Here is a 72,089-nt window from a genome sequence, read left to right on the forward strand (position 1 = left end):
GAAAGTATTTCAAAGATAAGGCTAATTGGGAAACGAATATTGTTATTATGGAAATCTACTGCTGAACGGTGCTGAAAAAAGGCTCTGATGAAAAATAAGGGTAATACGCACAACGTACATATAATGACTCCTACAGAAGACAGGGTTTTGAGACATATATATATATATATATATATATATGTATAAAGACAAGCACCTATGATTAGCTGGCAGGTAGGTGCCGAAACATGCTACCCTTCTAGATGCCTTCGATTGTGCTTTGAGATTGGAGAGCCGATCAATAGCAGGTTTAATCTCAGATACTTGATATCAAGGACTTCCTTGCAGTAATTTGATGACCATTGATAGAGTTAACGAAATGACTAGAATAATTAACCATTTTGAAACATTAAATAGGGCAAATTAAAAGTTAGTTTATAAATTATCCTAATTATAATTTGAATTCTTAGAGTCAATTAAACCACAGTACAAATATTCAAGGAAATTTTAAGAACAATGAACGAAAATAAAATCATGCAAATTAACCAAGCAATAATAATTATGTGCAAAATTATTTTAATCAGTAAAATAATGAGAATTCTAATAGTTATTATACAAAACAAGAATCCTTAATTTATAGTTCACAAAGTTTATTTGTAGTCAGTTCTAACTATCAGATATAAAACTTTTAAGATTATCAACGGCTAAGAGAAAATTATTTGTCACGTCATTTAATTTCATAGGTAATTCACTCCTGACGTTGTTCGGAGGTGAGCCTATAGCGTTTCAATCAGAACCAAATGCCAAGTGCTACGGCTCAAGTGATAAATATGGTAAAAAAATTAAAATCGCTTATGTCAGCTCATGTCAAAGATTTGGAAAAGATGGTGAGCCGACAAGTATAAAATTATGCGTCCCACAAAGTAGGAGTCCGTACATAACTTCTATGCTTTATAACTGAGCCGCGACGAACTTAGTTAGTAAAAATAAGCCAAGTAGATCGGGAACTTTTAGTAGAGTTAAATAACATAATTACTCCAGAATCTACTTAAAAACTCAAAAGACTAACTCAAACAAGCAAAATTACAGCTACTACATTAGATCCAAATAAAAAACTAGACAATTAGAAAGATAATACTAGACAACAAAGTCCTTATAATGAATATGTATCAGGGCCACCAGAAAAATTAGATATACCATGGTACGCAAATTCAGTGTTATATAGGTAGATATATAGTTATAAAATGAGTATAAGAAATTGATTTCGACTGAAAGAAGAGATAATCCTTAGACCGTTATTTGTCCTAATATCAAAAATGTTGATGATGATAATAATGATGACGATGTTGATAATAATGATAGCAATAATGATGATTATAATTATGAAACAATCAATAATGATATGTCAACTTTATCATCTAGTAAAAATTGGATGTTCGTGGACTTGAATCTCACTCTCTCTGATGGGCCAGGGAACTAGCAGTATGGTTAGCTATTCGCTTGTTTACTAAAATAAAAAAACAGAATGTTGTGTTTATAAAGCATTTATAAGTATATAGTACCTTTCTTGTCACTTTTTCTTCTCGGACCCTTGCTCTTAATGATATGAATTAACTATTGTGTTGCGCAGTTTTCTTGCACTGCTTCTTGTAATCTTATCAATTTTTCGTTTGATATTATTACTTGATACTAGTAACAACTTACAAATTTTTTAGTCTAATAAATTATATTTTTATTTTATATTATCATTACAAAAGTTTAAGTTAAGAATTTATACCCAACTAGATGAGCGGTAGTAAGCTACTTATAATAAATTGTCCAAGTGGCACACTGTGCTTATTTTTGCTATTATCACTTTCATCATAATAATTATTATTACTATAATTACTAATAATTACTATAATTACTATAATTACTAATAATTATTACTTTTATTGTTACCAACATGATGATCATCATTATTGTCATTATTATTAATATCATAACAATAGTTATAGTTATTATTTTTACTTTGAAAGAGTAACTCTCTCGGAACTTCTATTTGCTCGTTTTTTGATAACTTGAACATTGTTTAGGGTTTACATCAACAATAAAACACCACTTGGTTTTTCTTGAGAAAAAATTTTTCATTTATATACTTGTTAATATTTCGTCTCATCATAGAAATATTTTTAAGACTGTAAACATATTAACATGTATATTAGCTTATTGTACATAAAATATAAAATATAATAAGGGTAAAGATATAATTCGTGTACTACCTCTTACTTTTCTACGCAAAAACTGATCTCTATCTATGAATTGATTGATTTTTAAGTAACAGAAAAATGCAGTTGGATTTTTAATCAATAATGCTTGCTCACCTAAGCAGTACTAAAAAATGGTTAACTTGCCAATCACCAATGCTTGATCGCTTACGAGCACATTTTAATAATAAATACACCGACAAACTGTTGGGCTTCTGATAGCCTATGTTTGCTCACCTGAGAGCGTATTTTATTTATTAATAATACTTAAAAACCTGTTGCATTCCTAATTACTGATTGTTATAATCCATTAACTATTTTCGTAATACGTTCGCCTGCTAAAGATTAAGCTTGGTTTGCCGATCTTAAAGGCTGCTCTAGCATGAAGCTAGTAACCGTGCAAGGCCATGACATGGCCAGTCAAATAAGGGCTGATCAGGGGCATGTAGTTTCCTTCACTGAACATTTCGATAGTCTGATGATAGAAGGAAATTACGGAGCTGAAGTGCAAAGGGGCACTCTTACGGACGTTCGGCCAAGAGCTAGATTTTTGAGACGGAAAAGATTTTTTTACATCATTGTAATCATTGCGATCACTTAACTAAAATTCAGGGAAATTCTTACAAAAGCGAAAGTCGATGAGTTCCCTCAAAAACAAACTCCGCTGATGACAGTATAAAATTCACACCTGGTCGAAAGTCGTTGGTTTAAAAATCCAAGTTTTTTAATTAAAAACGTAAGACACTGGCAAAAACAAGAAATCATAACTCCTAGTGAAAATTTCAGAGACATTGAAATGAAACAAATTACGAATATACAAAGAGATCCACCTTTATTTGAATGTTAACGCTTTTCACGTTGGATTTGTCCCATTCAAACAACTTGATATGTTTTCCAGTACTTGTTAAAATTAAAAAACAAATTTAATAAGTTTAAAAAAAATAACTTCAATTAAAATCTTACTACCAGACTTGCCAATAGAGGCAATGGATTTATATCTTAAAATTTCTCAAAAATCAATTTTTTAAAAGAAATTTATGTGCTCAAAAATTCAAAGAGAATTTTGAAAAATAGTAAAATATATTACTTCGATACTTCTATTGACGAAAAAATAATCTTAAGAAAAAAATTGTCAAATTTCAACATTAAAAACGAAAAGTTAATTAATAAGCCAATTATCATGGACAGCAAAAGTCACCTCACGAAAATTTTAATAAGAAATTATCACGAGAAATACCTTCACAATAGTCGCGATACCGTTCTCAACGAGGTAAAGCAAAATTTTTGATTCTCGGTCTCTTACAAGCCTTACGACGTTTAATTTTTAAATGTACAATTTGTAAGATGAGACATCAAAAACTAGCGAATCCAAAAATGGCTGCACTACCGTACGCTAGAGTCGCATATAAGAAAAGACCTTTTTTACATTGTAGCCTCGATTTTTTGGGATCTGTTTTCGTCAAAGTAAGACTAAAAAAGGAAACAGATGGGATGTTATGTTTACTTGTTCATCTACTAGAGATATTCACTTGGAAATGGCTCACAGTTTAAGTGCCGACTAAGATATTTTAGCACTCAAAAAGGTTAACTGGTGGGGGGGGGAGTGCCTTGTGTGAGTTATTCAGATAACGGGACAAACTTCAAGGGTATGTGCAATGAGTTAGAAGAGTCAAGAATCAAATAACAGAAATCAAAAATAAATTTAAAGAATTTTTAGCGCACCGTGATTTTAATTAAAGTTTTAACGTTCCCTTAGCTCCACATATGGGGAAGCATGAGAGAGATCGATTCTGTAGATATCGATTCGAGAGATCTGTAAAAACAGCAATAAGTGCATTATTAAAGTTGCAGGCTCCAAATAAGGGAACTCTTTTAACAATTTTTTCAGAAATCAAACATTCAGTAAAATTTCGACCATTGACACATATTTCATTAGACCCACGTGAGAACGAAGCATTAACTACTCATCATTTTTTTTTAGGTACGTTATCCGGAGAGACTCGTTTTAACCATAATCACCCTTTAACTTTCTGCCCTCGTAAACAGTAGAAAATCAGTAAATTCATCACTAATTTGTTTTGGAAAAGGTGGCTTCGTAAGTGCTTTCCTGTATTGTCCCGAAGGTCCAAGTTAGATATACCCTCAAGAGTAGGGGACATGGTGTTGATCACTGAAAAAGATATCAAGTAAAATCAGTGAAGGAAGGGACTCAGAATTCAGATCTTATGCCGTTCAGACCCTACCTGAAAAAGAACGACGGAATTCCATGTGGGATTACTTCTGTAATACCTTCAGAAAAGCTATGTGGCATTACATATGGTTTTACGTATGGCATTACATAAGGGGTTTTAGCTTGGTAATGCCATATGTAATTCCATTTGAAAAAACACGTAGGGTTACAAATTGGAAGAAGGAAAAAAATTTTGTCATCTAGAAATAACTGCAGAATACTGTAATGCGTCATTTACTGTGGACAATTAGTGTTACCATCAGGATGATAACTCCAAAACAAGGGGATTCAAATTAAATTTCAGGAATAAAAAAAAATTGAAAAATTAAATTTTTTTATATTGAAGTAAAATCAGCTGAGCCCCCTTGTTTTGGAGTTATCATCCCGATGTTAAGACATTGATGACTGCAAATTACTTATTATGGTATTTTTCAGTTATTTCTAGATAATAGAAATTTTTTCTTTTTCCAATTAGTAATTCCATGTGTTTTTTCATATGGAATTACATATGGCATCACCAAGCTAAAACCCTTTATGTAATGCCATACGTAAAACCATGTATAATGCCATATGGCTTTCTTGAAAGTATTACAGAAGTAACTCTACATAGAATTCCGACATTTTTTTTCAGGTGGGATAAGCAAGTTCGTGTAGCAGGAATTAGAACTTCTTATAGAGTCATAAATTGTCTGACGAAAAAACTAGTTAAATTTCTAGTAGTTCTTAATTGAATTCCGTAGGGGAAAAAATGTTAGAACCTATGAACTACTTTTGTAATATATTCGTCTGCTAAAGATTACGCTAGGTTTTCCAATTTTAAGGGCTGCTCTAGCACGAAGCTAGTAACCGCACAAGGCCGTCTCATCGCCAGTTGAATAAGGGCTGGTTGGAGGCATTTATTTTCCTTCACCTAACATTCTGATAGTTCAATAAAAAAAGGATATTATGGAGCTGGAATAGAAAGGCGCACTCTTGCGATGGAGTTGGCTGAGAGCTGAATTTCTGAAACGGAAAAGATTTTCTAACGTCAACGAGAAACATTGATTCTCATTCTTATTCTCATAGATTCAATCGTTTTCCTTTTTAAAAAGTTTAACAGGTAAACGTACAAGATCAAGCGCATAAGATTTCGTTGTTATGACAAAATAATAAAAAAAAAAGGAGAATGTTACTCTGTAAGGTGGTGGAGAATTCATTGGCAGATTTCTTTGGGAAACACTTTCAATCACATAAAAAAAATCCGAAGCTGTTGTCTGTGCTTTTGCATAAATATATATCTGTTTTTTTTACTAAAAGTTGTGTTCAGTTATTTTTTCATTTCAATATTACCAAGAAGTACAGATGATTGCTCACCATAGATAATACTTTATTTATTAATAATACAAGAAAAATATTGGGTTTTTAATAACCGATGTTTGTTTGCCTAGGAGCATATTTTACTTATTAATAATACTAAAAAAAACTGTTAAGTTTCTGATCACCAATGCTTGCTTGCCTAAGAGCCTATTTTACGAATAAATGCAGGGTAAAACTGTAGGGTCTATAATCATCGATATATGCTTGCCTAACAGTATATTTTATTTATTAAGGATGCAAGAAAACTGTTGAGCTTCTAATCACCGATGCATTCTCACCCTAATTTAACTTATCATCAATGATAAGAAACTGTTGGATTTTTAATTGCTGACGCTTGCTCACCTAACGGGACATTTTGTTTATAAATAATATTAAGAACTAGTTAGGTTTCTTATTGCTAATCCTAGCTCACCTGAGAATATATTTTATTAACGCACTGCGTAATAATTAATAAAATTAAAATATATACAAAGTGAGAATTCAAATTTTTTTAAAAGTACAAATAATAAAGTTGTTTAGTTTATTGAGTTGTCAATACAATTTACATGAGAAGAGAAGAACATTTGAATGGGAATGAGCATACATGCCCACACTTTGGGGACACGTGGAAAAGGTATAGTGAATGTGCGTTTACGAGAAGAGAAGAAAACGTGTTGACTATAGCTATTTAACTGATTGCCTAGCCAAAGCAAGCGATGACACGAGTCTTTCTTTCTATATATAAAGAGTGTTACTAACAATAAGTATATGTTATTTAAAGGACTCTTGCTTTTCTGTTATCCATCAATCTTATTTAATTGAATCTTTAAACTTATCGTTCATTTTCATGGGCATAGACTTTTGATTTCAACACATTTTTTTTATTTTTACTCTGCTTTTAATACTTTTAAGGAATCCAGTAAAATTTCGAAAAAATATTTCTCTTACACTTTTTGGAAGGATGATAGTTCAGCTATAACCACCAACTTATTATTTTCCTTTATTATAATTTCTAAGAACTGTAGAATGAGTTCCGAATGTTATCAATGAGCATCTGTAACTTCAAAATCTACTACGTCTAAAGTTACGATAGCTAAGGTACTTAAGACTTTTGCCACTTTTTGGACCGTTATGCAATCTTGGAATCGATTCCAACTGTCAGCTAATTTTTTTCTTTTCAATGGATTTAATCATTCTTTTTAGATTTATTTTATCTATGTTTTATTTAAATTTATAAGAACTTGTTCTGATTTGTCGAAATTGATATAGCTTTAATACATCATCCATAATATAACTTGTTAATTTAATACTTTTCATTAGCAAGCCCATTCAGTAAATTTGTAATAATCAAACTATTTATAAAAATATTAATGTAATTCGTACATTTTAAAACTACCAACGAATTTTAAATGTTTCATGTAAGAGAGAAAAAAACCAAAGGCATAAGAAAACTTATCTTCATTACAATAATAGAATATTCAATATGATTATTACCAGAAAAGTAGAACACATGTCCAATCATACATTAACCTTTGTCTGCATGCATAGATGATGTTTCTTGGCTTGTATTAACGTTCCTAATTCATACTTTGTGGTTACAATCACTTTAAACGCACAGATTGGATTTTAGAGAAATAACAGTTTCATTATGTATACTTAAACAAGAAAAATTTTTATCTACAATCTACTACAACTGCAATTTTATGCAAATGGTTACCAAAATCTTATTATTGTATACAATTATTACATAGACAAGACAATAGATTGAACAATTATTTCGTAAGCTGATACATAACATTTGTCAACTTATAAAGTGTTATTTTTTGATCTGCAAGGAATAATTAAGCTGTTCCGAACAAAGATATTTTTATCGAACGATAAATGACCATAATCTCTGGATATTAAAACAGGGTGTTCACCATGATTGTGGAACCTGGAAATCCTGGAAATGTCAGGGAACAAATTTTGTCTTGGGAAAACCTGAAAATGTCAGGAAATTCTTATGATTATCTAGAATGTTATTTAAGTTTTCGAGTATATGGTGCTGGGAAGTTGACAAGCTTAGCTCAGAAGACGCAAGAGCGAAGAACTCCCAACCTATAAAAACTTAATATGACAGAAAGTTTAATTGTACAAAATATATATGCAGTCTGCAGCTTCTATCTCCTCAGTCTGCTGTTCAGCATGTGTATGCGTATGGGTGAATTAGTGTATAAATTGTGTACTATGAGCGCTTCGTAAGCAGTTCAAATCGACTCGGTTGACAGTGTTGACCCGAGCAGATCAAGCAACATATAATACGTATTAGCAGCGCCCCGTCTCGGCTTCGCCCGAGACTTACTAAATAAAACACCGTAGTGTGTTGACATGTAATGTAAAACGTTTTTAGTTAGAAATTTTACACATATTCCTGACACATCTCAGAACAAAAATCTTCTTATAAAAAACATATTTTTTCGGAATCCATATAGTTTATTTGGTCAAATAATAAGGTGTAAAAATAAAAAAAAAACTATGCTGAAAAGTACCGTGCGTTCTTTATGCCATAAAATAATCGGTGGCCATAAGAAGCCGTTGATTTACAGTTTCTCCCATGTCATTCACGAAAAAGGCTATTTTTTAAAGCTGTTAAGATTTTAAACCCCCAAAAAATATACATTAAAAAAAATAATTTTTTCTCATATCTCACAACTCTATTACCAGAGCAATAAAGTCCTGGACCTTAAACCGTACATTTTTATTGCCACAAAAACACAAATACATTTTCTACTTATTTAAAAATCTGGAGTAAGATCTTTAAAGATTTCAGAGATTGCTGTAAGGGTACAATGAAAAGCTGATCTCTCACGTAATGGACTCTTTATTTGTTGATTTTGACGCTGCTGTTTCAATCTCGATAAATTTTCTGCGTCAGTTTCTTGACGCCTAAGTAAAATTGTATTTATTAGATACATTTGAAGTTTTTCTTCCAATTCACCCTCTTGCGACTTTTGGCATGCTTAAAATTTTTGTGACCCCTAAAAGCTGTTTTCTGTCAACTTTGTTAAGTTCTAATATATTTGTTGACAAGGTAGTTCGACGTCCAATGGCCCTAAAAAAGACCAGTGAGCTTCTTAAGTTAACTCTTTCTTGACTGCAGTTAACAGCAATTGTGACTGCCTGGATACCTCCGGGTGATCTTCTCTGGCCTGCTGTTGAAAACCCAGACTGATCGGAAGAAAAATAACGAAGTCCGAAGCTTTGGAGCTAGTTGTAGTGCTCTTTCCCAACGTCTCCCGGTATAAAGTCGAAGACGTTGGTGTCTAAAGCACTTTTTTTATTTGCAGATTCAGTTGTTTTGGTAATCTTAGATGGGGAGATTGGTTAGTGATACTTGTCCAGTGGAGGCTGTCCCGTTGGCTCAAGTTTTTTTTCCTTTATAGCTGTTATAGGTTTGCCCAGTGCAGACCTTGGAGAGTGCAGACCTTGGATCAGTGATTTCTAGTTGAATGCTTAGAGTCGAGAGGGTAATGTAGGGTCGTCGGTCACCGGGTTTTCCAGCCTTGCGAAGAGCAACTCCACAGGTGACGTCTGCTAGTGAATGGCTGACTTGGTTTAATAGTGCCCGTCTTTAGTTAATATAGTCTTTTAGTCGACGAATCGCTTTCGGAAATGGTAGTAAAAATGTATTTGTTGGCAAGGTAGTTTACACTTAGGTGGCCCCTAAAAAGAACCGATGAAATTAATGGCTAAGTAGGGAACGTAAATACTTATTATGGCCCTAAAAAGTGCCAGTGGTGAAACTTTCAGGCTATTCTTTATTATTATTCCTGATGATGAAGAGCTGGATACGGGTAGCTTGATTCTTACCCTGGAAGTCTCGATGTACGGAGACTGTGATGAAGGGAGGTACGCTGCTGACCAAAGAATACTTATCTCGTCTTCGGGTTGTTCCCTGGATAACCAACCGCTCATCGTTAGACGGGAACATGTGGGTAAGCGCGTTGGGGACGCGACGACCAAGAAGGTAGCCGTTGTGGCTGCCCGTGCCCCTCAGAGCTATTTTCCCTGGCTTACATTTGTAGCCAAAAATTCTTTAACTGCACCAGGCGGGATGGTGGGACTGACACACAACTCTGAAGAGTTGGTGCAGATTGTGCTCTGGCTAGATATGTCTCCTGATATTATGCCAGAGACGTCATCGGTTGGAATGAATTTTTTTTTGATCGCACTCGTCAAGATTCAGGGTGAATGGACACCTAGGTCCCTTTCCCCTTACAGAAGAGTGTCGTCCGTAACCGGGATATCCAGCTGCAAGACACTATCAACAGCATTCTCTATACAGCTCGTTGAACTGCCGAAGCACGACTGCATCACTATCGAGACGCTCCAGCGTATTATAACCACACTTATTTAGTTTTGTTGCAGGTAGCCTCGATTCTATGTTAACGCCACCTAGCGGATTTTACTGAACTAAAGTGATAAGCTGGCGTAATTTTGCAAAACTTTGAGCTCATTTATTGCTAATAATTTAATTTTTTAAGATAAAAACTATACTAAAACTATTTAGGAAGTATCATGAATCAGTGTGCAAAATTTCAGCAAAATCGGTTCAGTAGTTTTCGTGGTTAGCGATTACAACGGTTTTAGCGACTTTGCTTTATATATTAGTAAGATGCATTGAAAAGCCTGTGCGGTGAGAAAGAGAGAGAGAGAGAGCATAGCAGCATCGAGGAGGGGGGTGTTCGAGAAAATGAAACAGCTTGCAGCTACCGATACGCTATAACGCTACGCTGACGAGATCAATTCGCTTCGACCTGTCTGCTAGCTTGAATCGAGCCAACCTAATCGTCTGACCTCTGAGATGAAAACTAAGTGGTTAGCTGTAGTGTTGGCTGTAACCTTTCCTGACGAGCGGTCACCACCCAGTCACCGTGCCGTTTAGCAGAGGGCCAGCCATCTCTCTTATATAATTTACACGTAGAGTAACAGGTGGGTGAGCTTAAATAAGTGGGTTAGTGAACGCAGCAAAGGGAAGACTCCCGACAGATTGGGGGTTAAGTCGTGGTTGTTTTTTCAAGCAAGCGTGGGAAAAAGTATTATGATACTGTAAGCAAGGATAGTTTGACCTGTATTAGCTGAATAGTGGCTGCACGCGAGCGAGAACACGAATGATAGATCCAGATTCACTCTAAGAGAGATTACATTAGATTAGACTAGATTAGATGTATTTATTTAATGGACTAAGAACTCAGAGACGTGCTCAGTGGTCCTGTACAGCCTAAGCCGTATATTAATTAAAACATTTTCAAGAGGCTACTGAATATTAGTGCCCAAGAATACTATCGCAATTATTACATAATTAAAATTAAATAATAAAGAAAAAAAAAGAAAATAAAAAGAAATAAAAATAATAAAATTAATAAAAATGTATTGAACAAGAAATAAAATTAAAAACAATAGTAATAGTAAGCGTCACTAAATAAATAGTACAACACGATAAGATTTTGTTACAATTAACAACTAACGCGAATTGTCAAACACAAGCTGGTAGTATTCATAAAGTTCTCTCTTGAAACACGGACGCTGATATGTTTCACGTTTAAGAGAGAGAGAGAGAGAGAGAGAGAAAGAGAGAGAGAGACAGAGAGAAAGAGAGAGTGAGAGAGATATAGAGAGTAAGTAAACGAGACAAGCACCTGGGCTAGAGTGGATTGAGGGACAGTGAAGTGGATGGCAACCATTTAGTCTTCATCAATAGCCAGTTATCCACTATGTATCCATACATCACTATCGTATACATGCTCGTATATTTATCAACATATACATCTTGTGTGTCATATTTATATAAGCCTTTGTGACTATAGCTTTCTTAATTATTTTCTTTATTTGTACTTGATGTACTTATTTACAAATAAGGCTCATTTTGTTGGACTAATGTAATTATATGACTGTGAACTAAATTATTTAAAATCAGGGTCTTTAAAGGAGTACATGATTTTCTAGGAGTAGAGCTTTTTTTTGTATTCACCAGCTTAGTATTTTAGGGATTTCACAAACGTTTTTATATATTTAATTTCTAATAATGTGCAATTTGTGTTTGTGGAGAAATGTTAAATACGTTTTAACTAATTCATTTGTTTTTTTTTTTAACTTTGTTAATAGATCATGAAAAGGTTAGAAGGTAGTATACAAGTACAAAACACGTCACAGTTTCTACAAAGATGTCAATTCCTATGGTAGTTGATTTAAAACTCTACGTTCTTCGAAATAGTTAGTACAAAGTGTAATTAAAGTTATTTAGAAATGAAATTAGAACTAAAAGATCTACTTTATTCCATGTTACAATTAATTAGTTTTTTGAACAATCAAATATGATAAATTTTAAATTTAATAAAATATTCAAACTTAGCTGAAAGTATATTATAAACAAAAAATTTTATACCTGCTACAAATATTTTTCATAATGTGTAAAATATATAAAGATTTTTTTTTGTAGGTGATCATGAGTTCATTGAGTAAACCTCATGATCGTAAACGTTTAAGGAAGAGTGGATTTTTGAATTCCCGTGGGTAAGAAACAGTAAAAATCTACACTCTGCACAATGTGACTTGTGTATAAGTTTAGTCCAAGCAATATGGGTAGGCTAGCCTTAATAAGTCATATACATTAAAAAAAATATGTACGTATTGATATTATAAAAAAATTAACGCCCTCAGTTCGTCCTAAAATATTTTTGCCTGATCCAGTGAAAAATGAAACAAACTTTAACCATAAAAGAACTAGTCCTTGCACAATAATCAGTCTAAGCAGTTCTTAACTATCACAATAAGAAAATCAATGTGTAACAAACAAGATTGAAATACTGAAGATAATCGACAGATCTCTAAATATTAGTAGTTGTTTAAGTAGTGAAAACGTAAGTAAAGCCAAAGTTTTATGGATCATATTCAATGTATAAGGACATATTTCTTTACGGGATATCGAGTCAAGTATATCCGTATTGGTAAAAATGTTCCCAGATAGCGAGATAGCAAAAAAATTCAAGTAGGGAGAACTGCGGCTTCGTATATTATAACATATGTACGTACATACTTACATATGTAATACATGTTTACATATGCGATACGCATGATATAAATTAATATGTACACGAGCTTATATTTAGACACATCTATACACGTATTTACAGCCATACGTTTGCATATACATACTTTTTCATGCATACTCGTTTGGACGTACATAATATTTACACTTGAATTTGTCATTGCTGCTTCTTAGGCATCATATAATGACTTTTCATAACTACTTGCAGCAAACGACTAATAATGTGAATTCTAGATTTAAAAAAGCACATAAGTTATATGTTGAAATAAAGAGATAAATTTATGATTTTTAAAAATGTATCACTTGGCACTAAACATAAAACAAAATTTTACTTATTTAAACAAAAATTTAATAACTTTTAAAACTGTTGATTGCTAGTAATAAATATATATATATATATATATATTTTAGTATTTTATGGACTGAGAAAATGTTAAGAAAAAAAGTTGAGCATTTTTTCTATTTTTATTTAACGACTCACTATTTTAATTGCTAGTTTTGCTTCTGCTTTACGTTTATCGTTGTTTTTTCGAGTAGTTTTAATACTTTCTCTTTTAATATAAACTTCAACGCCCCAATTTGATGTTGATAGCACGGATTACTTTTCTCAAACCATTTAAGAAATTCATCACAAGTAACTTTTTTTTTACATCAATGATTAGACACTTAAGTAGTTTCCTTTGAGGCTAATGAGTTGCTAACTAACAAAAAACTTTTAGGAAAAACATATGTGGGTTCTGTTAAATACGCAACTTCAGAGAACTAATGTTGAGGATTGGCAATAAAGTCAGTTGACATTCATATGTCTCAAAGTTAAACGATACATACGACAAGTTGGATTGGAACTGACGCCACTTTTACTTTCAAATTTCAAATTATAATGCTCGACGATATTTTGGTCTTCACATACACCATTGTCATTAAAACCGAAACAAAGAAGCTAACACCTAGGATTTTTAGCTTTAAAGCTATCTAAACACAACAAGAGGGCATATCTAGCAACTTTTTTCATTTCTCACACTATTTTCAATATCCTTTAAATCTTTCATCTTATTGTAATGAATGTGGAGAATATTTTTTCATTTTTTAAAGCTCATTTTTTCAAACTTCAAAAAATATATACGGTTCTCAGCAGGTAAAAAACTTAACTTCTGTTGAATTTTTCTCATAAAATTACGATTAAATCCTGGCTTTACATATAACCGCGCTATCTAACTCCTAACAGCTGACTTCATGGCTAACTTCATCCCTAATTTTATTAAGTTTGAATAGCCAGCTGCAGAAAGATAATACATTATTTTAATTAAATTTTGTTCCGCAAGAGTAATTTTTTGTCTATTTTTGGTTTAAATTGTATCACTACTAAGGTTAACACTACAATCAAGTTCCATCATAAGATCATTAATACCTGTCATCCGTTTGGGCTTTTCAAGATTTGCTCGTTCTTGTAACCGAGAATTTCTTCGTTTGTCTTTTCTGCATACCGTAGTCACAAGCCTTAATTTTTTTTCAAGAAACTTTATTTGATGCTTAATAAACTACGTTTTTATTCCACATTTCACTGAACAAAATTTTCACACAGTGGCATTTTTCTTCAAAATTGATATCTAACATGAACTTTAGGGGATTCACTATCATCGACTTTTGAAAAAATGTTGCTTTTCGAACGATAAGATAAATCATGAAAGTGTTTTATTTACAACAAAAGATTAACTACTATGTCCATCACCACAACTAATAACTTTGTTTTGATATACAGGGATTCAAAATGCTTCACTATTACCTGCACTTTCTTACTGACTACTAACGGCAATGTCCATTCGTTCTTTTTGTACTGCGCTTGTGTTATGGTCCACACAACAAAGTTAGGCCATTTGCTCAGATTCAAGCTCAGATGCTCCCTCCATAATCTGAGCTTTAACCACTCTCCAATCAATGGGTTCTGTATTGGCCTACAAGCATAGAGTACCGTCTTCATAGTGTATCACGTCATCCTTCGCAAAATAATCAGTGCACATATATACCTGCTGATCAATGCTGACCAAGTACGAAGATTGCCGTTGTCTGTATAAAAAAATACGCCATAAATTTAATTTTTCATTGCAAAAAAACGTTTACTAAATAACCTGCTCTATTTATCGGCGAAATAATGGACGTCACGATACTACGTATAAAACGTAAAAAAAAATTTTTTTTAAAGTTTGAAAGACTATAGTATTTGCTGTGTACAAGTATATTGGCACCATCTGATGCCAGACTTTTTCAAATTCACAAGATCTTTTGAGAACTTGAAGACTTGTCGACTACAAATAATACAAGTTCAGCGAATTAGTAGAATGCCAATCGAAGATATTATAAGAACATCAAAAACTGTTCATTAAACTGATTGTTAACTGTATTCAATTTGTAAGCAAACAGTTACAAAAACATTGTCATTTTAAAATAAAGATGTCACCAAAGTCAGTAACATAACCTCAGTATCATGGTATTGAAGCATAACGAACTGAGCTAGTCTGCAATTGACGTCACTGCATGCTTACGATTAAATGCCACTCATTTTATTGTATCTACTGTAATTAAACTATTACTTAATTAACTCGGATTTCTTGGCAATAAAAAAGCTGTGGAGTGTGCGCTTGTTATCATTATTTTTATCTATTTACCAAACAACTGAAACAGTTGTAGAACTAAATAATATACAGTCAATAATGCATCAAGTCCGCAAAAACTACAGCAATTCTGTACTTTTCTCGCACCATGGGTTCTGTAAACGTTTTCTCTTATTTTCTCTAGTGATGTCCACACGATAAAAGTATTACCATTTCGAAGTTAAAAAATACAAAAATATTTTATATTAATTCTCATCACTGGGCATCCTTGGTCAAAAAGGGTACTATATATGCGCGTGCGCAAGTGTGTGTGTGTGTATGCTTGCCCGTGTCAGCGTGTAATACTGCCAAATCTCCCCATCAGTTACTATCGTTCTTCTAGCCACAAAAGTACTTTACCCACTTATGACCTAGAATAAGACAATAGGTGCAAAATTTTATTTTGCGATCTATTTATAAAAAATGATACACACACCTTGGGCTACAATACCGCAAGTACGATATGAAAAACTAATCACAGTGTCAAATCCATTTATTATGACGATCCTTTAAAGTTGTAGCATTAGGAAACCTGAAGATCTTCACCACGGACTGCTTTGATTTCTAGTGTCTAGGTGCTGATGTTATGATTGAACCTGTTTAGAGAAAGGTCTTAACAGTTTTATTCAAAAGTCATTCGTGAGTCTCTTAGGACTCAGCTTGCGAGTTTTGATTGTTCTTTTTAGTATCGTAAAAATCTTTATTTAAATAACATGAATAGTTTTAATTTATTGATTCCTTTATAAAAACAGTTAAAAATAATTTATTCTATTAAACACAATTTCCTTAGGTTACTTTAACAAGGTTCAGTGCTTATAATATTACTGATAAATAACTTATATCTATCACTGATTTTTGTTACTGCTGTTTCAGAGTTTCCTAATTCTTTGTGCAGTAATTTCCAGCGGTTCCTTAAGCTACACGAATGAGTTTGTGGCCAGTAAGATGTTGCAGTTTCTGCTTTCTCTGCTATCCCTGAAACCACTTTCAGCGGGCCTCCTTCGCTGTACCCCACTGCTTAGCGTAGTGTGATACTATTGATGTTCTTAAAATGCATCCGAGTTGCCTTAGCCACCACGTTATGCCTTACGTGTATAAGTTGCTTACGAGTCGTGGGAGTCAAGAGTAGACTAAAATTTAGAGGACAAATAATGAACGTAAAAAGAGCCATTATTCCTCTAGATGGTGCGTTTTTATAGCATCAGAGCGAGTAAAAAGAGGCCTTTGGTTGAATTAGGTGAACCAATGAGCGATGTTCTTGCAAACTGTGTTGACAGCAAAACAGTAGGCTTGCACGATGATATTACACGTTATAATTTCATGTATTGGAAAATGACAGAACAACAGTACCAATCGCACTGTTCTGACAAGTGCAATTGGATTTTTTAAATCAGTGATCATAAAAGCTCGCATCAGCAATAAAAGAACGCCAAGTACATCTTCAAGTGTGACAGATAAGTTTATAAATTTTGCAATTAATCCTTTCGGAGATTTTACAATCAATTTTAAGTACAATGAAATGATATGTTGATTACAATTTTAAAATTGATGAACATAATTAGAAATAAACAATCAATGCACAAGTAAACTATTCATTCATAGATAAAATACGATTTATGAATTTATACATGTAATGTACAATTTCAATATATACATGCATTCTTACAACGAGGCTGGAAGTATTATATGTCAGCATATTATGAAACATTTACCTTAAAGCCAATACATTCACACTTATTTTCGTAATATATGAGCTCCACTTGTCAAATAAGCTTGCTGTATATACACAATATGTCTGGTATTAGTTTTACGGGTGAATTGCGTTTTTACTTATAATATAATTCGTTCGTTTTAACTAAGTATGTTCAACCCTCCCTCTTAGATTATTGCCCTCAGCAACTACAGATTCATTGAAAATTCACACAAGTTGATGAGACGAATTATTACAATGTCGATCTAGATGTAAATTCTCTTTTTTCATTTTCTTTTGTCGGAAAACAAGTTAATCCATTGTTTTACACTCCTGCTTTTATCGTAAAGCAGTGTAGGTATAAGGTTTAATAATTAGAGTATCAAACTAATGTTCTAGTAAGAATCTCTTCGGTAACATGCAGTTAATACAGTGGTGATAAAGTTAGCTAATACTGTAGGAGTGTGGTTCAATCACTACCAAAAAGAAGGTAAAGGAAAAAGAGAGGGACTATGTGAATAAGTTTTTCATTGCGGATTTTCTTGTAGACTTTCTTAACTTGGAATTTAACATTTAAAGTAGTTCTGAAAATTAAATTATGTATGTGACATAAGTAACATACATAATTATTGAATGTGAAAGTAGTTTTGTTTTTAATATGATTGTTTTTTATTATTTTTTTTTCATGAAAATCTATGTGTATATAAAATTGATGTGATACTATTGATAAGGATGTTTATACACTGTTTTTGATCAGATACTAGAAGAATTATTGGTGACCTTGTACCAGCAGGTAATCATCTGTTGTTCTGTTGGGAATTAGTGGGGCTGGATTTTTTTACAGTTTCTCGTATTCTTTTTTGAGTATTATGTTGCGTTACAAAAATTTGAAACTCATTTGATTAACTTTATTAAGCTGTATATACGAATCGTGGTATATGAGTGGATTTCTTTTTTAATTTTTAAATTCATTGAACTGAAATCAAAACAATGACTACTGTAACAATTAAATTTACTAGTAGGCTTCCAAAAATTATTGCTGACTGTTGATAATTTACTTGTTTTTTCATTGCGATATCTTCTAAGGTTTCCTCGATTCAAGTAAACGCTGTTGCGTCATTTGATTCTGCCCATTTATTTATTTCAGTTTCTTCTTTTTCCTGTAGGTCAAGAGTGAAGTTAATATTGCCGATTTTGATTGTTTCTATACAAAAAAGGTTTAATAAAACGTAACTGTAGGGAAGCTCTGATCTATAGCAGTAAGTCTCTGTCTATTCAAGTGTTGTTACTCCATACAGGGTGCAGCCAGGAGCATGAGCAATACAGTTACTGTTAATCGTTAGTATTCTTGTACCTTGTAATTTGATTTCAGTTGATTGTGTGGTTAAAAAATTATTTTCATACAATACTTGTATTGTGGTCGTATTTTGTGCAGAGTACAACCATTCTTTGGTGGTTTTTAGTTTAATCCAATGAATTTTTGATGACTTATATAATGCTATTTAATAAGTTTTTAATGTTTTTGTTAATGGGTTTATAAACGAAGAGAATTTGCAAGGATTTTTAACATTATCATCAAAAATAGGCATACCAGATTGGCAATATGAATTCTCATTCACCTTAATGCAATTAAGAGACCTTACCTTTAATGCAATTATTGAGAAAATTTTTGTCACTAAAAAAACAATTTTGAATATTATTACTTACTATCAGGTTACTATGTTGGGGATCGATGCTGACACATCCTTTGAAATCCAAGTGTTAATTTCTTGGAACTAGAATCGTGTGCATTGCATAATTACTAAATTTTTCTTTACCTATCAGTAAAAAACTTAGGTTAACTGCTTATCTACCTTCTAATTCTATTGCGTATGTTTTTGACAGTGCGTGCAGGCAATTAAGTGTTACCGTTGAATCGTCCCAAGGTAGAGTATGCTCTTTTTTGTATGAATTAATTTCATTAGAAATTTTTTTAAGTTGTTCGTTTTGTATCATTAGTAGATGAAGGTGTCTTTGTGATGTACTGTCCACTGCACTGATAAGTGTTTTATGAGAATTTAGGATTTGAAAAACGGATGTTTCAAAACAGTTATTTCATTCTAATACTTTTATGTCATACTTAATTTTTCTATTATCATCATCCAATCAGCATGCTTCTTGAGTTAAACTTTCCAAATTTCTAACAACTTTTTTACAATGCCTTTCATTTTTTTCTAAGTCAATATGTATTTTTTTGAGACTTAAGCGTACAATATTTCTTCTTTTTTTAATTTTTGTATGACATTGTTTGTGTAGAAGTGTAAAGATTATTTATATCTATGGTTATGTTATCTAGATCATCTGCATCCATAGATCTGAATAATTTTCTCTAAATCCACCCCAAGAATTCTAGTGGTGCTCGTCTTATTTTTATTTGGCTAGGGATAACTTTTACTATATTGTTGGAGTTTGTTTCTTTTTTATTTGTTTGTATTTTAAGTGCAGAAAATGGTTTAAATCTTCGTATGTTGATTTTGTCAATCGAATAATACTATTTGACGTCTATCTAGGTATTAAATTTTTTCATTCTTGATTTTCAAGTACTCTAGTATATTGTCTAAGTAGAGTATCTAGATTTTTATGGTATAATTCCGATTGGTCTTCAATATTACGAGAATCTAACGTAATTGTAACGTGCCATTCGGTATGAATTAGTCTGACTTCGTAAGTGTACTTATAATATCTACCTGGATTATTTACTGAAAGCATGTTGCCGTGAGCTTAAAAAGGTACCCCTTTTTCTCTTTCTATAATACAAGGTCTTAGCAATAGCAGAAAAAAAGGGCAATGTTTTTAGTTAACATATTAATCGGATCAGTCTGCATCAACAAAATAATTACATTTTTGTTTTCTTAATAGATAGCAGCGTTTATCTTTGCCAACATATTTTTTAATCATTCTTCCACTTTTTAATTCTAATTGGACGTTATCATCACTATGTTTTACTTTAATTTTGATATTTCCGTTATAAAATCAGTCTAATTTTTCTTAACGAGGTTCTTTGAGAACATGTACTGTCATTTCAACTTTCAACTTTTGTGGTTTTGACTTACTGTCAAAACGTGATTGTGTATTTTGCTTTAATATTTTAAGTCCATCACGAGCTATTTTTCAGATCGTACGTAAACAGCGGGCAAGGTCACTAGCATATGAGCTGTATGTTTCTAGTAGGAATTTGTTTGGAAGTGGATTTGGGGAACATGCCTGTCAACCACAGAGAAGTTCCAAAGGTATGAAGTCTGTTGCTAAATAAACTCAAGTTTTATACTCATGCATTGCAAAGGGAACCATTTTATCCCAGTCATTTTTTGTTTTTAGCGTTAGTTCTCAAAAAATCGTTTGATATAGCGTAGCTTCTCTTTAACGAACTATTCGATTGTAGGTGATTTGCACTAGTGAAAGCTTAACGGAATCCATGAATTTTTTATACTTCTGCCAATACTTAATTAATAAAAGTTTTTGATCTGTCACTGAAAATACTTATAGTAGTGTTGAAAGTTAACATAAAATATCTTGATAACACATCAGCAATAGTTATTACCTGTACATTAGGAACAGGAACTGTAGTCAAAAATTTTGTAAGTAACCATAGCATTGTTAAAATTTGTTTATTTCTAGATGTTCTTTGTGCGAAAGGGCCTTCTGTGTCTATAGCGACTTTGTAAAATACTTCTGATGGTGTGTCTGTAATTACCATAGGTTCTCTAGTTTTTGTGTGGACTAATTTTTGTTCGTGGTAAATTTTACATTTTTGTATGTACTTGGCAATGTCGTTGTACCTTTTTTTCTAATAATATTCTTATCTTATTTGTTTATAAGTTTTTACTACTTCTCTTTGGCCTTCGAATAAGCTAGTATGAAATTCAACTAATTTCTTCTTTCTGACTTCAAGGGTTAGATAAGAACATGTGCCAAAACAAATTTTTGTTGTAAGAGAAAGGTCACGTCATTCTTTTTATAATATTAATGGCGTTTCTCCTCTAGGGAGATTATTAGTGAATTCACCTTTCCTAGAAATACGAGCAGCGTCAATTTCCTTTACTAATATAGCATATGCAAGATTTCGAAAGCAGGTTTGTAAAATACTAGGTTTTATTTCGTCAGTAAAGTTTATGTTCACAATTAGTGAAATTCTGTAGCAATTTTCGTCTTTTATAGTGATAACGTCTCCTAATTTTGGTTTAACACCTAATAATTCTTTTTGAAATACAACTCCTATACCTGATAGTAGTTTATTAATTATTGATTTTAAATCAACAGTTTCAGAAATAAGATGGATGTTATTGTCCTTGGTATAAGTTAAATTTTCGCGAGTACTAAAAAATGTTAATTTATTTGCTTAATAAGTTACATTAGATAGATTTTCAGCAGGGTTTATATTCCTTGATAGCTTTTCGCTATGAGCCGAGTTACAATTTTGCTGTATCGGTTCTAACGCTGTATGGCTTGCTTGCAGAATAATACTTTGATTCAAAGTTTTCTTAGTATCGTGATCAGTTTTATTTTCTATATTTCCCAATTGAGACAGGTTGTTGTCTTTTTCGTCACTACTATTTTGTTTAATGGGTAATAAAATTCTTCTGTACAGTTTATCATTATAGCTTTGTAATTTATTTTTCGTAGAACCACTTCTGTGTGATTCAATGGAAGACTTTGCTCGTATGGGATTTCCGTTTGCAATAAATTTATTCATTGTTTCATTGATTTATTCATTTACTATAGTAGGAGGAATTTTATTTTGAGAAGACGGTAGAAGTCCATGTATTTGTTCTCGGTTTAAATAATTGCCGTCATGACGTTTGGTAGGAGATGTAGCTAAAGATTGTATTCCTCCAAGAACACTGTCATTTGGTATTTCATTTCTCTTGTCGTTACTATTCTACCGTAATAAGTTTCGGATTTATTCTTTAATTAATCTTTCTTCATCACAATCTTGACGACTGTAAGTATACATTCTTGAATTAGATATCTGTTTCTTATTTTTATTTGTATAGTTTACTTGATACACGTACGAAGTGTTGAAAAGTAGATTGAAATTTTGGTTTTATTGTTATTAAATTGAAAGTTTCATCATCAGAAAAAGTAGAGTCCTTGTATGATTGAAATGTTATAGGTTTTTGAGATTAACGTTATTGGCTCGGGATGTATGGGATCTGATTGGAATATTAGTCCGTCTTGGTGAAAAACCAATATTTAAAAAAATTTTTTTTTTAATTTCACTGATTTCTGAATTTTTACTACTTTAGTTTTCCATTATATTTCGAGAGGTCTCTTCTGCAAGTGAACTTATTAGGCTTGGCATAATGATCGTTTTCGTAATGGTATTGGTGCATCAGATTGCGGGTCACTAAACTGTGAAGTAGACATGGTGTCGGGTACGGATGATGATTATTTTATTTAAGCTCTTGGTGTTTCTTTTTTTCGTCTTGCTTTTAACCCTTCCGCTACTGTAAGTGCATTTAATTCACGTTGTCCACCTTCTATAACCTAAGGTACTTTTAATAGTGTATTCCTAGGTTAATTTTTTCTTACACTAGGTGCTGATTGTATGCTTTTCAATGGTATCGGAAAGAGATTAATTGGTTTTTGACATATTTTGGTTTGCTATTGAAGTTCAAGATTGCTTAAGTTTTATAGGTAACAAACGAGCTTTAAATGATATTTCTTTGTCCAAACAATCATGTTTATTGCTTTAGTCTTCGTTCAATTCTATTTAATGTCTGGAGAAGGCGTCTGCATTAGTATTTAGTATTAATTATCATTCTGTTGTTTAATTATGTGAAATGACATAATGTATTCTTGTTCAGTAACGGAATTTTCCCGTTAAAAAAGTTTTCTTTACGCTATTGTAGAACATCTATAATAATTTAAATTTTCTCAAAAAATTTTAGTGTTACTACAATAGATTTAAATACATGTTGTAAGAAAATATACTCACATACTAATTTCATCGTGGTATTTTATTGTTTAAAAATTTAATTTATAGTGTTAAATTAGGATAGTTTAAAACTAATTGATAAGTTAACAGTAAATGAATATTGTAATAAGAGATAAGTTATGCATCAAACAAGAAAAAAAAGAAGAGGTTTATATATAATAGGAGCCATCCATAGCACAACAAAGAGGGCACTAAATAAGCGAGCAGAAGATTGCTAGCTCTATCCTGGATTAGAGTGTTTTTTTTCTTTTTTTTAAGAATTAGGTGTAAAATAAAGACTAAAATTAAAAATTTTTATTTCTTGGCATGTGCGTTTTGGTGGTGTGTTAAACATGGCGAGGTCAGCTAGATGAAATGAAAAATTTACCTTAGCTCCATATTTTCCCAAGGTTAATTTTTAAAATCGTTTGCTTACAAAATTTTGCATTCTTACTGTACGTATGGTCTTAGTTCACATGTTAAATAAAAAAACTTTTTATTTAAATTAGAGTATTCGGGGATTAGAGCATGCTGTTAACAAAGAAACAGAGCCGTATTAATATGCATATACTAGTGGAGCTCTGCCCTTCTCGCGCTCCGCGCGCCAAGCCCCTGTTAAAGTGTTTTTTAATAGATATTATCTCTTTAAAATAAATTTTAACTTATGTTACAAGAAAATTCTGAAAATTTAAAATTGTTCTGTCTTGTATCCTACACTACCCAAAAGTCAAATAGATGAACTTATATCATACTAATAATGTATGTCAAAGTACGTGATAATTGATTTCTAATATCTATTCTCAATTTGTCATAGTTATAAAATGATAGAAAACATTTCAACCTATAAATATGACTTACTTTTGGAAACAACAAGCGTAAATACGAGGCTACGAAAAGCCAGGTAAGCCAGGTTCCCCGTCGAATTATTGCTTGCCATCGGCTCCGAGAGGAAAGCCTTCCCTGGCCGTACGTGCCTTACTGTTAATATGATCCAGCGAAAAATACATACACATACACACAGATGCTTTTGTACTAGTGCAATTAATATAGTTTACGTACTTATAATCACTAAATATTTGTGTTTTGCTTTGCGTGAGCTTTTCCTTGATCAACGCCTTTTCGGCTATTATTTAGTTACAGGCTTTATTTGGAGATCGTAACGCCCAAAAGGGAGTTGGATGCCGAGTATTGGCCTTATTCTGCCGCCTTCGCGGGTTCGTGCGTAAACACCGACGAGTAAGCATCCTGAGTTAAGCTAGAGCTGAGCTGGCCCCTCAGCAAGCAGACTAGAGCAAGTGAAAGCGGCCTCGTTAACCGCCTTGTAACGTGATTATATCTCCGAGAGTACCCGAGAAGCCCAGTCTCGGTCAATGTACTCCTCGCATTTATTAGTGGTTTCCAGAGACGTAAGCTAGTATAGACACCTCGTTACAACTTATCGGTATTTCATCCTAATAGTTATAAGAAAAATATTTAAATATCTAATTGATTTTATAAAAATATAAGTACAAAAGTATAGTTCCATCAGAAATCTCTTTCTAAATAATGTTTTCTATAACTTAATTATTGTCTCTTTCTATTTGAATACATATTCTATTTTTATTTTTGCATCTTAATAATGCTACATGAAGTTGACTATGAGAAAACAAACGTTCTTCAAGCATAAGCCACCATTATAAAATTTGTAACCTTAAAATTTATTTATGGTCATAGCAAAAGCTACAACTACGGAAAATTGTGTTATATATAATATAAACGGCCGTGAATAAGTGCTTTTAGTATTTATTGTTATTTTTGGGACAAAAACATTTTTTTAAATTTTTTCTCCAGTTATTATTTCACCTATTATATTGTACCTACATAATTTAGTTTTTCGCAACTACGTACCATTACATAAGCCATTTGATATACTTAAGTGTCTTAGTAACATTACTATAAAAATAATTTTGATATTCAGTTATTGATGAGGTGGGAAGCCTACCGAATATTATTTAGCATTTACAGGAAAGTTTATATGAGTATTATTATGTGATTTAACAACACTTTTGTAGGTTGTTTAATCTATGCTATAATACAATCTAGACTCTTTTTTTAATGTTATCTAAATGTTATTGTTTAAAATAAGTATTCTATTATAGAAAATTAAAATAACATAACTTATTAATTAGTTATTATTTCCAAAAATTTTTAAACAGGCATCATCGATAATTCCTTTTTAAGGAATACTCTGAAAGAGATCCTTTGCAAGTAGGTCTAGCGAAAAATCGCTGTACTGTATATAGCTATATTTAATGAATAGACGGTTTTTTCTTAGGAAAGGTAGTTAAGCTTTTGAAAAGAAAGAAACCTTATTTTTTAAGTAAATACACCTTGTTTTTTTTTACCATAGATTGCAAGCTGTTTATGAGTCAAATTATGTTACAATATATTCACAGAAACATCACCTCGTTATATGTAGCACATGAGAATAGAATTGGGTAAAATATATCTACCAAAGTATCATTACATTTTTTTGTATGGATTTGTAAAAGTTTGATGTTTAAGAATAAAAATGTACTCATAAAGATTCAATTGTACTTTGTTTCATTTTTTAAGTCTTATTTAATGATTTTGCTCTATTTTTGCAATGTAAGACGGTACCATTAGTAGTTTTCTTCGTTAAAAGTTTTAGTGTCACCACTCACTAATTTATTAATTGTAGCTCGCTTTACGGATATAAATAAGCAGACAAAAATAAGAACATTACTTGTATGATTTTTATAATAGGCTCAAGATGCGCTGACATAAGTATATCCAAGCTTTAACTAATAGGTGATGACACCAGTGCCTTTTAACTAAGTCTTTATTTTAAAGGTTAACTTTTGTGTAAGAAATAAATTTTTACTATTCGGCAAATGGCACTTCGTTGTTACAATTTTATATTTTTAATACATTGGCTTGTATATAGTATTGATACGTGGCACTTCTTTAATATCAACAAAACTGTTTATTAGAATAAAGTATGACAAAAATATGTTGGATCTTTACAAATTTAGAGATTTCTGAATTCCTTTGAGAGACATGGCTGGTATTATTACTTGACCATCTTCAAGTTTGGTCCATTACAGTATTTTGACGTGACTATAGTTATATTGTACACTCAAAAAATGTATTCTGATTTTTTAAGAAATCGTGAAATTAAAAAAAAATTTTTTTTCTAATGATAAACAGTGAGTCTGAAAATCTTTTAAATCCAAGACACTTACTTACTTCTTCTTAATAATTGCATAACACATTCTAACCATGGCTTAAACGGGTATTGCTTTTATTCTCTTTTCAAAAAGATAAACGACTCTAGAAACTCTGAGGCTTTCGTTAAATTCGAGCACCGTAAAAAGTGCGTTGTTTCAGTTAGAATCAGATAAACAAAAATTACGTGAAGTAAAAGTTAATTTTTCGGACAAGGTTTTTGTAATACCAATGAAATGAAAAGAAATAAGTAACACAACCTTAAAAAATTGATTTGATGATAAAAGACCTTTCAGAGATAAAGTGATGATTTTCAGTAGAAACTTTTAACAAATTTTACTAATAGTAAGAAACAAAAACAAAATAAAATTTTTTTAAGAAACTGCAAAATATTTTAATTTTTGGTCATTATTTTTCTTTTTTTTTTTAAACTAATGTAAGCTTGATAAATGAAAATAGTCACTGCCTATAGGAAAAGAAAAAATTGAAACTTTTTAAGTTCCTTAAACTTGAAAGACAAATAATGTTACTACAGTATACAGTATTGATTATGCAACTAAGAATTAGAGAAGTTGATCAAGCAGATTAAGGTATCAGCATAAATTATCTAACTAAAGATTTAAATAGTATAAAAGAAGGTCTGCTATTGAATAAATTAAATTTAATGATTAATGCCATTGGTATGTTTATGTGAAACTAAGTTTAATTGAAAAAACTTTGCAGTGGTACTAGATTGAAAATAATAAATTGTATCAATACAACATCCAAGCTAAAACAGTAACTGAAGTAAAACAAGCAGTTAAAGCCTTTATTCTACAAATAACGCTAAATACAGAGAATTTTTTCTTAACTCCTGTCAATTTGTATAGAAAACAGTTTTTATTAAAATTACTTATTTTTATGACGATCAACAAATCTCGAGGTCGAAGTTTTAGTACGTTAGGGTTATGCCTTAGAAAGCCAACTTTTTCATGACCTTTATTATTATTTTTTTTTGTTAAAGACAAATAAGAACTTAACAATTTAAAATAAAAATTCACTTTCTTTATATATAACGTGTGTAACGTGTGTAACATCGGTGTATACACATTAATTTTTTTCCCCCTTTCTTCCAAACTTTCCGTGCCGATTTTATAACACAAAACGCAGGGGCCAATGTGCATCTGCAAAGAGGTAAATCACCTACAAGATTGCTCGTAGCTAAGGTACTACGACCATGCATGACTCACATACATGCACGCTGGCCCATGCTGACCGGAAAAAAAATCAAACGAAATACTTTTCAAAGCGTAAAATAATAAAATAACTTTAAAGAACTAACAGATGCAAAAGGTTAACGGAGAACAGCTGCGCTGAGGTTTAATATTAGATATTAGTGTATATAGATTAAGTTTAAAAGACGCGATGTTAAAAACTAGAAAAACTTAGAGTTAAGACCCATAGACTAAGCGAGAATATTAGCAAATGCTAGAATAATTACATACGGCTAATACAACCTGTACACGCTACTCCATTAGACAGCAAAAATATTACATAAAACTACCAAAGCAATCTTATTGACATTCAAAGAATTATCCGATTTTTACCATTCATGTTCGCAGGCTTATGGTTTACTGTACAACCCTGTTGTATCGCGTTAACAATTTCATAAGCATACTGCAATAGCCTAAATTGTAATCTCTTTAAAAACTGTCACTGTTTTAAATGTAAAGGAAAACGGAAAAGTCATGGCACTTCCCTCTTTTCCCGACGCACAGATGTCGAGAGAGAGTCCGCACTCTTGCCCCCAACACGGGTAACGGAATTTCCGATTCCCCAGGGCACCCTGAGCCGACTCCCTCTTCTACGACAAGCAGAGAAAGTTAATTAATATCTAACATTAATTACTACTAAGAATATTATTAATATCTCGAGGTACTAAACATCTATTCAATTAAACCTAAATATTAAGCGATTTTCACCGCTCTTTTTGCATTTGGCTCGATTGAATAGGTGAACAATGTTTACTATTTGTTAATAATGATAATACCACATCTTAAAGTTAATATTAAGTTATGATGAGATCTTGTAACTTTTTGATGTAAAAGAGAAAGGAAGGGCATGAGTCAGTGAATCACCTTCCCTTCTCTTGACGCATGCAGGAGAGCAAGCCGGATATGGGATGTACCAATCTCTGAGTGGCTAAACTAGAGCAGTTCTAGTCAATTAGATTTTCGGCTATTGTCTTTTCTTCAAAATTTTCTCCCGGCAAGTTTTCCTGCGTTTTTCGAGCCAGCGCGTGACCATGGTCCGCTTCTTGCAATAAAAAGGCCTGGAGGCCCAGAAGAACATGAGTTCGGCACACGACTTTCGACGATACCCTTCCAAGTAGACTAAGTAGTGAGAGTCCGCCTCCGCTACAACCTAGTCTACTACGAAGCGAGGACACAGTCGAATTTTGTTTGTCACCCTCGAACGATCAACTGGTAACCAGAGTCCGCCTCTACTGCCACTTGATCTTCTTCGAGCACGGTTTCCGTTCTACGCTGGTTCAACGCCTGTACCGAGTTTTCCTTTTTAAATAAATGTAAGTGGCAAGTTATCAAATTTCTGAAGTTTCTTTCTTCCTATCAAGCGTTTTTTGGGCGAACGCCATTACTCGCCATAGTATTGGTACCCGTAGATCACCGGGAAATATCAAGTTGTTTTTTTGCGAGCGTCATTACTCGCCATAGTATTGGCACCCATCGGTCACCGGGAATATTAATTTAGCCACGCGTATACCATTGCTCTTCGCGGTAGTAATACCATTCGAATAACAAGGACCAATTAGATTAAAGCAAATACTCACGACAATATTAATGCATCCAAGTCAGATCGCGAGTTAACCCATATCTTCCCCACGTAAGGCCGAGAAACGACACCCTTACTCGTGACGGTGCTGACAGTTTTAGATCGCGAACGGGATACCCTTCGATACGCCGCTCTTTGTAAAATCCACCAACCTTAAGCGAGCCGCGAGCAAGTGCATCGGAATATTGCACAGCAGTCAGTCTTAGTCGCGTGAAAGCAGTCGTAGCCCCTTTGCGAGTACCGTGTCGTTAAGTTGAACTACTCCTTTAGCCCCGCGTCCCACCTACGCGCCCAGTGCGAGTCCCAAGTTATGAAGTGAAAGCTTAGACTCAAATAATACGTTGCGCCGGCGTAACACGTGCTTTAGAGATATGGCGTTGTCGTTGTTGTGGCGTAGCGGGGCACTGCAAGGGTTGGAAGCAGAAGTGGGGGCCTAAAATAAAAAAATTTACTTTCATTAACAATTTTAAAGAACTGCACTTCTGAAATCGTTGGTTAAGTCCGTAGTGGAGAACTCGTCTATGAAAGTGTAAATGTAATAGTTTTTATACAGTTTTTCTTATTAATATCAGAAGACTTTCAATCTATGTCCTACATTTCTATTATTATATCTAAAATTAGTTTCTTAAGTAATCACACATCATCTTTTTGTGGCTTCCAGTTTTTCATGGGTTAAAATATATTACAACGTATTAACATAGCTACAGCCATAAAATATGTAACGGGTGAGAAGAAAGTTGATCGAAGACAACTGTGAATGTATCAATATTTACTTTTACACGGCATCCAACATTATTAATGGTTAAGGATAATTTCCTTATAAAGTTATGATTGCAGTCTGCATACATTCTTGAAGTCTTGTAACTTTAGCTTAAGGATAACAATTTAATATATGACCAGCAGCAAGTTTCTTAGTGATAGATGCTAATGTTGCAACTTACTAATTCAGACGTTAATCTACTCAAATTTCCATAGGTCACATTTCATGTTAATTTGAGGAAAATTATCTCATCTAGGAGATTATCGTGTGAAAATCGTACAGCTATGTGGGAAACAATACAATACAAAGCGTTTTCATTTATAACTATTTTATTTAAAAGGAAGTCGGGGGGGGGGGTAGAAGGAGTGCGGGGAGTTAAGCTTGGTCATCTTAATATTAATTGGGTTATCTGACTAATTACTCAAGCAAAACAAGAAAAAATACTTAATTTAGGGGTGGAACTGGGGAGGATGGTCAGGAAAGACGCAATGGCAAGAGAGAGCTTTTTCAAAATTAAGGGCAAGAAAGAGCCTTTCCAAATTTCTGAACAACTGAGAGCCTTTTCAAAATCAAAGGCAAGAAAGAGTCTTTTCGGGATTCCGTGCAAGCGAGAGTTTTTTTGGACTCGAAGGCAAGAAAGAGCCTTTTTAGATTTCTGAGCAAGTAAGAGCTTTTTCAAACTTTAATGCAAGAAAGAGTTTTTTCAAATAAACTTTTTTCTTCTTTGATTTTAAGTTGGTCATATACATAATATATAGGTATGTTATTTCACAAATATACCCGCATCTTATTTCACATAATAGTGCGAACAGTACATATTGCGGTAACTATCCTTTGTTTAATTTGGATCATTTAGAGAAAAATGTTACTTAGTGCACAAATGAGAGTAAGTATTTTTATGTAGTAGTTATTTTTTGAGTCTCAAAAATTCGCTATTTTTATTTTTTCCATGTCAGAAGCGATGCATTTAATAATGTTTCGTTGGATTTTCTGATAATGAAGATTTAAAAACTTTGTATTCGTTAAGCAAATAAAAGTTGTAACTTTTCATTGTTCAAATAAGCAACATGATGATGCAAGTTGTATTTATTATTGCTAATTACAAAATTTGTCATGTAAAATGATGAGTCACTATGAAGAATTGATATGTTATGAACTGAATACACACTGTATGATATAACGTATAATTTCTTAAAATAAATAAATTATTAAACACGTGAAAAGTGGAAAAGTTTTAAAATTATGAAATATATAAGTACAAAGTAGAATAGTGTATCAGTGTCATAGCCTGTACATTGACATTTGTAAAAACGTATCAACATATTTATGTATAATCTTGGAGCGGCTTACGCATTGCTTGTAATATATTGTATTTATATTTTTCTGTAGATCGTATTTTATAAACTTAAAAAAACCCAAGTGTAATATTAAAGGGAGTACGGCGAAGTGGTATTACATACATGCGTGTCATCTTTGATTAATTTTAAATTATATTTACAGAAAGTGTACAGTCCAGAAAACATGGTGATGTCAGAGCCCACTCAGTGTACAATAATTAAACAACAAAAACTGTTTAAGTCTTGATTGTTCTAATTTTTTCTGGATCTTATTTAATGATTCATCCAACACGCTAAAAACAGGTAATTATAATGTAACTTCGATACCTAAATCAGCCCCTACTGTATGCCAGCACACATTATGGTGTTTTTATGTACTTAACATGATTTTGATACTTATCAACTCGACAATTATGCATTCAGAGCTGTATGCACGTATTAATAATATAATTTATTATGCACACACACTCACACGTACGCATGCATATATATTTATAGTTGATTACTCACCCTTAAGATTTTATAAACACAGAAACCAGAAACCATACACAAATTATTCTGACACCTACTGAGATTTTAAACAAAAACCGTTTTTAACTTAAAATTTTTTGAAAAATGATTTTTAATATCAATGCATAGGCGTATGGAATTATTTAGCATTATTATTTTCTTTTTATCACTAAAATTATAAAACGAATCAAAGAATTATCTAAATACATAAGAATTACCGTATATTTCTTCAAATGCTTGTTATAAGCGCTTAGTTGCTTGGTAAATGATACTTCAGATGATGATAATTTTTTTTTTGTATAGTGGTACTTGAGAGCGCTGAATTGAGTGACATCAAATTATAATTCAGGTTGTGTTGATTCATAAAATTTAATTATTGGGATCGGCTGTATAGGGCTGGTGAGTTGGCAATCTCAGCTCAGATGGCGCTAGGAAGAAAAGCCTTCAGCCAAAGGGATTGAAGCATTTCATGACAGCAATTATACCTATGTATTCAGCACCATGTTTGGAAAAGAAATATACAAACATATTCTCTACTCTAAACGGAAGGCTCTTCTCCCTTGGGCCAACTGAGCTGTGCTTGCCAAGTCACCAGCCCTATAGCACTTGTACCACTGTTATAGGTAAATCTTTAATTTGTGGCGATTTTGCAAAACTCTGAGAAAAGGCTTGTGATTGTCAGCGCCACTAGCTCTTTTATCCTTGCATAGTGGAAAAATTATGAAGTTTCGAAAGACAGCTCTTAAAGGTCATTCCCTATTGGGTGTTAACTTTAGCCTTGTCTGTACCTACCTACCACCAGTGCAGTGGCGCGGCGGCTGTGGCGTCGCACAGTGGGCAAAAACGAGTTTTTTCGTTCCAAAATCGTAGAACCCGCGAACGGAAATAGATAGATTGATGATTCTTTTAGGATGTTGTAGTTCACTTAATGCAGAATATAGGAAAATTATAGGGAAGTATAACATACATTGTTCTAACCTCAAAAAAAAAGTCCGATTCTTGGTTATTTTCCAGAAAAATCAAGAAACAGGCTCGAAAAAAAAAGTAACAACTGAAAAACATGTAAAAGTAAATACATTGATGCCATTATACCCGAATATTAATTTTATACTGATTTTATTTCTTATACTGACTCAACATAACCTCAATACACGCATGAAATGAAAATATGCTACTTTGTTTAAGAAATTATTGTAAATCGTCCTAAAAAAATTAACATATGAACTATTTTTCCAGATACAAACATGAATCCCAGAACAAACCACTGTAAAATCAAAATTTATATTATTTTCCTGTTTTATCACCTCAAAAATTATTAAAACTTATGTTAGGAAAAAAAGGAAATTTTCTTCTATATTTAAAAATATTGCCTTACTGTAAAAAAATTTGTGTTAAACAATACCTATTTATGCAGCAAAGAATAGAACTATATCTACAACAATAGTGAAAGTGACGTCGATGAATTAGAATTATTTAACGAGTGTGATAAGAGTGATGATGAAATGTGTATATAATAAAAACGCTGGATAATTAGATAAAAGGGATCGCGTCTGGAAAAAGAATCGCGTACTACCTTAGTTAACCTTTCTAGTGTTATTTGTTTTGGTTTGTGTTTTGTTTACGAAGGTGTTGCACATTGCAGTGTTAGTTATGACTTTAAGACGTATTATAAACGACTATACGATTGCTTACATCGAGTATACATTGAGGGCTTGGTGAAAGAGTCAACTCAGATTCGGATAAAAAAAAGGTTAACTCGGAGAATCGTTTTACACTAACTTTTCATAACGCAAGTTTGTCAACAAATAGGGACGTTGTCGTGGAAAGGGCTCCAGCTGTGCATACTGGTGAACACGTGCTTCTCACATCATCTTTTATGAAAAAACGTAATTTTCAAGTACTTGGTTTTAAATTAGACGCTACTGCCATAGAGACACAGATACAATATGTGTCTATGGAGAAAAACGGTCTGTCTCGTCTTAGGCGTGATTTTTCGGTGGCAAAAGTACCCGTGACGACAGACTCCTCCTTTTCCCTTCTTCTATTTAGAGTGTACCATATGATTGTCTTCTGATCAAGGTTTTGTGAGCCTCAGTACGGGCTTACATTAATAGCATTAAAGTTAAGTTCACTGTTCTTGCGGGGATGCTAGCAGCTCGCACTTCTGGCAAATTGTGACGTGCTGGCAGTTCTCGTTCGAAAGGTCAACGCCAAAATTTCGGAGTTGACTTTTTTATCAAGCGGTCAATGCATTTATTTTTGATGAGTTACAATCGTAAGGCATTTAAGAAAGTATTTTATGTTAAAATGTAGCTTTATTATCCAATCGTAAGTTCGATTTGAATTGTCCCGTAACCGAACTACCTGCAATGTCGCATGCAAGAATGCAACCTGAAACATCTAAATATTATTCAGACCGAATGCACTTGACTAATGGTGAGTATAAAATAATGGTTATGTTGTATTAATTATTTTTTAAGAATATCTTCAACGTGCAATAGAAAATAAAAAATACCAACGTACATTAAATTGAGATTTTGTAATAGAATGATTTGTTACATTTTTTTTGCTCACAACCAATATTAACTATTAAATAGCTACGTAATATTGAATACGTGATTCTGATATTCGAACAAGATCTAGTTATCAGGAATGGGCTAGGAACAATTTGTTTAACAGTGGTCCTCATGAGGATAATGAATGCTCTACAGGTATTTATCATCTTCTTTGCATTTTTTTCTACTTTGTATAAACTTACAAACTACAACTAAATACACCAACGAAAAATTTTGATAAGATATTATCTTCGTACTTACTGTTTGATTAGCATATTTTTATGGTTTAGTAAATATGGCAACTTCTTTTGTCGAATTTGACGGATTTTTATTAATACTTTAAACGTTGTTTGAGGCCTAGTATTAACTGAGAACCTCTCAAACGTTTTGTCTAAGCTTTTACAGCTGTATTGGAGTGATAAAATTTTTTTAAATTTTTGTTGGGTGATTAACATCTAAAACTTTTCCCACATCTGTTTATTTTTTATTTTTAGGGTGGAATTTTCCGACTGAAATGAGGAGTTATGGATATGCAGATTTTGCAGGCTCCATGGAAAACTATGGTGAATGTTTGAGCAAATATATTTTTGTTAGTAAACACCGTCACTTTGGTACAATCATTAATTTATTTCCAAAAACTATTTGGAAAACCAATCAATGTCATAGTAGTAAATCATTAACGTCCCTTAGGCTTACATCTAGGTTCAAATAGCATTTAAAAATTTCTTTATTTCCAAATCTCAAGAGAGTTCTCTCGTGCCTGCTCTTCTCCAATGCCACGTTTTTGCTATCACCCTCCTTAAAGGTATGTTCTCAAAACAGTATAATTTATGGTACTTATTTATATGCTATTGATATCATGAACTATAAATCCATGAGCTATAAATCCATGAGTGTATAAGCGTTTGATTTTTAATCGTCAAAATAATGTAGTATACTTAAGATAACTTTTACGTTTATTACTTACATTTCGTGAATTATAATTATAGTCTAGAACTAGTTACTTTTGACAGAAATTATGTCAAGAGTCGAAATGATACAATAGTAATTTTTTTTCGAAGCCATACACGGACTTAATTTTTAAATCTGAGAATTAACATTTGCAGTTTTATAATTTAGTGTATGAAATTTTATTGTCAAAACCGTGAAGTTGATTCGCTGAGGGAACTCTCTTCAGTGTTACATAATCTTAAGTAATATAAGTAATAATCCAAATACTTTATTTTTTAGCTTCGTATTAGAGTTATTTAGGTGGTCAACGTTGTGAAACATACAGAAATGTCATTGGCTCGTCTAGTTATCATAAGAAAGAGGGTAAAAATTTTGAGTGTTTAAAAACGTTATATACCTGAAAGTATCAAATTTTATGGGTGATTTTAAATTAAATACTTGGTTCCAAGAATCTTTTTTTGTTAAATATTGTTATAACTTATTGAAATACTGCGACAAGATACTAGATGAAAAATTTACAATTTACGCCACCTGTTGCAATTCTGAGCGAATTTTTGCATGAATAATTAAAAAATTTGGGGTCCAAAGTATTGTGCTCAATCGTGTAAGCATATATTATTTCCATAATCGTAACTCAAAGCCACACCGTCACTGTTCAATTTCCAATTTTCACTCGGGAAAGCAGATTTCAAAACTCGTGTCAAAAGGCGTTTTTGGAAACATCATTACCTTGCCTTCAGATCGTGTGGTTAACCTCTTGGCTTCAAAAGTGACTTCAAATAGAATCTACTCTTTCTTCCGATCGAAGTAAATTTACTATCTTTATTTTTTTTATTTTATTGTTTTTGTAATCAGTTTGTGCTAAAACTATCGATATCAAGGTGATTTACTCACAATATTTTCATACATTTACTGATTTAATTAGATTCTCGAGTTCACTAAATTAACTAGAAAATAATAATTTTGATAATATTTATTACTGGCCTTGTATACACAAAAAATTTATGAAATAGGAGCCCATGTTCACCTTTTGCAATTGACCGCTTACGTTGTAAAATAAAAGAAGTTGTATTTGTTTACGTTAAATAGATTTTGACTTTAATATTAAGAGCTCGTCAGAAGATGCGGTAATCGTACTAAAACCCAAAATGCCTTGACAGAACGGCGCAGCTATAAGTATCCCACATACCTCGATGGAATATAATCACGGTACTATATTACTATCTTATCATAATTATTATTATTCTTATTGTTATTGTTATTATTATTATTATTATTATTATTATTATTATTATTTCTACTGTCACACAAAAATATGAGCATATACTTTGGAACTTGCATCATTTTAAACATAATTAGTAAAAATTATAACGATTTTATTTATCAATTAAAATGTCAACATAAATAATAATTGAAGTAAAGAATACCAGAATGATTAGTTAGTCATTGTGGTAGCGACAAAAAGTGGATTATCTGTATCAATAAAGAATACTATAAGTCTAGATTTAAGAAAAACGTATCTACATGTATTTATATGTATGTATTAATTGTAGGTATAACGTCCGTATTATATGAAACGAACCCGCTATCACTGCCTGCAACGGAAGAATCACGTTTGTTGCATGTAAGAACAAATAATTGTATATTGAAGAGTGGAATCTCGAATTTCAATACAGTGGACTATGATAATGAATTACGTTATCCTTCAAGCACTTCAAATCCATCACCTACCTTTATTTCGTCTTTTAGTACAGTTTCAACTTTTAATGAAAAAAATGTCTCTATAAACCGTAAGTTATTAGTTTTAATTTGAATAATACCCATGAAGTCAATATGTTCAAGCAATACACAAGTTAGTGTGATTACTTCAAAATTCAAGTTCAATGTACTATTATTTCATAATTTTTTAGCAGATAAAATCAATGATCCAAAAACGAAAAGCAGGCAAAAAAAAACCAAACGCTTCTGAATTGAAAACTGCCAGTGCTAAAAAGGCGAAAGATAGTGGTACGGTTGGAGTCTCAGCTAAGGGTATCAATATTCCAGCATCAAAAATGAGTTTTGGGTGCACTGATTGTTGTTTTGAGTTTGCTGACAGAATTACGAATGCGGAAAGAAAAGTTTTGTTCAAACAGTTTTGGGAGATAGGTGATCATACGAGGCAGTGGGAATATCTGGCACGAATGATGAAAAATAAAGAGCACACATCGACGAGTACTTCTGTCAGGGAATCAGCGAGTTCTAAAACTACCAGAGAATCTCGTTACTTTTATCTAATAACATCCCTAAAGACCGTTCAAGTTTGCAGAAATATGTTCTGTGGAACTTTTCGCTCGTTTTATTACAGTAACTGCAGCTTTTTTACACTCTGCATGCAACTTATCGCCTCCCCCTTCAGTCCCTGTAAAATCTCTTATTTTTCATATTATTTTAATTATTGTTATTATTATTGTGTAAATTTACTTAAAATCTGTTGGGGTTTTAATCGTCAATACCTACTCGCCCAAGATTTTGTTTTGCTGATAAACCCACTGGAAAACTGTTAGGTTTCTTATCACCGATGCTTACCTGCCTACAAGATTGTTCTGTTTATAAATGCACTGAAAAACTATTCAGTAGCTAATCTATTTTGTAACCTGACTTACACGATTTATATTGTTGTTGTAACTCTTTTCAAGTAACTTTAGTCTTCTCGAACTCTCACTGTGGTACTCGTGGTTCTCTTAAAGTCCTCTTGGTACTCTCTTTAGGTTATTGGTTATCTGTATATATTCTGTATAGTTGCGACAACTGTAATGCATAGGATAGTACTTGGAAGGAGAGAGAGGACCCAAAGAGTACTGAGAAAACTCAAGAGGGCTTTTTAAGAATACTTTAAAAGGACTGGAAGTGATTTGCCCTTCGCAGTCACGTCTGAATCTGCGTTTACAGCTACTTATGATATCTTTACAATGGAGGGCAGTTGTCCTAAAAAAACATTAAATATAATCTTAACACGTTAAAAATAACGAAATATGTCTATAAATATCACAAACGGATTTATCTTATTTCTTAAAAATCAGTACTCCGAACGAATCAGTCGATTTCTTTAACATGCTTCCTTTGGTGATTCTCTAAACATATTTTCTAAAATAAATAATTTCTTTTTTTACGAGCCAAATTTTCTTATTTCATCACATTCGCTGCTAAGTAGTCTATTTTTGCTACTTTATTATTTTGTATTTTTTTTCAATTTCTTTTCTTACCTACATGATTATGAATTTGTTTATGTTCAAGTCTTACGTGTCAAAATCTGGAAGGTTTTTACTGTCATCGTTCTCATGTAGAAGTAGTAACTTATAATTCTTTTATGTTTTACTAATAATAATTATTCTAAAAACTTATTCAAGAATAACAAAAGCAGTGCCGTAATAATTTTTTAAAGTTGAAAATAATTCGTGTGCCGTTATGAATGACTGCCTTATAAAACAAGGAAATTTTGAAATAATAATCTATTTAATGCACTCCAAAATTACTTGTACAAGTATATTTTGTCGCTTGTGAAAAACGAAGTAGTATTTTCTCCTTAGCAGCGATTCTACTTAGCAGCGATGTATATAATTCCTCGATGTCGGTAATTTTTTTGCAGTAATCCTAACGACTTTTCATCTTACAACAGGTATTACCAAAAATGGTTGGTAACCATAAAAAGAAAGCAAGAAACACGAGAGTATTTAGATTCTAGTCTAAATATCAAAAAAACGTTTGATATGTATAAAGAGTGGATGAACTCTAAGGGAGAAGCAAGTCATGCCACCAAAAATGAGAACAGACATATATTTACTAGTCAGTTTAATTTATACTTCCATAAGCCAAAAAAAGACCGTTGCGATACTTGTGCTTTATATCAATACCTACCCGATGACCAAAAAGGTCCATTCCAAAAAGAGTTTGAAATTCACTTTAAGAACAAAAATTATGCTCGTCTCTTGATGAATGAGGATATTAAGACTTACAAACATGATCCATTGACTTGTGTAGCTTCATTTGACCTACAAAAAGTATTTAGTGTTCCTTATTTAGAAATATCTGCCATGTACTATTCTCGAAAGATATCGATTTTTAATATAACAGTATTTGACATGGTGAACAATCAGGGATTTTGCAATGTGTGGAATGAAACAGATTCTAAACGAGGTGCAAACGAAGTAAGCAGTATCATATGGAGATTTATTAAAATCAAAGTAGATTCTGGAGTACGAAAGTTTCACTTTTACTCCAACAATTGCTCAGGTCAGAATCGGAATGATATCTTATTTACCTTGTACTCAAGAGCAGCCGTAACCTTTCAAGTGGAGATTTCACATCGGTAAGATTTTTCATTAATTACAAATAAAAACCAATGCGAATAAATTAGCACATAGTCTCTTATAGCTGCATATTATTGCCTTAAAATTTTTACAAAATATTTCATAGAAGACTAAAAAATTTTTAGTCTAGATATTATTTATTAATAAATAATTTCAAAAAATCAATTTTTTGTTATTCTGCTGTGATATAGCATGCAGCATGGAGTTTTAATTATTCTTCCGATGAAACTGTTTCATGCTAAATTTTTGTTTATTAATTTTATGGTCTTAATTTTATTATAATTTTAAAACAATTCTTTTCACATTATAACAGTAACCGATTGATGATCAAACTTCTATGCCATTAGATTAAGTCAGTTAATTATTTTTTTCAATTTTTTATAAAATTGTATGGAACACGAAAAAAAAAATATATATATGTATAAAAAAATAGCCATTAAAAATCATGTTATTAGCGTAAATCGATACGTTAATTATATGTAGATTTTATCAAGATAAAATACAAAAAATATAAAACTTTTTCTATGTAGACAAAACTTAGATACGTATAAATAAAACTATAAAAAAATAGGTATTCCCGTGTCTAGGGAGCAAAGTGCTACTTTTCTTCCATGACCTACTTTTCTCTTGCCAATTACTTTTCTTTCTCCAATGAGGAAGGAAAAGTAATCAAAGGAAAAAATGCATGCGTCCATAATACAAATCTTTTTATTTTTTTTAATTTTAATACATCACAGTAAATTAATTAGTACTGAAAAAGTAAAAATGAGATTGTTCATATAAATATACATTTTTTTCTATTCCTCTACGAATCGAACAGTTTGATAATATATCTACATATCAATTACAATAATTTCTGATATTCGTACACAAGTCAATATTAAATAATGAAAACAAACAAGATAAACAATTAATTACAACAATACTCAAAAAAACGTATGGTTTCTAATTATTATTATTTTAAATGTAGAGATACTTGATGCTTTCAATAAAAAAACGAATTTTAAACTTTGTGTAGGGTCCAGGAAACGAAGCTTTAGTGGTAAACTAATTACTATGCACTAAGATCGGTGAAATAAAATATTTAAAAAAAAAAAGTAGTGATCTATTACCATGATATCCGTCAATATTTAGTAAAATAACTCATCAGTATGAAAAGTACGGTTAATCGACTTCATAATATATGGAGTAAAGTACTAATGTTGCTCCCTCGTATTACTTTCCTTCTACTGAATACTTTTCTCTATACGAAGAAGAAGTATTTTTCACCCCATGGAAAGTGCTAACTGTGATCTGGCAAAGATGAAAATTTATACTTTTTTATTAATAAACATTAAAAATTATCCCATCATTTGATAAAAAATAGAACTTAAATAAGTCGTATGATTTCGTCAGAAATGTTAATAAATTTTTTGAATCATACTATAATTTAAACAGTTACAATAAATAATAATAAAGTAACATAAAAAAAGTCTTATTATTATTAGTTAAGTATTTTTATCGATTTCATTTTCTCAGTATAAGATCATGTGACATGAAATAAAAAAAGTAACTTTCAATTTCCAGTTCGGATGGAAAAAGTTATCGTAAACTACAATATTTTGTTACACAACGTTGATCTAATCACTTTTTTAGTTAGTTCAATTAAATCGCGATTTTATTAAAAGAATGCCAAACCGTGTGGAGCATAAAGGAATAAGCTTACTGGAATCCTTAATAAACAAATTCGTTTTTGAGCACACAAGAATATAAAAACAAATTGTCAAGGAAAGGTCTAAAACTAACATCTCAATTTTTTATGAAGAACTAGTTATTACCTATAATCTTGATTATGCTCTATTTTTTATATACTTAGTCAAAGGTCACACTCAATCTGAAGGTGACTCTACGCACTCTGCCATAGAAACCGCGGCTCAAGGGCAATCTCTTTTCACGCAATATCAGTGGTGTCATTTAATGCTTGAAGCTAAACGTCAAAATCCGAAATACGATGTACATCAATTGCAATCAAGTAAACTTTTAATTTTGAAAAATTGTCGAACAAAAATTTTTGGAAAAAAAAAATTTCCACTCTTAGCAAGATTTAATTTTATCTAAGTAAAACATTACAGTACATGTATAATTATAACATAGAAACGAAAACTAAAGTGGCTTTCACTTTAAACAGCGACAGATTATCTTAATGTGACGACAAGAAATTAGCTTTAGATGAAAATGAAAAAAAAGTGCTTCAAGATCTTATAAAGAAAAGGTTAATTCCAAATGAGTCACTATATTTTTATAATAATATATTAGGTATAAAGTAATGCATTACTATGGTTTCTTTTCTTTTATTCTATATTATTTGCAAACGCTTCTGGACAAATTTAAGTGAATGAAGCTTGCTTTATTTTAAGTGAGATGATATTGTGATGATTAAAAAAAAAAAAAAACTTTGTAACAACTGAAAATTTCCGTAAAAATAAATGAGTATCATTATTCGAGTTCTTAAGTTTAAAAACAATTGAAATAGTATTGCATGTATCAAAGGTTATGTTCCAATGAAGAAAAAATTGTGTTCATTTCGTTAGAATAATAAGGTATACTTGTGCGAATATGTAGTTATTAAATTGTATTATTGTTCACCAAATGCTTTCCAGAATGTTCTGGAGGTGAAATAAATAAATGAATTAATAAATAATAATGTTTTTTTCGAAACCTAAAGAAATTTCTTGCCAGTAAAAATTACAATCGAGTGAAGGTGGATTAATATCAGGTACAATAAATATTAAAATAGTTAAGAAAAGAAATATTTTGTCAATAAGCTTATATAGAAATAAAAGGTAATTACCGTGTGTTTTAATCGCACTTGAATTTATTTTATAATTTTAGTAATGAATAGTCTTACTTACTAAAATTTCTCTCTCAATAATTCAGTTAATATCAAATCATTGCATGCCAATATCTAAATTAAACAAAGGATAATTTACCGCAATCTTTACAGTTCACACTATTATGTGAAATAACATACGGGTATTTACCTATATATTATGTATATTACCAACTTAAAATCCAAGAAAAAAAAAAATTTATTTGAAAAAACTCTTTCTTGCCTTTGAGTCCGAAAAGACTCTCACTTGCACGGAATCCCGAAAAGACTCTTTCTTGCCTTTGATTTTGAAAAGGCTCTCTCTTGCCATTGCGACTGAAAAGACTCTTTGTTGCGCTAACCCGACGACATAAGCCAGCACACACTTGCGTGCGCACGCACAAATACACGCATACACGTACACACACACACACCTCTATACATATATATATATATAAACGAGCGTGTGTGTGTGTTATATGGGATGTTTCTCGTGTGTGTGTGTGGGGGGTGTGTTATATGTGATATTTCTCTCAAAATAACAGTTAGATTTTTCTTTCGATTGCAGATTAGCAATTTAAAGATAGACCTTTTAAAGACTTTTTTAATACGAGTGACAGTGTACATTTCTTATTACTTCACAATTCAACTAGACTGACATTTGAACCATTGGGATGTGAGGACATAGACAGATTGTACAACCTAATTAACTATATATATATATATGTGTATATATATATATATATATATATATATATATATATATATATATATATATATAGCTGGGACAATCTACTCATGTCCTCACACCCCTATGGTTTTTCCGCAGCCCCTTTTCATTACCCCCACAATACAAGGAAAAATTCTTTTTATTTCTCTGTGAATTTAACTTAAAAAACATTGTGTAACCTATCACGCCCCCAACCACCTCTACAACCTAACCTTGTGAATTTAGTAATCCCTTGCACCCCCACAGAAAAGTAGGATATTTTAAGATATTTTTATGTTAACCTTGTTTTTATAAAAGTATGTTAAAGTGGGGTACTTATAGAGTAATTGGCTTACCTCACAGCCCCCCTTTCCCATATTTTTCCACAAAAACTAACAATGTATGGTAAAAATACTTCATCATATGCTTATTATGGAATACTCACCATCATAGCCCCTTCCTACCCCCTAAATTTACTTATAATTGTTTGTGAGATTACTTTACGATAGGGATAAGAGGGGTGAATTCAGCAGTTGCCTTCAAAAGAAAATGAAAATTTGTGTTAGATACCTGTTATTTTTATATATGTTGACACCTCACCTCCACTGAATAATAACTTTAATAGTGATTATTCTATTTCATCAATTTCTGTCTAAATATCAATAAATTTGATTATAAATGAAAACTTTCTTAACAAAGGTAGTTGACAAAGTGGAAAATCTCAATAGTAAATTGAATTATATTACGTTTAAATCTTTCTATACAGTACGTATAGTATTTTTTATTTACTTTACACAACTGTTTGTCGATGGTGATGTGTTACAGAGTGTCCAAAGATTAGCTTATAATAATCGATAAATTTGTGAGAACTGTGGCTTATACTGTTAGAATTATTTAGTTTTACTGTTTTATTTTAAAATTCAAGGCGTTCATATTTTTTATGAAATAATTTTCCGATATAAGATTCTAAAACAAAAAACAAAATGAAAAACTTTTTTATTTCACTAGTCACTTTTAAACTAAAAATAGAAAGTTGACGCGTGGAGTACGAAGGGTGGGCATAGCTCCACAAATGTATACATTTATATGTTGATAGATAGTGACTTATGCGGACTTCATGTGCTTCTAACATACATATCAATAACATGGTAGAATTATGTGGACATCCACAAAATTTCACTTTTGTCTTCATATTTATCCTTACATACATGTGATTGTGTGCATAAGTCACCTCTTTATAAGCATGTATTTACTATACAAGACATAATATATATGTACATACACTTTAAAACTACTCAAACAAGATTTAAACGTAAATTTTACAACAGAAGTACAAATAAAAAATTATTGAAAAATTCATGTATTTAAGTGAAAAAAAAAACAAATTATAAATATGTAAGCAAATACATGATATTGTTTCGTTTAAAAACTGCTACAATAAGACGTTATCTATTACTATCCATGCTTAATCCAGTACAATCATTATTATTTGTATGTAGAAACTTTTCATCGGTGATTAAGTTAATAATTAAGTATTAAAATATTATCTGTACAAACACCATTCACTTAGTGAACATTCCGTTCTTTATAAATAATATTTAATTGTTTATTTATTCCGATACTACCTTTTAGATGGATTCAGTGTAAGAGTTTAAATACAGAATGTAAGAAGAAAATTTTATCGGTACTTATAAATTGTGCACATATCACTATTAACTTTACGTGTACGTTCCGAGCACCGATAGTCTTACTTCAGATGCTGCAACATGTGAAGTTGATTTTACTTGATCTATGGCTTTTTATATAGAGTTAGCGAGAGAGATAGATGATAGTAAAAAAAAAAGAAAGTAAAAAATACTTATATATAAAGTAAATTTCTTTGGGTGCAATTTTCAGCAGCCTTTTATTGTTTACTGGGTAATTAGAAGTACGGTTAAAATTTTAATGCCAGTCAGGTATACATCGATATCTTACGTATAAATAGACATAAAGTTGGAAGTTTTTTGTACTTGATAAATAAAGAAACACAGATTTAATCGGACGTAAGGATTTTCTTCAAATCAAGGAAAGTTGTTAACGTGGTGAAGGAGAAAATATCATACGAACGCAAAAAATACTGCTTGTCTAAGAGCTTACTTACGGTAAACAAGTAAAATCTGAAAAAAGTGAGAAAAAAGGACATTGCGTAAAAAAAATCATTTTTTTATATACCAAACTGTGATATCAGAGGGGCAATACGTGTACCGTGCACCTAAGAATCGTACACATTATCATTGTTCACTAATTATTGTACACAAACGATAGTTCACATAATTATTTAATAAAATTATCAATAGGCACATAAAAAGTTGTACACACAATTATTATACAAAAGAAAAAATATTGACGGGTTGTGTACAAATAATTGTTCACGTATACATAATTGTGAACAAAAAAACATGACAAAATGATAACTCGAATGAGTACAACTTTTAAACAGGCACAAATATCTCAGACCTGTTTATTTTATACACAACATACAATGTACATAAAATTATTGTACACAAAAAAAAATTAATTGATTGTGCGCGAATAAATTTTCACATATAAATTGTTGTAAATAAAAATGTAGTAAAAAAGCTGGTAAGTCACATAAGTATGTTATTTTTAAATAAACACTTATATTTCATGCACGTTTGTTATGCGCACAAATAATTATCATATTAAACAATGATCGTAACGTAGAATGTATATTGTACCATGACTCACAATATTGGGATTTAAACTCTAGTAGTACGCACCCTCGTGGAAAAAATGCGAAGCTGGGAGAGGAGGCTCTTATCCATGCACTGCTCCATTCACAGTACGTGGTAAATAGGTGTATGCAAACATTTGTTATAGAAAGTTAATATTAAATTATATTAATTAATTGGATAAAAATTTATTGTTTTGTTAGATGCATACGTGTTTATAAAGAAGTTCTAAAATTATTCGTATCCCAAGCGGCGCATTATGAAATTAAAAAAGTCTTATTTTTTATAGGTTATAAAATAATAAAAAACATGTATCTAAATAATGAAGAAGTATGTTTATTTGGAAACTGTACCCCATCAAGCAGAAATTATATCAAGGGAGAAAGAGCTCTTGATTCAGGGCATATTATAAAATGTTGAAGAGTGTCAAATGACAACGCATTTTTAAACATTATAGCATTATGTTTACAAACAAGTAGATTGAATAATGCTCCCCATATTATCACGGGAACAATATCAAAATCAAGAAAGTTATAAAAAAAGGAGTGTACAAGCCAATCCTGCTTTGTAAACTTATTTGTAAAAATAATGCTATAATGTTTAAAAATGCATTATCATTTGACACTCTTCAACATTTTATAATGTGCCCCACATGAAGAATTTTTTCTCCCTCGATAAAATTATTCGCTTAATGAAGAACAGTTTCCAAATAAACATACTTGTTTAAGCTTGAGATACACGTCTTTTATTTTATAACCTATAAACTACAATACTATTTTAATTTCATAATACGCTGTTTGAGATAAAAATAATATCAAAACTTACTTATAAACATGTATACATCTAACAAAGTAATAAATATTCATCAAAATTAATTAATATAATTTAATATTTACTTTCTATAACAAATGTTTGCATACACCTATTTATCACGTACTGTAAATGGAGCAGTGGATAACAGCTTCCTCTACCAGCTTCGCATCTTTTCCACGAGGGGGCGTACTGCCAGAGTTCAAATCCCAATATCATGCAAAAAGATTTAATGTCTGCGGTGTACTAAAATCTTAAGCAGCGACACCTGAACAGGAAAAAGCAGTAGCGCTAGATAACAGATATTTGTATTTATTATGGGAAAATTATTTGTTTAAAGGTGAAAAACATTAATTTATCGTTTCATGCTTAAAAAAATTCTTGACACTAATACTTTTTTGGTGTCAAAGATACTTTATTAAAAAAAAGAATATCACGTTACTCTAGCCTTGTATTGATTGTGTAATTTGTTAAGAATAATCTCGTGGTTTCAAGAGCAGGTAAATTAAAAATGGTACTTTACGCCACTAGGGCTCAAAGTGTCGATGTTCTGCCTGAGATCGGGAAAGTACTTTACTTGACCCTCCCCCCTTCTTCGAATGCAGTAAAATAAAAATCATTTTTGATATCATGCAAAAATACTAGGTGTAAAAACGTGCATCCATTTTTATAAACCAATCAGGAACGCACAATTATTTCGGCATCAATTATACAAAACAAAAATTGGGATAAATAGGTAAAGAATAATATGCTGGTAAATATATACAGGAATAAACACACACACACGTTGTGTGTGTATGTGTGTATATCAGTTTGAGGTTAGATGCGTCATGCATGAAATGTATTTTAGTTTCAACTCGGGCCACTTCGTTTTATTTGTACAGGATCTTCGGCACTATGAGAACGTTTGGCTTCAAGCTCTACTGCCTGCAGCACCGCTGCAGAAGAGCCATCATGGCGTCTAAAATATGTATCAAACATTCAAACATTTTCATAGTAGTTTACATCTTCCTAAAATATGGTGTCGTGATGGAAGGCGTAAGAGGGTACGAAAATAAGTCCTTGGATCGTGAGATCTTGTATTTTTGCATTATGGTTCTTGAAAAAAAAAAAGTACGCTAACCTTATTTTCAAGACTCAAAAAAAAAAAAAGAAAAAAAAAACACAAACCAATATCATGCTGCAAAAATGTGTGTCCACATAACTTTTTAATTATGTCATAAACTTCCTCTATTAGTATTTTTATGAGGAATAACAAAAAAAATTACCTGGAAGAGCAAATAGAGAAAAATATAAATTTTTTAGGACAAGATGATTTCATAACACTGGGTTTGCTTCCACGTCTATTTAGTAAGTTATTTTTAACGCGGTATTAAGCTTGCTGAGTTTTTTTATTTTATTCATTGTACTCGCAGAAACAAAGCTACAGGAATTTTTCTGTAGGAGTAACTTGTTACTTTTTATTTCATTAGTTTGTAAAGTGGCCATTGAGCACCCAAGGTCGTCTGATTACAGGCACTTATATTGGTAATTTTTATTAAATTATGTTGTTAAGTGGCCAATAAGCGCAATTGGTCATTTGGTACGAGGTGCTTGTATTGTTAATTTTTATTTAATCATGTTGTAAAGTGGCCAGTAAGTGCCTTGGGTCATGTGGTGATAGGTGTTTGCGTTGTTATTAAATGTTTTATTAACCAACAAAGTGGTCAATAAGCACCCCAGGTAATCTAGTCATAGGTGCTTGAATTGTTAATTTCTATTTAATTATTTTATCAAGGGGCAATATTCGCACCAGGTCACCTGGTGATATGTGCTAGTGTTATTAATAAATGAATTAATAATTAATACAATGCCCAGTAATTTCCCTGAGTTTCCTAGTGATAGGCGCTAGTTATTTTTTTTCAACAAATGCTTTCACTATCAAGCTCTCTAGGTTACGTGGTTTTTGTTGCTCATGTTACTAACTTTAAAAAAGTTATTTGCATTTTTATGAAAAATTTCTTGCAAACTGTACGCCTCACTTATAGTTTATTTATTTCTAAGCTGAACATGTATTGTAATAATGTTAGGTTGAATTTGTTTAGAGTGTAGGGTGGTGTCGTTAAAGATGTTTAACGTACAGAGTTATGGTGTTAAATAGCTTGGGATTTATTTATTTGGTTTTAGTATGTTTGAATTTGCCGCTGGGCGCGCGTTAACTTTGGCCACAGGTTGTCAGTTCTGACGGCGGTACTATGATGGTTACGTTTTTGTTTTTTTATCGCAGTCGACAGCACTGCGGCAACCTCAGCGACGACGACCGAGAGGAAGAGTATGGTTAAAGACAGCAGCGACGAACTTGAAAGAACGAGTGATCGCATGCTCAGCATCTTGTTAGCACTACAGCTACAATATCATTAGAGAGTGCGAGAGGAGATACGTTGGAACGGCACGGCGGTGGCGGCGCAGACTCAAGTGAGCGCTCGTTTTTTACTTAGTCTCCGCCCTGTCCCCGCCTTCGTTCTTAATAAGCAGTTCATCCGAAATAATTGTAGATCTTCGTTACTGTTTCCATTTGCGGTCGCGCGCGAGATTTTGTGTTGGTGTGAAAGATTTTTTGTGAGTTTCGTTATTTTTACACGCTGACCACGTCCACGAGTACTGCAGCTGTTGAGGGTCAGGGTAAAGGCAAGAGACCTATCACTGGGGAACCGCAGTTTCTCGTGTTAGCTCAACGTGCGGCATAAGACGACCATCACAACCAACTCGCAACTCACCATGCGTGTATGACTTTGCAGGATTCGCAAGAAAAGAGGTAAAGTTCATTATATAAATGATTATAAGATGAGCGTGTTTGTCAGCTTGTTTAAGCATTAGGATAATAATTATCGGTTTAGGGCTACTTTATTAAATTTGAGGTGTTGCGATCATACGTGTCAAAAACATGAAAAACTTTTGAAAAGGGAAATTAGGCAAGAAAAAACACCAGCTTTCAGGTTGTATGAGAAATTTCAGTGTTTATATGCATATATTATTGACGTCGCTATTTGGGATTGTGGACTTGATTGCGCGAGTTCTGAAAGTGTGCAAATGCCAATAGTGAGCCTCGAGGGAATGAGTGGACAAGATGTCCGAATTTTCTCGGAATTTTCAGTATTTTCAGTTTTAATTAAATATAGTGGACATAGTGGCTAACAGTGCTTTTGGCTGCCATACTTATCTACACCGGGAGACATAGGCATATTATTTGAGGATCACTAATCGCCATTTTTTCTTAGCAAACAATAAAACAGGGACAGACAGGCACGTGCTTATGGGAGGCAAACTACATGTCTTTACGTTCTGCAGGTACACAGCGCGTACCTAGCTGCTTCCTCGGCCGCAAACTGCAAAATACTTTATTAGTTGTTATTTTCCAGCTGTTTTTCTGTAGCGTGTGATTGATGCTTTATATATTACATATGCCCTACGAACCTCAGACTAGATATGTTTACAAGCGGAAGTCCACCACCGGTAAGCAGGTTTCCATATCGAGCCGTAGAATAGCGTTTACACGTGGTGTACAGACCTATCTTTATTTATCATTACGTATTTGTTCTTTTTACTCATGCACGCGCACGGTCGTGCATGTATATGCGTCTGTGCGTGAGTGTGTGTGTTTTATAATGTATATATTTGCGTTTTACCGTATAGTAACGCATGAATTTAATTTTATGATTGTACCCTACTTCATATATCGTGTATTTGCTTATCAACTTGGTCGCCTCTTTTATGTATCTCTGTTTCTTGTATCTATTTATTATTAAATTTCATACTTCCATTTTTTTTTTTTCAACTACTTTTAAAATAATTGAGAGCAAGGCTCGTATTTGATTCTCGTCTGCACTGCCATACGTCTCGCTCGGCGTCACCAAGCTCGACAGCATCATTGATTTCCAACTAAGTATCTACACCTATAGGTATGGTTCGCTGAGCAGCATGTATGGTGGTGGAGGGGAGCATCAGCTACAGTCATGCTTCGTTGTCCCTCCTACAGCGCTATGCCCCGAATGTTACAGAGGAAGTTGCTTTTACTACAGTGCTGTTTCCGAACGTTACCGAGGGATTGTGTTTGCTCTTTTACTACACGGAGAGTTTGGGAAGATTAACGTCGGCTGTGATCGTAAGCACTTGGATACCGGTAGTAAGCTTTAGAGCACATGGCAGCGCAGCCCAATGTAGCTCCTGATTCCATTGCCACATCCTTGTTTAAGCCATGAGCTCATAAGTAGTTCGCATTCGCATTCATTACAAATTTGGCTCGCGACCGCGTTCATCAGTAATTCTTAAACGAGTTTTTCTTTTCTCGCAAGATAATTACAAAACGCTATTAATTTATTAGTTGTAGCAATTAATATTTAACGGTGGAGAAATTTTTTTTCTTTTAACGACATTTTATTTAATTTTTTTTTCTTTCATAAGGCACTATTACAATATGGTTAACCACAAAATCTCATTTAAAAACTGGAAAAGTTCTATAGTTCCATATGCCAAGTAAACAAAGGTGTATCTAAATAAATTATTACAAAATCGTTTGAAATCCGTGTTTACTTTGTGTGTGTGTGTGTGTGTGTGGGTGGGTGGGTGTGTCTTTATGATTCCAAGGGGACAAAAATTTATCAGGTTCTTAAATCTTTTGGCTGAGTTAAAATGCAATAATTTTTTTACACATAAAATGCCATATTATTCAATTGTGGGTTAAAACACTTTCAAATTTGTAATTGCCACATTTGGCACATTTGTAGAAATGTAAAATAAATTATTACGTATCTTCATAATAACACAACTTATTTTATCAAGGTTTGTACATTGTAAGGTCGCTACGTAGTACCTAGCTGTGTGATTTGTAATTTTATCCAAATATTTTTTTTATCTAAATCCAAACCAGCATATTTTTTCATAGAATTTGGCACGATCAATGAAAAATATTAATTTTTTCTGAATTTGCAGACTATTTGTCGAATTATTTTTAAAGATACTTTTGCACATTAAAAATATTATTCCATCAATTGTAAAATAAACTGTGGCTTTACTTTTACGAACAATAGTCATTTGTAATATTAAAGTGCATTTGATTTTTTTTAAAGTAACAAATTCTCGGTCTGAATTTCAGTGCCGATTCATTCATTTCATTTACACAATTTCAATTATTGTGAACATTGTTACTTTCCAATTTTTATAACAACTTATGCGAGATTAAATTGTGTACAAATTAATTTTTACAAATATTTTAAAATTTTCACCCTAAACTTACCTGTAAATATTTTAATACTCTTGCAACAGTATAAAATAACTAAACAGTTTTCATAGAAAACTTTTGGTTTAGAAAGCGTTTCTATGATTAACGTGCTATTACAAAAACCAAAAATTTTGTCATGACACCAATGTAATAATTCGTTGTTAATTTACAGAAAAGAATGTATCGAATGGAATGCAAACAAACCAATACTACGAAGTATTTTTATAACGGACATTTATATTACCTAGATCGAAGAGGTAGTGCAACTATTCTAAGATGCTCGCAAAAACATCGTCTGAGTTGTAATGCAAAAATTTATATTGAACATCTAGATACCCTACTTAATCAAGATCATGAAGTTTCGGGTCAACATAATCACGATGGAGATGATATGTTCATGATAAAACACGCATTCATCCAAGAATTATTAGATCTATCTAGAACTACGCTTGACGACTTGAAAAACATTTTTGATATGGTGAAAAGAAAGGAGGAGTAAGTTACATATAATACATATATAAAGAGAACGTTGATAATTCAACTTCTTTTTTACAACATGTAACTCCTGGTTTTTATATTCATCACCTTTAATTAGTGTTTTCAGTAATTTACTTTTTTTAATTAATATTAACATACTAAGGCGGAATTAGTTATTACTAAATTAGTACCAGAGTTAAAATTTTTTTTTTAATTTCCATTAAATTTAAGAAGAACCGTGGTTTGTTTGGAAAAATATTTCTTTTTTTTTTTTTAAGTTAAAGCACCTTAAATTATCTACAATAAAAAAAATTTCACTACAAGCCAACGGCAAAACAATGGTTAAGATGATAATTGCACTAACCATGCTATTTTGGAGCAAACAAAATAAAAATGTAAGAGTTTAATGTTGTGCGGTACAATAACCTTCTTAATTTGGAATCCTACTAGTCTACAAATGAATAGTCACTATATGTTTCCAGTTTCAGAAATTTCGTTCGTGAAATTGTAATTGCGAGTATGATAGTTTTTTAATATCGTTACTGTGTAGTTATACTAAATAAAAAGATGCAATATGTAGTACAGTCGAAGAATATTAATGATAAATAAATTTAATCATTTACACTGTTCCTTAAAAACTATTCTTGTAGTTTTATCTCAAATATTCTGATTATGTAGTGCAATGTACTTTGATAAAAATATCTCTCTCTCTCTCTCCCTCTGTATGTGTGTGTTAGTGTATCTGTTTGAGAGAGAGAATGTATCTGTGTGTGTGTGTGTGTGTGTGTGTGTGTGTGTGTGTATGGAATAAGTTACATCTCAGGAGTCTCTCAAGCGATTTTCATTTAACAAAGCTCTTTTTAGTTATAACTCCTTGTCACTACTAGAAGCAATAAATTCGGGTTTCGCTGACCAATTTTATTTTGCGATGGAACGTTTAGTGAAAGTACCATTTACGATGTCAGCTTGTTTTTGGTAATTTTTTTTCCTTTACTATTGAACAAGAAACCGTTTATTTTAGATTCGACCGAGGAAACCAAGTTCAGCCCAGACATTCATCATGCATGTTCGGAAAATGGGGTCGCTAAGTGAGAAATCTTAATTAAATAAAAAAAAAATTATTTTTGGACATAATTTCATGAAATGCCATAACGTATTTCGACTGACTTTTTTTTACGAATTGTACGGGTTTTCCTGCTGTTTTTGCCATCACAAGCTCAAGAACGAAACATATGTATACTGCTATATGGCAACAGTTATTTCAATTGATCCCCGAACTACGTGGTAATATTAAGACAATAACAAGTGATTTTGAAAGAGCACAAATCTCCAGTTTAAGAGACAACTTCGTTGTAAATGGGCCCAATGCTGTGCGAGTATCTGGTTGTGTGTTTCATTGTCTTCAGGTTCATATATTCATGCATGCATATGTACATCCATATATATATATATATATATATATATATATATATATATATATATATATATATATAAAAATACATAAATGAAATCTATAACTTAGTAAAATATTTTTTGACGGTCAGTTCTTCTTTCAGTAAAAAGATAAATTTTTTAAATAAAATTAGCGTAATATATCATACTTGTGTACATGTCTAGGCTCTATCAAGAAAGTGGGGACAGTTAGGTATCGCGATTGTGTACGAATATATTATATATATAAAGCGTACGCTATTCCATACCTACCTCCTGAAAAAATTGACAATGGCACTCGACATGTAAGATCACTCATTGATGTCGTGTGGGGCCGTGGAGAGCCAGAACAGGAAAAGCTTCTTACATTTGGCTTATATCTGCAAAATTTTTGGAGCCCTCTTAAGAATGTTATGTCTGTTTATAAAAAGCCCGTACGGACTACAAACTCATGTGAGAATTTTCACTTGTGGGCATCCAAAAAATTCGGCAATCGTCTTAACATTTGGAAATTGTCAGGTAGTTTACCTTATCTTTCTGCGATCTTTGGGACTTCTGTTATAATAAAACATATTATTTGAGCAGATGAACTAGCAAAGCTAATGGTTGATGTGGATTACAATTTTAAAGCTGCTGAAGCTGGTCGTCGACTTAAGCAGGATAGACCAGCAGAGCTGTATGATGCAGATATGCGGATAAAAAACGCCGAAAATAGCTTGGAAAGTGGAGAGTAAGATCTCACTAATGTAATTTTTTCCTTTTTATAATCTTCCCAGGATCATGTATAAGACATTTAACTACCTTTTTAACAAACCATTCAAATCTCGCACACAGTTTTGAATACAATTCATTAAACCGGTTTTTGTTTTTATAAATGGACTAACGGCTTTCAAAAATTAATTATACCAAGCAATCTAAAAGTGAAAATTTTTTGTGGTGCTTAAATTATACGTGTTAGTAATACTTAGCTATGGTACTAATTTTGTGGTAAAATTGTTGTGAATAAAATAATCTGTTATATACGAAATTCCAAACATCCAACTAATTTAAGAATAGTAATTCAGGGTTGTAGTCAAGAAACTAGCTGAGCACTTAAAGCAAGATTAAAGTTTTCAACCAAAGTATTAAATAAAGTCCCTGAATTGATAAGGAACAAATAGCTTGTTGAGAATATAAGACACTATTTTTACTGCATTTATTCATTCTCAATTTGATCATCACTTTTCGAGATGAAAAATAAAAAGACTACTTGCAGATTGAAACCCTTAATTGATACTTAGGTTGTAGTTTTTTAAGATCATTAAGTGTTCATTATTTTTATTTTGCTATAATAGGAGCTGAGTTTGAAAATGAAATAAGAGCACGTCGAAGAGGAAGAAACTACATGGGTAAATATTTACAGTTATAAAAAATTTTTTTGCACACGTAAGATTTCTCCTACGTATTAAACATGCTAACTAATGACAAAATGTGTGGTCAGAGACGTGGAGGTTATGCCACGTCCAGCTCTGGTTGTTCCTGAACCTGCGAAAAGAAGAAAAGGTAGGCCAAGAAACGTGCCACGTCCAGCTGCAGATCCGGTTGTTAGACAACCAGCTATCCGTAGGCGTAGAGGTCGACCGCGACGCAACCCTGCACCACAAAACCACATCGCAGAACTTGACCACGCAGAACAAACCACTTAGTTGAAGAAATGGATGTCGAGGAAAATAGAGTTGTTAATCACCTAGATGAGATAATTGATATGATTCAAAACCTGGACTTTGATATTATTATTGACAATGAGATGATGGATGTAAATGATCATGACGCAGCAGAATTAAATGAAATTTTACCAGAAGATCAACTTAACCACGACAACAATGAGATCCAAGCCATTCATATCAATAATAATGATGATATCATAAATAATGACCAACAAATGCATATCGTAGATCGGAACCCACGTGGTAAATACATGTATGATATAATAAAAAAAAATTTTTCACAAGTAAAAAATTATTTCCAAGTTTTTGATTTTTATCATAATTTTTGATTTTATTGTTGTTTAATTAAATTCTCTTTATTACAATGTATTTTGAAAAATTGTTTTTCTTTGTGTCCGGCTGCATGTATTGTTATTTTGTAAGCCCCTAGCTAGCTATTAATTGTAAATGCTGGTTTTAAAACAACGTAATGTTTTTCACCGCAACATAGTTCTTACAAATTATTTCCTTGTACTCAATATTTAGTATCTTGACTAATTGGCAATGAGTTATTTCACGTTAGTACGTACGTTTTGACGGCTTGTATTTGTATTTCAAACTTTTTTAGTCAAAAACCTTTTTTTTTCCATTACCGAATAACCCTTTTTGAGGCTTACATGTACATTTATAAGGATTTTTTTATATTACATCAGATGAAACTGTTGCTGAGACTTTAAATGGAAATGAACAAGAACACCAAATTCAATTAAATAATATTCAGGACGATATAGCACAGAATTAGTATGCATGTATCATGGTTTGTAATGGTGTGAAGGCTCAAACGTAATAACAAAACAAAAGTTGTTAAACGTACTGTAAAAGACATTTTTTTATTATAACAGATGAACCAATAGCTGATGATTTTCGTGAATATAAAGAACCCCAAAACCAATTATATAATCAAGAAGATAATGTAGCGGTTCAACCCATGCTGCAGATAATCAAAACAACGTTGTGCAAGCGCCTGAGAACGAAATTCAATTACCTGAACAAGGTAATACAATCGTTATTTTAGTAAGTGTCTATGTAAACAGTTAGTTGCCTAAGTTGTAGTTACCGGTCAGTAAAAGGCATTAATCATAGAATCATACATTATTTTTAAGTGGCTTATAAAAATCTACGATGTAAAGAATAATCTTGGATATTATACCTTTCGAAATCAGGTGATTTCTTAAGCCAAAATCTTATTTTTAAAAAAAAATAATTTAAAATTTTTTGATACATTGTAAAAAAAAAAAAAAATTGAAAAAACATGGTACAAAAATAACTGAAGATAGCTGGAAAAAAGTTGAAATATAAATAAACCATATGAGATTTTTTTTCATGAGAAATGATCTGATTAGTCACCTGATTTCTTGAAATAGTATAGTGTACATGTAAGAATTGTAAAAACATTAAATATATTTCATGAAACATGCAATTTTTGAAGCTTACAAAATTACAAAGATTTCTAGATTACAATTACTATGAGACTCAAAAATCCATGAATATTTTATTATTTTTTTCTAGTCCCAGCACAAAAGGAGAAGACCATGAGAGGCGGAAAAAAACGATGTAATAAAATTTTTTATTTTATTCTATTAAAGTACTTATTTTAAACGCGAATATAAAATTATTTCTGAATAAGCCTCTTCAAGTTCTAAATATAAACACTTACACTTTTTGACATTGTCATTGTTGTGCAACAAACATCTTTCCGTATCAGAACAATCTCTTCGTGTGTGTATGTGTGTATATTACAAAGTTATTTCATCGCCATGTACAAGAAACGGTAATGGGGGAAGGGGAATTGCGTGAGTTGCAATCCCCCTTCCCCCACTGCCGATTGCCGATTCACACTTATTCGTATATTCCCGAGGTTCACCGAAGTCAACCGAATAGCCTTTTATACGTATTAATTCATTTCACCACCACCACCACTGCTGTCGTGTACAAGCAAGCCCACCCACACAAACCCCGTATGCCCTCGCACTTATGCAAACATTACCGAGGTTGGCCGAAGTTAACTGAATAAACTTTAATTGCTTTGCTCTCTTGCTTGCTACTCTCACCAACCTTCTGTATGCAATTGTAGCTTAGTTCTTATTAAAATCTCAATAATGCCTCATTAAAGCCTTATTAAGTTTTTTTTTTAAGTCTTCACAAACTCTTAATATTCCCATATAATATGGTTAAAAATTCCTTATGACATTATTACTAACCCTTTTCGAGGACTTAATAAATGTTTCATTTCACCCACAAAAGGCCCTCACTAAGAAATATTTTACACTAATCATTACTTAACTATAATTTAAATCAATGAACAAATAAAAATGTATGTAAGGTTAAGATAAATTTATTTTTGTTTAAAGAACAATTCTACTTAAATCTTTTTAAAAAATTGTTAGTGTCTTTTCCAATCACCTTGTAGTATACACCTGAATGCATTTATAACTCACATTTAACTGACTTTTACAAAGTGAATCCAAATCTTATCATCAGAAGTTTGTCATTCACGTCTGACCATTTTCTTGCCAATAATTCTGAATGATCTTATATCATTTAAAACGTCCTAATCACACAGTGGGGTTGGCGAACACAGCGTTCAGGGGGACGAAGACCTCTAGTGTGTGTGTGTATATGCGAGTGTGTATTATCATCAAAGTAACCTATACTAGCGTTGTCAAAATCTTACGATTAATGAAAAATAAGAACTTTGATAGAATTTATTGTAAATTATATTTTTACTGTGGTGTAGTACTGTACATCCAGACATGATTTTGAACTTGAGCATAATTAATACTTTTTTGTGGAATTTTTTATCGGTAATAATATCAATTTTTATTATGACTAATACGTAAGTAGATACAACTCATTTACAACTGTGACTTGAAAGTAAAATGATGCAATGTAATAACTAACATACATTACGTACTTGAGCAATTCTACAAAAACGTCAATATTGTTTGTAGACTTGTACAGTAACCTTACTACCGAAGTATTATCAACATAATGAAAAGTATATTTAGAGTACTGTCATAGTTCGTACGTATTTTATATAATATTTTACTTATTAATTATGTAAGAAATCGACTTATCTTATATAATCATAATCAAAATTATAAATTTGAAGAACGTCCAACGTAAGGGGAACTCCTATGATTACCGTGGAAAAATTTTTTTTTCGTAGATAAGTAAAAAAACACTCTTGCATAAGTATGACTTTGAAAGGTACCTTTTAAATATTGGTTTAATTTTAAAAGAATAATTTTAAATGGAAAAATTATTGAAAATAACAATTTGCTGAATAATAAGTTAACTCTAATAGCAGTATAAGGATTAATAAATAATCAGTGAACTCAAATGGTTTATTATAATAAATATAATTTGCGTTTATTACAACAATCACGTTTCTTTTATGTTATAATCAAATATTATAAAGTAATGAACGTAAATAATATTTTCGACTATCTTGATAACATTTTGTTCAGTTGTAGTTGCTGATTCAAGCTTTCTATAGTACTCTCAAGAAAAATGCAGCGAAAAAATAATTCATTTAATAACTATTTACAATTAAAATATTTGTTTTGTGTACGGTAACAGAAACTTTTACTTAGTGACTTTATAAACTTATTAATGACATCTGTGGAATCGCTCATGCACCATAAAAAAACTTCAAAATTTTTTTTCCTAGATTAATTTATGTAGTATTAGTGTAACCAAAATGGACTAAAAATCAAGTTTGCATACATATTTTTTAGAACAAAAAATTTCGTACTTACAACACTTTACTTAGTATATGACTGTTACAACAAATTTAGTATCTTTTACGTAACTCAAAACCTAATCGTATCAATACTCAGAATTATCAAAGCATCTTGTTTATTAGAAGTAGGAAACTTATATACTTATATGCATAAGTTACCATCTACATTATCTTACATCTACCAACATCTACCATACTTAGCGGATTGTACATTTTGATATTTGCAATATTAATACAGCGCTTTATTAATTTTATTATTAAATACATTATATTGTTCAATGTTGTAGCTTTGAATCCATTGAGACAATAAAGAAGCTTCAAAATTTCGTATTATTATTACTTAAATATAGTAGCTCTCTGAGCTATGCATGCAGTTGCAAGCTATCATTTTTGTAATAATAATATGTTACTTTGTATTTTTACTTTTGACATAACTTATTGCATGCAGTTGCAAGAGATATTCTAAAAATAAAAATTGAAGCGCAAACCTGACAATACTTGGACATAACACGGGGGTTAGAGAGAATAATCGAAATATAAGTAAAATCAGATGCAGTCGAATGCTTATAATTGTCATAGGAATGTAGTAGCTGTCAAGTTATGCATGGTGCTGCAAGCTACATTTTCTATGAGAATTATTCGTATTTTTCCCATTGTTTTTTGACGTACTTTATTGCATGCCATTGCATGAGGTATGCCAAAAACTAATGATTAAATAAAACCTACAATTATAAGAGGCCTAATAAAAACCAAGTACTACAAATAGAAGATAGTGTATTATTCAACAAAAAAATTTTTAATATTATCTGCTATATATTGCACAATAATCTCATTCTTTCTTTGTTATGTAATTTTAAGTAGAAGTATATACAATCAAACTGAAATTTTATAGTATAACTGCACTCAAATTTCGTTGTGAAAGTTAAAAATTTTAAGCAAAATCTGTTCAAAAATTCTTTTTATAACTTTATCTGCAATACGAGAATGTGAACCTGATTTAGTCACGGACTAGCTTTTTTATAGTCTATAAAGAATAATAGAAAAAATTTGTTCATATAACAGTCATATTACTCATTAAGTTACTTGTATATTGTATGATTTTTTTATCTGTACTTTTTGAAATCAATCATGTATGTATGTACAAGTACTAACACCACATTACTTCTAGTATGCGTAGTATGTTATGCTGCAAAGGACGTTCAAAAAAATAAGGCCTTGTGGACATAGGGCATGTGTGCCGTGCTTAAGGCATCTTCAACAAATACACAATTTGTGTCCGATGTGCAGGGGAGTGATCGATTCATATCTTCCAACGGAGCGGATAAATAACTTAAGATAAGCTGTTGTAGTTCTAATTGTAATCAAGAATCTAAACAACGTTATGAATTTTTTATCAAACAATTTTTCTCTGCAAAACCACATGTGTAAAACAATTGTTCTAAATATAATAGACTCATGTGGTGATGTATCGATGTGATATTATGTTAATAAAAAACATTTGTTTTTGTATATGTGAAATATATTTATTTTCCTCAGTTGTGCAAGCATTCACCTTAATAATTGCCATGTGTGGTAGGGTTGACGACACTATATGTATAATAAATAGTACTGTACTGGGATAATATCGCAAACAATGTTGCGCTAAAATATATAAGCGGTAACTTGTGGCGTATAGTAAAGTACAGCAACAATGTTAGGACCTGTATTATCGAACACTGTTGCAATTTTTCTTTTTAATCAGAGAAAAAATAACCGTAGTTTCACGGTACAAAGTATATTCAATAAGGATCATTTTTACTGTCAGGGACATATTACTAAAAAGCTACGATAGAATTTACTGAATATTACAGTAAAAATCCAAGCGCCTATTACTAGATTACCTAGGGCGCTTATTGACCACTTAGTTAGATAATAAAACATTTATTAACAACACAAGCACCTATCACCTCATGACCCGAGGCACTGACTGGCCACTTAACAACATAATTAAATGAAAATTAACAATACAAGCACCTCGTACCAAATGACCCATTGCGCTTATTGGCCACTTTGCAACATAATTAAATAAAAATTACCAATATAAGTGAGTAGGTAAACCATGGCGGTTCTGGAACCCCCCTCCAGCTCCCTCCCTGAGGTAGTGGTGGGGGGAGAGGCTCTAGCTATAGCTGTGGGTGGAGAAGAGATGGTGGAGGAGAGGCGGTGGTGGGAGCTGATCGGGCGGTAGAGGAGAGATGGTGGGGGCTGATCGGGCGGTGGGAGGAAGGACACGGGCGGGGGGTGGTGCGGACTACTCGGATGGTAACGTCAGGGGAAGGGGGCCTCTTCCGTATGCTGTGATGTCGGATGGTATTGACAGCTCCCTTCCTTTACGACCGCGAATCAAGCTCCGACGTCATCAGGATGGGTCCGAAAGGTGTATGTGTGACAAGCCCAACGTACAGCGCGAGAGGAAGATGGTCAAGCATAAACGTGTATCAGTGGATGTAGCGGATCGCGTATCCCGTTCAGCTGCGACCAACGTTGGCTTACTCAACGCAGTACCTTGCCAAGTAAACGGAGCTATTATTTCTTATCTATACGGATGTGTTAGCCGTGGCCGATGACTTTTCGCTTCTTATTTATAGGCGTATAATGTACCAGTGTAATATTTTTTTCTTAGCAAGAGCGGGTGCAACAAGTCATGCTAGGATACACGTATGTGTAAGCCGTGGCCGATAACTCTTCGCTTCTTATTTAGGCGTATAATGTATCAGCATCAAATTTTTTTCTCAAGAGCGGGCGTATCGAGTGATGCGTGTTGCCAGAGAACATGTATACCATTTCATAACCGAAAGCGTATCCCAACATTGCTTGGCTTACTCCTCTTCACCGCAGTACCTCGCCAACAAATAGAGTCAGTTAATACGATAAAGTAATTTTGATCGGCGCAGTAATAAGAAGGCGTGAATACATACAAACACACAACTATAAACCTTGACGCTATTACGATTCCGCAGTTTCTTCTCTTTGATGTACATCGGCCCAAAAAAATCTATTCCCACGTGAGTAAACGTGCCTGACTCGGTAACGCGTGCTGATGGCAAATTTCCCATTTTACTATGAATCGGATTAGAGCGATAACGCACGCAATCTACGCATTTTCGTACGATTTTTCGAACTTGTTCGCAATCCATTCGTGAACGACGTCCAGCGCTTGAATTTTGCTAACTCTGTTTGCTTCGAAAATTTTAAGAGTTTCCGGTGATTTTCTACGCCAATGCAATACGATCGTTAAATCCGACCAGAGTACTACTTTATGAATCTCAAATTTTAGAGATGGACGCATTTCACTGTACAATCCCACGAGGAGCAGGGCACCGCATAGTTCCAATTGCGGAATCGTTTTCGACTTTACCGGAGCTACTCAAGACTTCGCACATACCAGACGCACAACGCAATTTCCATACCGATCTACTGAACGCAAATAAAAACATGCACCATAACCTAATAGACTCGCATCGCAAAATCCATGTAACTCGATTTTCGTAGGCCTATCGATAAGGATTTTCCGGTCTACTGCAAAATTGCGGATGAGAGACAGTTGGTTCGCAAACTCCACCCATCGCGAATACAACTCCTGCAGTACCGATTCGTCCCAATCAATCTTTTGTTTCCAACACTCTTGAATAATTAATTTCGCGTACAGAACTACCGGCCCCAATAAACCCGGTGGATCAAAAATCTTTGCAATCTCGGAAAGTATATGGCGCTTCGTGATTTTATTTGGAATTGTAATTTCTTTGACGGTATAAATAAACGTATCCGCTCGTGAATCTCAAGTTACCCCGAGTGTTTTCGAAACTGCTTTCGTCTTTACCACACAATCACTCTCAAAAGTTTTCCGATCTAGTGTATCGAACGCGTATTTATCGTTGGATGCCCATTGGCGAATTTTGATTTCCGCGCCCCAAGATACCGATAATTTTGTCGCGAAGTATCGCAAGTTCTTCGATCGAATTTGCACCTGTTAACAGGTCATCAACGTATAAGTCGCGTTTCAAAATTTTTGCTGCTCGCAGAAAATCGCGCCCCTCATCGTCCGCGAACTGGTGAAGCGTTCGTATCGTGAGATAGGGAGCAGAGGCGACTCCGAACGTAACCGTGTTCAGCTCGTATACCGCGATCTCTTCCCCATGATTCCAAAAAATACGCTGATATTGCCTGTCGTCGGGATGCACTAAGACCTGCCAATACATTTTTTTTATGTCTGCGGTTAAGACGAATGCATAAGATCGAAATCGCATTAAATGTTCAAAAGTTTCGGTTGAATGGTGGAGCGTACAAGTAGTTTTTGATTCAACGAGACGCCTCTGTCGGTTTTCGCGGACGCGTCGAATACTACACGCACCTTTGTCGTACTGCTCGACGATTTTACGACCGCATGATGTGGCATGTAGTATCCGTCTGGTGTTTCGTTTTGCAACAACGTCATACGTCCGAGTGCTATGTATTCGTCAAGTACCTTCGTATATTAACGATTGAGTTCATCGTCTGCTTGCACTTTCCGGCGCATCGCATGAAACCGACGAAGGGCTTGTGCGCGAGAGTTTCCTAAATCCGCTACTTAGTCGTTAAATGGAAGACGCACAATATACCGCCCGGTTCGATCGCGTGTTGTACTTTTTACATAATGCCGTTCGCATAGAGACTCCGGATCTGATACGCCCACTACGTTTTTAACCTCTTCGATTTCCCAAAATTTCGCTAACTGTTCGGTTAAAGCACTTAAGTTACACGTCACTGCTGATTTTTCGAGGTTGTCATTCGCAATACCGCCCGCAATCACCTAACCTAATTGTGTTTTTTGCAACGTTAAATCGCTCCCGTTCGAAACGCGTATTTGACCGACTGATAGAAGTGATAACGTGGCTCCGGAGCCTATATGCATATCTACTGGACTCGGAATATGAAAACGGGGATCGGCAAGTTTCAAATTTGGTGGGATCGCTATTGACGACCGCGGAAAGGGCTCATCGGGTACGAAATTGGCTATTTTAGGGATGGTGAGAAAAGTTAAAGTTTTCGCGAAATCGCTTGTACGTGACCGGAAGTAGCAATGGAGAAACGTGTGATGCCGCTCGCCGCATGTTTTACAAGACCCTGCTTTACAGTGCTCTGAGTGTACTCCTACGCAATTTTGGCAAAATTTTTTTAGTTGAATAACTTTCTATCGCTCTTCAACGCTCCCTTCAAAGGCGATGAGCCTTTTCCGCAGTCGTCAATAGCAATCCCACCAAATTTGAAACTTGCCGATCCCCGTTTTCATATTCCAAGTCCAGTAGATATGCTTATCGGCTCCAGAGCCACGTTATCACTTCTATCAGTCGGTCAAATACGCGTTTCGAACAGGAGCGATTTAACGTTTTAAAAAACACAATTAGGTTAGGTGATTGCGGGCGGTATTGCGAATGACAACCTCGAAAAATCAGTAGTGACGTGTAACTTAAGTGCTTTAACCGAATAGTTAGCGAAATTTTGGGAAATCGAAGAGGTTAAAAACGTAGTGGGCGTATCAGATCCGGAGTCTCTATGTGAACGGCATTATGTAAAAAGTACAACACGCGATCGAACCGGGCGGTATATTGTGCGTCTTCCATTTAACGACTAAGTAGCGGATTTAGGAAACTCTCGCGCACAAGCCCTTCGTCGGTTTCATGCGATGCGCCGGAAAGTGCAAGCAGACGATGAACTCAATCGTTAATATACGAAGGTACTTGACGAATACATAGCACTCGGACGTATGACGTTGTTGCAAAACGAAACACCAGACGGATACTACATGCCACATCATGCGGTCGTAAAATCGTCGAGCAGTACGACAAAGGTGCGTGTAGTATTCGACGCGTCCGCGAAAACCGACAGAGGCGTCTCGTTGAATCAAAAACTACTTGTACGCTCCACCATTCAACCGAAACTTTTGAACATTTAATGCGATTTCGATCTTATGCATTCGTCTTAACCGCAGACATAAAAAAAATGTATTGGCAGGTCTTAGTGCATCCCGACGACAGGCAATATCAGCGTATTTTTTGGAATCATGGGGAAGAGATCGCGGTATACGAGCTGAACACGGTTACGTTCGGAGTCGCCTCTGCTCCCTATCTCACGATACGAACGCTTCACCAGTTCGCGGACGATGAGGGGCGCGATTTTCTGCGAGCAGCAAAAATTTTGAAACGCGACTTATACGTTGATGACCTGTTAACAGGTGCAAATTCGATCGAAGAACTTGCGATACTTCGCGACAAAATTATCGGTATCTTGGGGCGCGGAAATCAAAATTCGCCAATGGGCATCCAACGATAAATACGCGTTCGATACACTAGATCGGAAAACTTTTGAGAGTGATTGTGTGGTAAAGACGAAAGCAGTTTCGAAAACACTCGGGGTAACTTGAGATTCACGAGCGGATACGTTTATTTATACCGTCAAAGAAATTACAATTCCAAATAAAATCACGAAGCGCCATATACTTTCCGAGATTGCAAAGATTTTTGATCCACCGGGTTTATTGGGGCCGGTAGTTCTGTACGCGAAATTAATTATTCAAGAGTGTTGGAAACAAAAGATTGATTGGGACGAATCGGTACTGCAGGAGTTGTATTCGCGATGGGTGGAGTTTGCGAACCAACTGTCTCTCATCCGCAATTTTGCAGTAGACCGGAAAATCCTTATCGATAGGCCTACGAAAATCGAGTTACATGGATTTTGCGATGCGAGTCTATTAGGTTATGGTGCATGTTTTTATTTGCGTTCAGTAGATCGGTATGGAAATTGCGTTGTGCGTCTGGTATGTGCGAAGTCTTGAGTAGCTCCGGTAAAGTCGAAAACGATTCCGCAATTGGAACTATGCGGTGCCCTGCTCCTCGTGGGATTGTACAGTGAAATGCGTCCATCTCTAAAATTTGAGATTCATAAAGTAGTACTCTGGTCGGATTTAACGATCGTATTGCATTGGCGTAGAAAATCACCGGAAACTCTTAAAATTTTCGAAGCAAACAGAGTTAGCAAAATTCAAGCGCTGGACGTCGTTCACGAATGGATTGCGAACAAGTTCGAAAAATCGTACGAAAATGCGTAGATTGCGTGCGTTATCGCTCTAATCCGATTCATAGTAAAATGGGAAATTTGCCATCAGCACGCGTTACCGAGTCAGGCACGTTTACTCACGTGGGAATAGATTTTTTTGGGCCGATGTACATCAAAGAGAAGAAACTGCGGAATCGTAATAGCGTCAAGGTTTATAGTTGTGTGTTTGTATGTATGGTATCGAAAGCAGTGCATATTAAAATAGTGAGCGAGTTAACCACCGAAGGATTTTTAGGCGCGTTTAAGCGTTTTTGCGGCCGACGCGGCATTCCCAAACACGTGTTTTTGGACAACGGCACGAATTTTGTCGAAGCAAGTAATGAATTCAAGAAATTTTTGCTCTGTTTAACTCCAACCAGTTTCGTGACGATGTTGATCATTTCGCAGTCCAGAGAAACATCATCTGACATTTCAATCCGCCACTTCCACCACACTTTGGTGGGATTTGGGAGTCGGCAGTAAAATCGTTTAAAAACCATCTTAAGCGAGTGATCAGCGAACAACTCTCAACCTTTGAAGTACTTAATACCCTCGTTATCGAAATCGAAGCTATTCTTAATTCTAGACCACTTTATAGTATATCGAGTGATCCTCATGATATAGTGGTGATCACGCCGGCACATTTATTAATTGGAAGACCGTTGAATTTTTTTCCGGAAGCTGGCCTTTCTTGTCCTCCAGGTAACCAATTGTCAGCATGGCGTTTCATTACGAAAGCACGACAAGATTTTTGGAAGCGATGGCACCTGAAATATTTGCACGAACTTCAACGTCGACAAAAGTGGAGCAAGTCCAATCACGAGATCGGTATCGATTTCGTCGTCCTCCTCATCGATAGAAATCAACCCTGCATGCGATGGCGGCTGGGGGTTGTCATCAAGATCCACCCGGGTGCTGATGGCATCGTACGAGTCGTCACCGTTAAAACTGAGCAAGGTAGCTTCAAACGCAACGTCACATCGTTGTGTCCACTTCCGATCTCATCGTCACAAAAAGAAGACTAAATTTTCAATCGTGTTGTCTGTCTTATATTAAACCAATTTGTGTAAACATCGCTCGAATCGTTAACACACTTACACACCACTACACTCTCACACCATCGTACGATTCGCACAGTAAGCACTTTTTCGAATACGCTACACATATGATGTTTTCGATTTGCTCGCCTTCTCTCGCAACGGGGGGAGCATGTTTAGTCGAAATGACAAAAATTCGTAGACCGCCTCGTGAGCGATGGAGGATCAACCTCGCAGCACGCCGAAGGTGGCAACACACCAAGTTCACACAAAATTCATCACATATTCACATATGCAAGCGCCGGTCAATTTCTTTCTTACCTTCATCCTTTTTCTCCTTTTGTGTCAGTCGGTACAATTAATCGCTCTCGCGCCAACTCATTAAGTCTCTTTCTATACTCTCATCAGCTAAACATTTCTCTCCTTCTCTATCATGCATCTACATCTCCATCTCCTTTGCTCCCATTAAGTGTCCTCGGGTCATAGGTCTCTCCCCCTCTCCTTATTGCTTACATCATTCTCTCTCTCTTTTCCCAGCTTTTCACATAAGGTGTAAGGGATTGATAAGTCCTGACGACTGCAGCGGGTAGGAGAATTAAAAAGGGAAGGAGGGTCTTGCAACTACTTTGGGTGGGCGCGCTGGGTCAGTTCCGAACTATCTGTCTATACAAAGCGGTCTACAGTTGTCAACTGCGATCTCGAGTATCTGGCATAGTTGGGTATTATATTCGTCCTACTGGTTTCTACATCTTTCCTCATCATCATAACGCACACGTGTATCTGGGAGTCACCTTTATGGGATTAATTTTTCTCACGCTTTTCTTTTTCTATCATCATCGTCATCTGCATCATCTTCGAGAAGCTCGGCATGCTGCGAATTAAGCACGGCGAAAATGCACCGTGCGACGTTTCTCAATTCGTGAGTTTTTCGAGACACGTGCAGACGCGCACGCATACGTTTTCTACACGCAATACACAAGTGCACACTCTTGATTGCAGGAAGTTTATCTTAAATTTATTGTTTAACCTCACTCGTTTGTATTTTTCATTAATTTTTCTTCTCTTGGGTTTTTCTCTTCGGAGTTTCTTCCTTGAGCCACGAAGTATATCTTCGTTCGTGGCTCATAATCAGTGCATTTTGAATTCATTTCACCTATAGTTCATTCCCCTCCTCCGTTCTCATAAATTCAGCAAAATTTTCTTTTTTAAGGAAGATTTTAATCAATCATTTGTAAATTGAGTAGTTTTTTTGTGCCGCGATCCCTCCTAAATTTTAAGTAACAAATTAGTTGACTTCGTCAAAATAGACGCAGCCAACAGGGCAGCAACACTCTTGCTACAATTCAGTATGGATGATATCGAATGCATGAATCACCAATTTGATTCAGCTTATTGTGCTGTGAAGAATGCTACAGCTTTAAAAAAATGGATTCTAAAAGAGCAGCAACGACAAAACGATATTTTTAATTAATGTACACCTGATACACAATACTCATGCAATAAATTAGTTCTTCATGAATTTATGTCGATTTTTTTCTTTCACGCCTTCTTATTACTGCGCCGATTAAAATTACTTTATCGTTTTAACTGACTTTATTCGTTGGCGAGGTACTGCGGTGAAGAGGAGTAAGCCAAGCAACGTTGGGATACGCTTTCGGTTATGAAATGGTATACATGTTCTCTGGCAACGCGCATCACTCGATACGCCCGCTCTTGAGAGAAAAATATGATGCTGATACATTATACGCCTAAATAAGAAGCAAAAAGTCATCGGCCACGGCTAACACATCCGTATAGATAAGAAATAATAGCTCCGTTTACTTGGCAAGGTACTGCGTTGAGTAAGCCAACGTTGGTCGCAGCTGAACGGGATACGCGATCCGCTACATCCACTGATACACGTTCATGCTTGACCATCTTCCTCTCGCGCTGTACGTTGGGCTTGTCACACATACACCTTTCGGACCCATCCTGATGTCGTCGGAGCTTGATTCGCGGTCGGAAAGGAAGGGAGCTGTCAATACCATCCGACATCACAGCATACGGAAGAGGCCCCCTTCCCCTGACGTTACCATCTGAGTAGTCCGCACCACCCACCACCCGTGTCCCTCCTCCCACCGCCCGATCAGCCCCCACCGCCTCTCCTCTACCGCCCGATCAGCCCCCACCACCGCCTCTCCTCCACCGCCTCTTCTCCACCCACAGCTATAGCTAGAGCCTCTCCCCCCACCACTACCTCAGGGGGGGGAGCTAGGGGGGTGCCAGAACCGCCATGGTTTACCTATTTAAGTGCCAGTCATCAGACGACCTTGGGTGCTCAATGGCCACTTTACAAACTGATGAAGTAACAAGTGACAAGTTGCTTCTACATTAAAAATTCCTGTAGCTTTCCTTCTGCGAATACAATGAATGAAATAAAAAAACTCAGCAAGCTTGATACCGCGTTAAAAATAATTTACTAAATAGACGTGGAAGCAAACCCAGTGGTATGAAATCGTCTTGTCCTGAAAAATTTATATTTTTCTGTATTTGCTTTTCCAGGTAATTTTTTTTGTTATCCCTCATAAAAATACTAATAGAGGAAGCTTATGACATAATTAAAAAGTTATGTAAACACATATTTTTGCAGCATAATATTGTTTTGTGTTTTGTGTTTATTTTACTTTATTTATTTTTTTTTTTTTTTTCAAGAACTATAATGCAAAAATACAAGATCTCACAATCTAAGAAATTATTTTCGTACCCTCTTACGCATAACATCATGACGCCATATTTGAGGAAGATGTGAACTACTATAAGAATGTTTGATATATATTTTAGACGCCATGATGGCTCTTATGCAGCAGCGCTGCAGGCAGCAGAGCTTGAAGCCAAATGTTTTCATAGTGCCAAAGATCCTGTACAAATAAAACGAAGTGGCCCGAGTTGAAACTAAAATACATTCCATGCATGACGCATCTAACCTCAAATTGATATACACACATACACACACAGTTTGTGTGTGTGTTTATTTCTGTACATGTTTACAAGCATATTATTCTTTACCTATTTATCCCGATTTTTTTTTGTATAATTGATGCCGAAATAAATGTGCGTTTCTGATTGGTTTATAAAAATAGATGCACATTTTTACACCTAGTATTTTTGCATGATATCAAGAATGATTTTTATTTTACTGCATTCGAAGGAGGGGGGGGGGTAAAGTTAAGTACTTTCCCGATCTCAGGCAGAACATCGACACTTTGAGCCCTAGTGGCGTAAAGTACCATTTTGAATTTACCTGCTCTTAAAACAACGAGATTATTCTTAACAAATCACACAACCAATACAAGGCTACAGTCACGTGATATTCTTTTTTTCAATAAAGTATCTTTGACACCAAAAAAGTATTAGTGTCAAGAATTTTTTTAAGCATAAAACGATAAATTAATGTTCTAATACCTTTAAACAAATAATTTTTCCATAATAAATACAAATATCTGTTATCTAGCGCTACTGCTTTTTCCTGTTCAGGTGTCGCTGCTCAAGATTTTAGTACACCACAGACATTAAATCTTTTTGCACGATATTGGCATTTGAACTCTGGCAGTACGCACCCTCGTGGAAAAGATGCGAAGCTGGTAGATGAAGCTGTTATCCACTGCTCCATTTACAGTACGTGATAAATAGGTGTATGCAAACATTTGTTATAGAAAAAAAATATTAAATTATATTAATTAATTTTGATGAATATTTATTACTTTGTTAGATGTATACATGTTTATAAGTAAGTTTTGATATTATTTTTATCTCAAACAGCGTATTATGAAATTAAAATAGTATTGTAGTTTATAGGTTATAAAATAAAAGACGTGTATCTCAAGCTTAAACAAGTATGTTTATTTGGAAACTGTTCCCCATCAAGCAAATAATTTTACCAAGGGAGAAAAAATTCTTCATGTGGGGCATATTATAAAATGTTAAAGAGTGTCAAATGACAATGCATTTTTAAACCTTATAGCATTACGTTTACAAATGAGTTTACAAAGCTGGATTCGCATGTACACTCCTTTTTTTATAACTTTCCTGATTTTTATATCTTTCCCGTGATAATATGGGGAGCATTCTTCAATCTACTTGTTTGTAAACATAATGCTATAATATTTAAAAATGCGTTGTCGTTTGACACTCTTCAACATTTCATAATATGCCCCGCATCAAGAATTCTTTCTCCCTCGATATAATTTTTGCTTGATGGGGTACAGTTTCCAAATCAACAGACTTCTTCAATATTTGGATACATGTTTTTTATTATTTTATAACCTATAAAAAACAAGACTTTTTAAATTTCATAATACGCTGCTTGGGATAAGAATAATTTTGAAACTTCCTTATAAACACGTATACATCTAACAAAACAATAAATATTTATTCAATTAATTAATACAATTTAATATTTACTTTCTATAACAAATGTTTGCATACACCTCTTTACCACGAACTGTGAATGGAGCAG

Source organism: Copidosoma floridanum, unplaced genomic scaffold, assembly GCF_036245765.1.
Source record: "Copidosoma floridanum isolate Cflo_tuat_1 unplaced genomic scaffold, Cflo_Japanese_pri ptg000020l, whole genome shotgun sequence".
Taxonomy (NCBI): domain Eukaryota; kingdom Metazoa; phylum Arthropoda; class Insecta; order Hymenoptera; family Encyrtidae; genus Copidosoma; species Copidosoma floridanum.